Source organism: Larus michahellis, chromosome 4, assembly GCF_964199755.1.
Source record: "Larus michahellis chromosome 4, bLarMic1.1, whole genome shotgun sequence".
In the NCBI taxonomy this organism is placed as follows: Eukaryota; Metazoa; Chordata; class Aves; order Charadriiformes; family Laridae; genus Larus; species Larus michahellis.
The window spans coordinates 27733088-27803806 of NC_133899.1; the positions used below are offsets into that span (position 1 = coordinate 27733088).

The 70719-nt window shown below is 55.1% G+C and overlaps 1 protein-coding gene across 3 annotated transcripts; it reads right to left on the reverse strand.

Annotated features, from left to right (window-relative positions):
- Positions 1 to 3642: 3642 nt before the first annotated feature.
- On the reverse strand, positions 3643 to 57028 carry LRFN5 (leucine rich repeat and fibronectin type III domain containing 5). Of its 3 annotated transcripts, XM_074583627.1 has the most exons (4): positions 56191 to 57028; positions 11671 to 13078; positions 10277 to 10989; positions 3643 to 4066 (listed from the first exon to the last, which is right to left on the reverse strand). In XM_074583627.1, the coding sequence occupies exons 2-4, from the start codon at positions 13056 to 13058 to the stop codon at positions 3957 to 3959; spliced, it is 2211 nt and encodes a 736-aa protein (XP_074439728.1). In that variant the 5' UTR covers positions 13059 to 13078; positions 56191 to 57028; the 3' UTR covers positions 3643 to 3956. The 3 variants fall into 3 exon arrangements, with proteins under 3 accessions (XP_074439728.1, XP_074439726.1, XP_074439727.1); XM_074583625.1 differs by lacking the exon at positions 3643 to 4066 and having other exon boundaries at positions 4094 to 10989; XM_074583626.1 differs by lacking the exons at positions 3643 to 4066; positions 56191 to 57028 and adding an exon at positions 34063 to 34173 and having other exon boundaries at positions 4094 to 10989.
- Between the last annotated feature and the right edge of the window lie 13691 nt (positions 57029 to 70719).

Sequence of the window (70719 nt, forward strand, 5' to 3'; positions counted from 1 at the left end):
CAGCACGCACGGAGCTGGCATTAATCCCCACTCACCGCAGCCACAGCCCAGCAACAGCAACGTGTTGCTCTGCCGTGCCATTAGGCAGCAGTTGTGCCTAATTGGGAACAGGCCGGGGAAGGGCACGGACCGCAGGCCCAGCACCGTTGGGACGGCAGGACGGGCATTCTCACCTCGGCGGGGCGGGAGCACGCCGAGCCGGCGCGCCCGTGTCCCCCGGCGAAGCCAGAGCACCGTTAATAATGCTGCCTCCGTTTCCAAATGAGAAACAGAAGCAGAGCTTCAGCTCTTCTATATTGCAGGGATTTTTTAAGTTCGGTTTATTGCAGCCTGTCAAAAATGTTACTTGCAATTTGCACCCTGCTGTATCACTTTGAAGCATAACCTGCATCTTCACATACCAGCTAAACTAGTTATCTCTTCATTTAATGTTACGGAGTAATAGGGACAGAAAAGATACTTGTGCACTACATTTGTCTACTACATCAGCAAAAATATACAAATATATTTCAGCCCTGTTTAAAAAGCAGCACTGTTATTCCACATAGCTGCAGACAAAAGTTTATCCAGCAGAAGCAATGGGAACTAGAACGCAACATCTTCTAAAATAGCCATCTTCACAGTTGTGCTTTACAGCACAATGGTTCACCAGAGATGACTCTAATTGCGGTGTCAGAGACGCTCACTATTTAACCTCTTCAAAAGCTTGGCAGTGCCGCTGGCGAGGCTCCGCGCAGCGTCCCGGCACCCAGCTGGGAGCACCCAGGTGCTGTGGCCGCCCGGAGCCGCGAGTCCCCCAGGCACCTGCCCTCGCTGCTTCGCTGAGTGTATTCCATGACCTGCTGTGCGACGACCGTCAGGTCAATCTGAATTTTATAAAGAAGCCTTCTCAGAAAGCTACAACTAATCTTTGTTTTCTTTCAAGAATGTTTTTTAAATGTAATTACAAATGAAATGTTCTTCTAAGTGCTTGCCTTCTACCTACCGGTTATAACTGGTTTCAGCCTGACAGAAATGCTAGACGCACGTATTTGATGTTACATTTTCTCTGGTTTCGGTGAACTGCACAACAAAACATCCCTGTAGGGAAGGAAGCCTCTCCTGCAGAGGGGTGGAAAGGCGGCAGGTCTCAGAGGAAGCCCGTCAGCAGACACCCGGCTGGGCCCCGCTGGGCCCCCTCCCACACCCCCAGGGAGCCCAGTGCCCGCAGCCCCCGGCACTGCCACCCTCCACCCTCCCAGACGCAAGAGCAGTAAGAGAGCAGAGAATTTAAAAAATCAACCAAGACACAGGAGAACAAACTCTCACCCCCTCTCTCACCGCCAAGGAAACAAAAACTCTTTGGGCTGAGCTCGCTTGGCCAGGGAGAGCGGCACACACCAGCAGTCCCGCCTTTGGAGAACTGAGTACCACCAGAAACGAAAGCCCGACAGCCTCGGAGCGTTTCACCGAGCGGGAACTGCGCCCACCCAGCGCAGGCAGACGGAGCTGGGCTCTGCCACAGCTCCGGTTGTCTGTGAAATACCTGAAACTGCCACTTAACAGAGGCAGGACCCTCGATCCCGCGCCAGAAACCACGCTGCCAGGGGATCTTCAACTTCCCACAATCCACTAACACCCAAAAATCCCACCCAAAATTGTGAAATTCTGTACAGAAAACCCAAGCTGTTGACAGCAGACTGTCTTTTGAACTTTCACAGCTTCAGCCGATCTCGCCGCAGTGAAAGCTGGATTTCTAACTAACATTGAGCTGACAGGTGGAACTTACCTTGACAATTAATTAAAATAATATAAAAAGGAATCGGCAAGGGAAAAGCAGCTCTGCTATGTGCATGAAAGCTTGAAATTGGAGCCATTGAATGAGGGTAATAACATGATATTAATGTGAAATGAAATCCTGAGAGCCGATACAGCCCGTGCAGCAAGAGTTTGGAGCTTGTAGGTTTAATAAGGGCTTCGGCAGCTGCACGGCCTGTCGCAGGGCGTCAAAGGCAGCAGCAGCCACTGCTCAGCTCTGCCTGTAACTCACTCCCGAGTCACGGCTCCACTCTGCCCTGCTGTTTCGCAGCCCTGAATGTCACCGGCTTCTCTGGGAAAGGTCAGCTCTCCTGTAACCCACAGGGGCTGCAGTAAGAGAGGTGGAGAGATTGTGGATTCAATTTCCACTAAACATTTTACTGAAAAGTAGTTTATTTTGGGCCCATCCTCTTCCAGAATTCGAACCCTGATTAGACTACGCAGTTAAGAAAGGGAAGAGCACTATGTGCTGCTGTTATAATCCACAAAAAATCCAGGCTACGTGCAGCGCCAGAAAGATCCCTGGTCACGCTTTGTGAGAACAGGAGCGATGAGTCCAACTCCTGACCAAAATCAATGTTTTTTTCCCTTTGAAGTCTCCGTTTGGCATGGCATTCTCGTGCTCTGGATGAAACACGGACCGTTTACCCCTGGGTTCTGTGCGGCTGGACGAGCACCGAGTTTTCTGTCCCTGAGGTTGGGGTCCCCATCATCGATGCCTTGGGGTGGACCCTGGTGCTGCTCTCGGCTCTGCAGCCCGGCTGCTGGCCATCAGAGGGGGAGCAGCAAGAGGGAACCCGAAGGGTGAAGCTCCCGGCTCAGCGCAGACTCTCCTCCCAGGGGTTGCCTTCACCTGGGGAGATGTTGGTGTCCCCGCTGGTGTGGGCAAAGCACGGGCAGCCTGCTCAGCCATCTGCCCAGCCCGAGGGCCACCATCTGCACGGCGCGGCAGAAGCCACCGGTGGGACCAGCCCCCCCGGGGGGAGCTGCCGGCCCCGGGGAGCTGCGTCTGGGCAGCTCCACCGCCTGCCCTTCGCACAGCCCACGTGAAGCCAGTCGTGCCGACAGCAAGTACTTACACTAGCTGTGATCTGTTCTTCAGAAGTTATATTAAAGTTGGTTGATTCACTGCAGTTTTCATAGAAGCTGTAACTAATATCTGTAAGCCATATGGGATTCGTGACGGGGAAGAAAAGATAAAAACAGAAAAAACCCTTGGTCTTGTTCGGTAAGCAAGGCGTGACGGGAAGAGCCGCTGTCACGCTGGGCTGGAGCGTGGCCGGAGGGGCTGGTGCAGCCCCAGGCGGGTCCCCAGCTGTCCCCCCGCCCCACGCGAGGGCTGACATGGCACAGGAGCCAGCGGCACGCGGTGCTGTGCCTGTTCCATGGCACTCCCGGCACACAGTGCTGTGCCTGTTCCATGGCACTCCCGGCACACGGTGCTGCAGGAGCCCGCGCTGCCGTAACCCGCAGGAGAGGGCGTCTCTGGAGGCCCCGGGGCTTTCCCCACAGCAGGAAGGGACAGGGACAGGGGCTCCCTCTCCATTTACAGCCTGTGCCCTCGCCCAGCACTCGGCATCGGCGCTGGACCCAGCCCGGGGTCCTGGGCAGGGGCAGCGGTGGCCGCAGCTGGGCTGGGGACGGTCACATCTCTCTGTGCTGGCTCCACAGAGCCCCGCGCTGCAGACACAGCCACCCCTGCCGTCCCCTGTGCTGTGCTGAGCCCGACCCCTCGTTACGCCGCCGGGTGCATGCACCACAGCCGGCACGGGGCCCTTCCCAGCACCGCACCCAGACAGGCACATCTGCTGCCGGGAAAACCCTCCGGATCAACCAACAGCCCACGCCGTCTAGTAAAACATTTATTTGTTCAGGTGAAATAAGCTACCATGTTTACAGTTTGTGAACTCACCACTGGCGACATTTAACATGACTTGGGACTGCAGCTGCTGCCACCAGATTTTTCATCATAATTTTTAGTTTTATAAAAACCTTGGACACCAGAAAAAAAGGTATTTAGACGTAATGTGGCAGATGGGAGATGGGCAATCTGTGATCAGGGGAAGAAAGTTTATCTGACGCAGCCAACTTCGACGGCCTCTCGGCTTCAGCTGCAGCTTCAAGTAAAGGTTTCGGTGGGCTGAGCACGGTGCGACACATTAATCTTCGGTGAGTTGGAACCGTATTGTTTTCTGCCGAGTAAGAACGTCGGTGGCAACGTTTTCGGGGAGCGGAGGAGGGCAGGCGTCCTGTGGATCGGCCCCAGCTTCTGTGCAAAGAGACAAAACAGACGGTGAGGGACAAGGAGTGGGACCCGGCCCTTCCCCGCAGCCGAAGCCGACGTGCTGCGGGGCCGGTGGCACCAGGGGTGCTCGGCAGGGCCAGCCCAGGCACCGCACCGCACTCACAGCCCCGGGAGCTGCACAGCGGTGCTGCTGCTACTGCTGCTAAAGGGAAAGCCAAATAACAAAATGCCTCCCCAAAACCCACAACGGAACCAATAAATCTCATTGCTCCAGAATCAGAGAATTTCCCAGTTTCTAGGTTTGCGTCTGTGCTCATGAGGCCAGGCTTTTCCCCGCGGCAGGGATTCCCACTCTGCACAGGGTCAGAGGGTTGCACAGAACCAAAAGCACCTGAACGGAGCAGGGGATGGGCACCAATCCAGCACCTGCCTTCGAGAGGTCTACATGCAAGAGAAAAAGCCACTGTAGAGACCGTGCAGATGTGTAACTGTCCTGCCCCGAGCTCCCACATCGTTTCCACCAGTCCACAGCATAGCGACAGCTGGTTTTCCGCAGAAGAGCCTGCAGTCCCACCGGCATGGCCACCCCGGCACGGCTTCACTTACCTTGGGGAATGCAACGCTGCAGTTGTGGTATGTAATTACAAACTAGATGCCATGATTTAAATTGATCCTTGGTTTGCTGGGGGTTACAGCTCCAACTGCCTACAGCCTCATGTGTGAAGCCAGGGCCGGGGTCTGGCAGGGTCCCTGCATCCCGCGGGCTGGTGCTGCCCTCCGCCACCCTCCCGGGACACTGGTTGTCCTCCTTTCCCTCTCCTAGGGGAGATTTCCCCTGCAGAGACTGCACGGCTTGCACACAAAACACGGCAGACGCCTCCGGAGCAGCGACCTGGCACTCCCACGGAGAACTGCAGTCTGGGGGAAACCAGCTCGGCACCAGGCTCCGCACACCGACTTGCTCTCAACTCCCGGATTTATGACAGGAATGCTTTCTGAAGTGCAGTGCTTGGAACAACCTGAGGTGACACAGCTTGCTCTAGCACAACAAATCCAGGAGCTTGCTCTGTTCATTTTCAAAGTTTCCGGCGTGGGGTCTCTCTGCAGCTGACACGTACCACGTTTGCTTTTTTTGCCTTTTAGTTTCCTTCCTTCCAAGCTATGCTTCCTTCTTTCTACAGCCGCAGCCTTCACGCCCGGCTCTTGTGAATAAATCAATTACATTAAAAGTCTACGTCAGCAAGACCAGTACGACTTGCCTTTTGTTGGGCTTATATTACTGCTGCCAGGGTGTAGGTGCTTTAGCCCCCACTAACCTGCGCATTTCGGTTTCGTGGACGTTCGTAGAGTTGTGAAAGCCAGACCCCAGCCACACTCAAACAGTGACAGTCAGCGTAGGGCATGTGTATTCTTACGTACAGAGCTGATTTAATCTGACATTCAATGCCTACTGCGATGCACCCGCCTGCACGGAAGGAAAGACGAAACTGCTGCCCGTGTCGGCAGAAGCCCTCGACGCGTGCCCCGAGGGACAATGCAGCTCCAAGGGCAGCAGCGGCGGCGGGGGCTGCAGCGCCGCAGCAGGACCCACAGAGGTACTGGAAGCCCCGGGCAGGCAGGTGCTGGGGCCGTTACTTACCCAGCACAGCCCCATCCGGCAGCCAGGCTCTGGCAGTGGGTCTGGACACCCCGACACACAGCAGGGCACCCAGAAACACATCTGCAAAGGGGAAATACGGGATACGTGTTTTCTGTATGCAGGACCCCAGTGACTGACATTTGCTTATTTTAAACCAGAACTCTGACCAACATTAAAATTACTACGTTCCTAGGGAAAAGGCGCTGAGTGATTTCGTGGCTGTTACTGCTGCTTTAGGAGAGCGAGAGCACACCCCTGGTTGCAGGCGGCACCTGGCCAGGACAGTGAACACTCTTGAGCCACTGCAACACTGACGGATGTTGCTGCTCTGCGAGCGGTGCTGCTGAGATTCCCGTTCCTCTCCAGTCATAGCAAGAGAAGCGACAGTAAGAGATATCAGCTGTGACCATTCCTTCTTCTGGCTGCATCAGTTCCCGCGGGAAGGAGGGCGGTCCCTCTCTGTGCCAGTGCCTGCCGTGGCTCCAGGTGCGGTTTCACAGGACAGGCAGCACGGCGCCTTCTCAGGGGCACACGCGTAGCCAGCGCTGGCTGCGGCAGCACCGTTGGCCTTCATGTCTCAGTGTGGCTCCGCTGGCCCAGGATGCTCAATGCCAGGTGTCCACCTGGCACAGTGACCGTGCTCAGGTGCCCAAGGAGGTACTGGGAGATGCTGGTGCAGTCCCGAAGCGGTGGCCAGCAGGGCTTTCATGGTCCTTGGGAGGCAGGAGCGTCCCTGTGCTGCTGGCAGCAAGCCTCGAGCCTCCAGGAGCTTTGCAGCCAGCAGGGACGGCACAATCTCATGGTGGCACCCCGGTGGGACCCCTGGCGCCAGCAGTGTGCCGTGGTAGCAGCCACCCCAGGCACTGCAGGCTCCAGGCCCGTCCCAGCCAGAGCGGTGTGTGCTCAGGAGCCGTGTCCCCTCTCCCGGGCACGGGACACATGGCTGTCACTTGCCAGTTCATTCTTCATTACAGCAGGGCTGCCCGGGTGCATGGGGAGGGCTGTCAAACACACGGGAACACGCTGGCAGAAATAAAGCCACATTGGCAGCCAGAGCGGAGCAGTACCATGTATTGACTGTAAGGAACATGCCCAGAACACAAGCAGAAAGGCAGCACAGAAAACAACTGACACAACGAACCTGTCACCCAGCAAAGCCCCGCTTCTCCAGCCATGCACTGTTCCTCCCAACCCTCCTCACCACAACGCCTGTGCTCTGGGAGAAGGATCAGGAAAAGGTGTGAGAGGAAGCATGTGCCAGCAATTTTCATAAGAGTAAACACATTTCTAAAGTAGTTTCTCCTCCGCCGGGGCTTGTGAAAGGAGACACCACCTCAGGCTAAAGCCTGGGTGAATCTGTTCCCAGGAAGCGCACATGGAGCAGCCCCGCAGGTGGGCGATGCCCCGTGGGGCAGGTCAGCATCGCCTGGGACCCAGCCACAGCCACCCCGCATCCCCAGCACCCCCCGGACAGCACCCATCACCCCCGGCCGGGAACGCTCTGCCGGGGTTTATTAAATCCTATTCTCACTTCTGAAGCATTAGAAAGCATCGGAGGGCTGCACCCCGAAGAAAGCCCTACCGATGTCATTCTGGTCAAGGGACATCTCCGCACTTTTTCTGCCTCCAACTGTTGGCAACCTCTGGTTTTGCAGAACAGAAAGGCCAGAGAATTTCCTCCTTCATAAGGCTTTCCACGCTTTGAACCATTCCTGCACTATTAGCAGAGAATTAAACCAAACGCAGGGACATATGGTCCTTCTAAGCTGCTTATACAGATGCACCGTGGACAGAACACTCAGCTTCGGTGTTTAGAAAATGATTCCTTCGAGTAAAAAATTAAAAGTAGAAAAAATAAACCTCCCTAAACCACAAGAAGCTATTAATATTTTAGCACTTTCACAAAACTCTAGACACATCTATGTCCAATTTTAGACAACATATAAAGCATTTTCGTTTGACGTTTTCAAAATGCAGGACTGAAGCCCGTAGCCCAGCAGCAAGCCCCTAACGCTCTCCCCACAGCCCAGCGCACAGGGCAGGTGCTGGCTGCGGGCACAGCTCCTCGCTTCTCCCACGCGTGACGTGGCCAGACCACCAGAACCTGGGCTAACACCTCCTGCCTCTGACGGCGCACCACCCGAACAGCCAGCTTCTGGGCGTACAGCCCCTCCAGAAGAACCTTGCCTTCTACAGTAATCTAAGGAGAGAATTTTTTATTATTAATTCTTTTAACTTCTCCAGCAAGAAGCGGGTATTCTAATTTTGAGGCTTCGTTTCTTTTTCGGTCCCTGCGTTTCCCAAGGGAAGTGAATGACTTTGTAAAAAAGAAACAGCTGCTTCTTTTTATGTCCCTTACACCACCCCACGCAGACTCTGTTTTCCCACGACAGGCAGCAAAGCTGCAGAGACCAACCCACGATGGCTGGGAGCAAGAGGGGTCACCGCGGAGGCCGGGACCAGGGCTGCCGGGAAATGGTCCCCACTGGCAGACGTTCCCTGCCACCACAGCTCTCAGGCCGGCCCATGCCCTGGTCACAGCCAGGGTCTCCTCAGGCATCTGCCTGGGTTACACTGCCCTCAGGAACAGCACACAGGACATAAAATTTAACTATTCCATCACTGTAATGGCCACAAAGCCCGCACCAAACCTATATTATTTGGCATCTGAGAATGCAGTAATGTTGCAGAGTTAAGCTGTCCCTAATTTAAAAATGATGACCATACAAGTTTATTTAATGTTAATCGTAGACTTTTCTTTAGAACGAGCAGAGCAGCAGCAGCATGCCTGCCACCCTCACAACATGGGGTTCTCAATTGCTATCACCTATTGCCATATGTTCATGCCCTTCCATAGCGTCCTGAAATTATTCTACCCCTCAGGCCCCGCAATCAAACAGCAGGCTGAAGATGAGACCATTGTCACGTCCCTTCACTGTGCACCGGGATTAACAAGAACTGGAACAAGCTGTAGAGCTTACAGGAAATATGCCCCAAAACGTCTAGGAAAGGAGATGACCGTCATCATCCCCACCATCACTATGAGCCGCTCAATGGCCACGTGAAAGGAGATGACCGTCATCATCCCCACCATCACTATGAGCTGCTCAATGGCCACGTACGGGTCTGCTGCAGCCCTGCCCCACAGGCCGGGGGTTGACCTGCCGCCCCTGCCCAGCCCTCTGCCTGCACCCCGAGGCCCCACGCTCTGCCGGCAGCGCGACCCAGCCCCATTTCCCTGCCCCGAAGGCGTCCTGCAGGACGGCAGCAATGCCCCACATTCCCCGCAGGCGCCCACGTTTCACCAGGTGCCAGGAAGGGGACAGCTGTCCCCACGCCAACTGCCGGGATGGGGGCCAGCTCTGCCAGCCCAGCAGCAAACCAGCCCTGCCTGGGTTGGCAGACAGGGCAGACGCCTGCCCTCAGCGCTGGTGCCAGGCAGCAGCGTGTTTTACTGGAAAAACCATTGCTGTGGCAACCCCGGGCTCTCAGATGGGGCCAAGGAGGGTGCACAGAGAGCAGGTGGCCACCACCACCACCGGACCCAGAGCCAGGGGACGAGGGTGCTCGGGCACCGTGGGTCGGGCACCCTTCCGGGGAGACCCGGCGGCAGAGCCCTGATGCTCCAGCGGCACCCAGCCCAGCGAGCCAGGCCCCGGCACGAGGAGAGGAACCCCTGGCCTCAGCATCCTCTTCCTCCTCCTCCTCCTGGCCCCGCGGCGCCCGCAGCCCCGGGCACGGCTCCTGGGTGGGCAGTTACCGCGAGGCTGGCTGGTGTACGGAGTGAATATTTTATTTTACACAACATAACAACACAGCGTTGTTGTTTCTGTACAGCATCTGCCTAAAAACAAAGGCAACACCATTGTCACGGAAAAGAAATATACAGTCTGACCGTTTTAAAAAATATCATTTTACTGATTGATCCAGAAGTGGTTATTTGTTAGCTCAGAGGAAATTTCATTTCCTTTATAAAAGGCTTTTTCTGTGAAAACTCTCTCTTTTGTTTTCTGCTACCGCAGAACCAGGAAGCCAGTCCTAGAGTAGGGAAGGCACTGGTGCTGTTTCACGCTTTTTTTCACCCCTTAATCTTTTTTTTTCCTTTTTTTTTTTTTTTTTTTAATCTCTGAATGTTGCCTTCGGTTTTGATATTAAATAAAATCAAATGAAAACTAAATAAAACCCTGTGTGCACTAGGTGGCTTATACAGAACCCCGCATGAACAAGCCATTAATCAGCAAGACAACAGTGGACTTCCAAATCCAATTCCCCAGGAGAGGGAGTTTCACACAACGTTTGGTGTTTTGTTTGTCATTAAAATAAAAATGAAAATTAAAAAAAAAAAAAAAAGAAAAAAAAAGCAGGTCACACAGTGCTTTCCAATATCCACTCAGAACTGGAGAAAGTTGCTTTTCCACTATCCACATCAGAGCTGTCTGACTGGACTAGCATCCCGTTCATGGACAGGCTCCGTTTGGACCGCAGTCCAGCTGCGCCGCGGGCGCTGCCGGGGCCGCGGGGCTCCATCAGCTCGCCGCCCAGGGACAGCCTGCGCTTGGCTCGGGATGCGTCAGCTGGCAAAGTGAGGAACTTACTTGGCTTTGATTGTGCTCTTTTGTACGTGGGAGCCCCTTTGAGAGAGTCGGGGGGACGGCTAGCTAACTGCAGGGCAGTGGAGTTATTTCTGTTAGTGTTCTGGGACTCGATGCTGCCGACAGCTTCGCTCTGCGGCTCGCTGCTTGGCTTTGGCCCCGGCTTTCGCTTCTGCTTCTGCGAGACAGAAGTGCTGGAAGTCCAGGCAGGAGGCAAAGCGGAGGTAGTGGTGGCCGAGTCCTGGCTGGAGACGGTCTCCGGCGACTGCGTCACGCCGTCACTGGCAGCCTTGCAGCACTGGATGCCCTCCTCGTGCCCCACAGCCTGCTTGGACATCGACTGCGACAGCACCCCGCTGCAGCCCTGGATCTGAGCCCCGTTCGTCTGCGAGTACACGTTGCTGACCTTGGTGGCCTTCTGCTGCCCGTTGTTGTTACACACCTTGTAGCGGATCATGAGGATGATGATGAACACGAGCACGGAGGCCACAATAATCCCACCAATGATGATAATCATGGTCCCACCCAGGAACTGGGACTGCATGAAGTGGCAGCGCACATAATCCTGCTCGGTGGTGAACTGCGTGCAGCCCACCACCCTGGTGGCGGTGAGCGAGGTGATCCCGTCGTCGTAGATGGCCAGGACGCACAGGTCATACACAGTCCCAGCGGCCAGGTTGTTGACCAGGAAGGTCTTGCTTGTGGGAGGTATCATTCTGGGGGAGAAGGAAATCAGTGTGAATGAACCCAGCAGACCCGCAGGCACCCCCCGCCGTGTGCTGCAGCCCCTGGCCGCGGTGACCACCACCAAAGCTCATCTCCTCCGTTCCCGCTGCTGCCCTGTGTGTGGTGCCGCAGCAGTCCCCGCCAAGCCCCCCGGCATGGCTTGGCATGGCAGAGCCCCCCATGACAGTGACTACGTCAAAAACATAACAGAAATCACCAAGCGAAGAGGGTTTTGAATGGTGTGACTGTTAGAGCTGGCGGCACAGAGCCTCTCTGCGCTCCGCTCGCACACCAGCATGGGCACCGCCGGAAAGCGCCACGAGGAACGCGTTTACCTTTCACCCTGCATTTTCATAAAGCTGAGAGCGTTAAGATCCATTTAACCCATCCACCTTTACAACCCTTCTGCCAATCAGATTAGTTCAGAGGATTAGAGGTCCGCTTGGATTATCTAAAAATAACACCATTCAAGGTAATTTCCCTATTTGCGAGTAGAAAATTGCCTGAGTGTTTCCCACAGCTCCCACCATCTGCTTCCCAGGCAGGGCTCTGCTCGGACGGCGTGGTGTGGGGTCCTGCGGCTCCGGCATGGGGTCTGCTGGGAGCCGGGGCCGCACGCCAGTGCCAGGCAGCCTGGCAGGGCCCCGCTGCGGCGGCTGGGGCTGCCTTACCTGTAAACAAGGGAGTCATCGTAAGTACCGTTGTACTGGATTTGGAACATACGTATCCCGGGTATATTCCTCTGAAAATTGAACTTCAGCAGGGCTGTAGAGGATGTTGCTTCCGCAACGACCACCTTCTTGTCTTGGCTGACTTTAGTGTCCCCGTTGCTGCTGCTCGTGTTGGAGCCTGACTTGGTGGAAGTGGAGATATCCGAGGAGCCGGGGTCGGGCTCGTGGATGTGGTTTGTGCTGTTCAGCAAGTGGGGGAGTTTGATTATGTGCAGGTCCACCGTCTGCGTGGCCTCCCCAGCCGGATTGGAAGCAATGCAGGTGAAGGAGCCCGTATCCTTCACCGTCGTTATAAGGATGTCGAGCGTCCCATTGTCGTACACCACGGACCTCGTTGCGTTTGAAATCAGTTTGCCCTCAGGTGAGATCCAATGAATTGCTGGTTCGGGGTCCCCCCGGGCCTTGCACCGCAGCGCTGCCCGCTGGCCCTCCAGCACCCGCAGCTCGTGGGTGTGCCGGGTGATGAGAGGGGGCTCGCACAGGAACTCCTCCTCAGGGATCGACCAGAAGTACCGTCCAGACAAGAGCGTGGGAGAAGCACAGGTCTCCAGGTCGTCTTCCCTCGAAAGACGCCTCAGCCACAAAAGCTCGCAGTTGCAATGCAAAGGGTTCCCACCAAAGCTCAACGCAAAAGTCGAGGGGCTGATAATTCCTGAGGTTGCCAGTACCTGAGCTCGCTGGAAGAGAGGATCAGGCGGTAGCTTCTGCAGTTTGTTAGACGTGACGTCCAACCTGGTCATCTTGTGGAGATGGGAGAAGGTCCCCTTAGGAATATGGTCAATCATGTTGTGGTCTAGACTGAGGGTGTGCAAACTAACCATCTTCTCCACCGCATCCCAGGGGATGGTTTCCAGATTGTTGTAAGACAAATCCAATTCCTCAAGAGCTAAAACATCATCGAAAGCTGTGGAAGAAATTAAAGTCAGCTGGTTGTTGTTAAGTATCAAGTGGTGAAGATTGGAGAGTCCACTGAACATGTCATTGGTGATCTTAGTCAATCGGTTGCTGTTCAAATGCAAAGCCCGCAAATTGCGCAAGTCTGCAAATGCGTGAGGTGTAATAAAACTGATTGTATTCCTGGAGAGCGTCAGGTCCACCAGGCTGGTCATATTGGCAAAGTCTTTCCTTTTAATGTTTGTAACAAAGTTGTCTGCCAGCCGTAACTCCACGGTCCTCCTGTCAATGTTGGGAGGAACAAATAAGAGCCCTTTCTTGGCACAAAGGGTGGCAAGGTTCGGAGACAAAATCTGACAGACACAGCGCTTTGGGCAGATCTGAGCTCTCACCGCTATGCCAATGAACAGCAGAAACAAAAGCAGTTTTTCCATTGTAGATCAGGTTCAAGAGCCTGTAAGGAAGAGCAAACATCTGTTAGTCTCTGCAAGAGAAGAAAATGACAAAATAAAAAAGCAAAGACGAACCGTCTGTGGTTAAATCATCAAACCGAGGTTCGTGTCACAGTGTGTCATCCCCATCTTGTTACCTGATGTCTTTATCCTTCTCCGTGTCCTGACATAAGAGCTTCTATACTACCTTCCAGAAGAACCATTGAGAGATACACACGTTTGTGTACACACACGGATATATACAGACACCCAGACACTTACACACAACCGACAACATGATCTGGAAGCAGCTGGTGGCACCACACGTGGCGTCAGCGGTGCCTTTCGGGCCCCTCCTGCTAGAGCTCACCACACAACGCACCTCCACTCCAGGCACTCGGCTTTCCAACGGGTGCTCCTGACCTCACGCTCTGGAGTTACTTTGCCATAATGCAGTTTGGGTATTGAAAATGAGGGATGGTTCATGTGTGCTTTACTCGCTAAGCTAAAACTCACAGTGGCCTCTAAATCATGGCAGTTCAATGGGTTTATAGCCAACACTTAAGCTCTTAATGCTATTTTCAGAATAGACTCAGACGGAGCTAATTTTATGTCATTCAAACCCCAAAAATGCAAATAAAACACAAAAAAAAAACAACCACAAGAAAAGCCCCCACAACAACATGGATCTAAATAAAAGTGGAACGTGGGCTAATTTTAGATCATCACTGTTTTCCCGGCTGCCAGAGCCAGCAGTGCTGCACTCCTCTCCCAGAAAGCCTGACAGTTCAATTAGCCTTATCTCTTACAGCGCCAGATCCAGGATCCTCGCGGAGTATGGAAACAAGGAAGATAACAACAGTGCCCACACCCACTAAATGAAATCATCCATCAGTGCCTACGCCAAAAGCTCGGCGAGGGCCGCGGTGCAGGTCCCTGCGCAGCCCCCAACGTCCCTCCCAGTGCGGGCGGGTGGGAGGACGCTCCTCCGGGAGCGGGGGCACAGTCCTGTGGAGACGCACCTACGTGTCCCAGAGGGAACTCGTGCCATCGTGAGCAACGGAGCTCTGCGGGACGCCACGTCGGAAATGAAGCACTCGTCTCCCTTCGGGACTGATAAAGTCATACGCGTACAGAACGGATTACTCAGACATATTATCATCCCAGAAATGTACTAATGAAGCTCATCCAAAATAAAATAGTCTCACAGCTAGCCATAAGCAGGAGTCTTGAATCGTCATGGATATTTACAGACTTTTAATGTCAGAACAACAACTACTGCTCCTATTGTCCAGTCCATCCATAGTCCATGCACAGTGCCACGCAAACTAAGAGGAGCCAACAAGGTGCAAAAAGGACGAGTGAAAATATCAACCTCTAAACCCTGCTCTTCAGCACTACCCATTTATTTTTTTCCTGATCCTGGTGGCTGTACGAATCATGACTACTGATTCCAACTCTTTAGTCCCCATTGGAAAATAAAAAAAAAAGAAGTCTTCAACTGAGTATGCTGCTGCGGGCATGGCCCCTCACTGCCGTAGCGCTGGGAACTGTTACCGGATCCGTTACTGTCACTGCTACCACTAACTGCAGCAGAAACCAATCTTCCCGGGCAGCGTCCAAACACCTTTTGCGGATTCAGTTTCGTCCGGCCCACGCCAGCACTGCGGGTTGGGGGTCCTGCAGGTGAGACGGACATGGAGGGGAATGGTGATGCCGAGCAGCGGAGGAGGAAGGACGGCAGAGCAAACCGCCTGCTACAGCTCCCAAACCCCACCGGTGATGCCCGGCTGGCCACTTCCCGATGCGGTGGCCGCAGTCATGGCCATGGGCCATCACACACCCTTTCCAGGTGGGACCTTCTTCTTTTAACCAAGGTCTGGCAGGTACCAGATTCAAAGGGACTCGGCAACTCAGGGCATCTGCAGCACGACTGCCGGGTCCCCAGGCAGCCTTGGCTGGGGACATCACGCTCATTTAGATTTTCTAACTTAATACTGCTAATTTAGATTTGTAGTTGTGATTAAAGTAATGTGCTTGGATTCAGCCAAGTTCATTTGAAGAGCTATACAAGATTAAAACTAAATCAGCACGGCGCATTCACAAGTTTGGAAATACTGTTAGAAGATGAAACGGTGGCATAAGGAGACGTAGACTTAAACCACAGCTGGAGCGACAAGGTTATGACAAGGTTACCCACCAGTGGACATGGCGTTCTTCAGATTTTAGCAGAGTTTTTGAGGTTTTGCCGGTGAGGTCCGGCGCAGGGGCACGGCCGGAGTGACCAGGCACCGCAGCACCAATGCCTCCCGCCTGCGGGGAGAACGGCAGCGCCCGAGCACGCCTCAACCGGACCCATTGGCAGTGAGTATGAAAATAAATGACTGCCCACCAGATCTAGCAACAAACCGAGGTCATGTAAAGAGCTAATGAATTTGAAATTTCTGCCTGGGATTGATCCAAGGGACACGGGAACGAAATGTCGTGTACGCCAGGCTGAGATAGCTTCTCTTTCCCGATGCATGGCTTGCTGGGGAGGGTTTTCCCCCATCTTCTTTGGGAGCAAAAGGTTTTATCATACTTAGTGCAGCATCTGCCCATGTGTCCCGTGCTACAAAGGGTCATTTGCACATAGTGAATTGCATAACCCACGGAAGCAGCAGGATCCAGGAGACAGTAATTAATTAACAAACGATTTCCACTGCATCCGATTGCGTTCAGATGGTAGGTGCTGCACAAAGCCAGCTTGCCAGGGAAACCCAACGCAGCACACACCGGTAGCTGCTCAGAGCCAGCTGCTAATACAGTGCCTGGCTCAGACATAATCTGTTATCACTAAGGTCATGACAGAAGCGATTGAGTGCCTTTCCTGCCCCTCCAGGCCTCAGCAGAAGACGTGATTTTCAAGGTCTTGGCAAATGCAATTTTGTGGTGAGAAAAAAAAAAGCCTAGAAGTTGATGATATTCACCTGCTGGGGATGAAGGATGGGGAAATAGCTGGCACCAGTCACCAAAGGCATCCCGCAGCCATGCTAAAATGGGTGCATATAAATGAAGATGCTGTGATATATGGCACAGGAGCTGCTAAAACTACTTAAGCAGAGAACAAGGACCTTCAATTTCACAAAGGTCAACGATTTGTAAACATGCCTGAGTGTTTTGCTGAATCGGAAACAAAGCACCTAAGAAAACAGAAACACTCATATCATAGAACCTCACCAAGGCATCCCTGGGGCTCTGCTGGCCCTGGAGCCGTTGCATGGGCCAGGACCACGGGCCAGGAACATGATCTCTTGCCCCAGCACAGTGCACGGAGTTCCCCATGAGCCAGAAAACCCTCTCACGCCGGTGAGGAGCAACACCTCCCAATACAGGCAGCGAGGAGCCCTCAGCTGCAAGGCAGCTCCTTCTGATACCCAGCTGGCATATTTGCCTTGTGGGGAGGACATGCTGGTTTGGTTCTCTGATGCTGGTCATACTTGCTGTAGGACAGAGCAGGATAATCAGCACGGGGAGGTACGCTACAGAGGAAATACTGTAGCCCCGTCTTTGCTAAAGGGCTTCAAACACTGTGATAAATACAGCTGCACCCCCTCTAACCTCTGGGGATTTGAAAAGCTCCAGGACATCAGGTTGTGCTGGCTCCAGGGCCGCCTTCGGTGCACCTGGCGCTGCCGCAGCAGTGGTCAGGTGCGCTCCAGGTTACATCCCCTGTAGATAAGGAAGCCCAGCCCAGCGGCGGAGGCAGGCTGGCTAATGAGCTGTTTCACGAAGCTGCGCTCGTTTTCCTCCAGCCTTCAGCCGCAAAGGATACGCATGCAAAGCAATGCATTCTGGGAAGCAATTCTTCTCCTTGTAATGAGGTCTAAACTGGCAAGATTAAAGTGAACAATAACAATTATTTTAATTAAAGAGATTTCTAGAGAAGGCAGAACCGGTATGGATAAGCCCTAGACCGTGCCACGTGCTGCCTGACGCCTGACAGCGAAGCTTCTGCTGTTTTCCCAGGGCAGGTGCTGGGAGCTACCCCCCTGCCCGAGAGCTCGCAGGGGTCCGTGTCCCTTCCTCGGAGCTGGGGGACATCGGCAGTGGGACCCAGCAGCGGGGCTGTGGCTGAGGGACAGAAGCTCTGGGGAGAAACCGCTGCCCTGTGGGTCAGCGTGGCTGCTGGATACAGTGCTGGGCATCCTTCCCCTGCTGCCTGAGGAAGGACCGCACCGGCACATCCCACCCACTGCGGCTTTCTGTGAGCAGCCACAGAGCTGGCGCTGGAAAACACGGGTTAGACTGACCTGTCATCTGAGCCACAAAGTCCCTCTACAGTTCTGTCTGAGACAGAAAATCAACTGGTTTTCTCCAGAAAGAAATAAGATGACCACAATGCTGCGGTGCAGGCAGCAAAACTGCAAATGAGAGCTTCCCGGAGGCAGAGGATGCTTAACTCAGCAAGTAACGGCAGCAGGGAGGGCAAGGCGGGACAGACGTCAAGGTGTGAGGGGAGGTGAAGGTGAGCCTCCCCGCGCTGCCTGCCCAGAGAGGGCCAGGGCACGGGACACAGGACACTTCTGCCCTTCAGTGCTGGGCCCTGGTGCCCTGCCCAGGGCTGCCGAGGGGAGGACGGGCAGATCTCACCGCAGCCATGGCAGGATCCCGGCCCGCCACGGCCCATGGAGCACCGCAGCACCGCACAGGAACGGGAGGGACACACCGAGCCACAGCCACGCTTGCAGCGGAGCCAGCAGCAGGTCTCACAAACATGAGCCCACTTCGGTCAGTGTTCTGCTGCCTGAGCTCCGCTCAGTGAGGCCACGGCAGCACCCGCCACACACTGGCAGCCACAGCCCGGCTCCGGTTCCCCAGCTCTGGCCACCCTCGGCCTCAGTCCGGGACCACCTCAGCCAAACGCCTGTGACAACAGAACAGTCATTACTTTATAGAAGGACAAAATGCCCACCCTGTCAGTATATTAACTTCTTAATTGCTTTATTAATCAATTAACCATTTACTAAACTAGCACCGCTAAATTTCCAAGGAAGAGTGCAAATATTAACCTGCTAGAAAAAACACTGGCTGCTGCATAATAAGAACGATGGTGTGTGCTGGCACGTCTGCTCCTGCTGAGTCCCGGCGATGCAGTGCTGCCCCGGCGCGGGGCAGGCAGCGCTCCCTCCCCATCTCCCTGCTCCCAGCTGCCTGGACAAAGGCGTTTGCACGAGGAATGGGGTTTGTTCAGGCCTGAGAAAAGGAGGCTCAGGGGAGACCTTATCACCACGTTCCAGGATTTAAAGGGTGGGTACAAAGCAGATGGAGACTGTCTTTTCACAAGGAGTCCCATGGCAAAGATGAGAGGTGACGGGTACAAGTTACTCCCAGGGAAATTCCGATTGGACACCAGAGGAAAAATTTTCACACTGAGATCAGCCATTGAAATAATCTCCCCAGGGAAGTGGTGGATTCCCCAAAATTGGACACTTTAAGATTCAGCCGGAAAGGATGCTGGGCCATCTTGTCTAGACTGTGCTTTTGCCAAGAAAGCTTGGACCAGATGATCCTTGAGGTCCCTTCCAACCCGGGATTCTGTGATTCTACGGTTCTGTGGTTCTATGAAGTGTTAACGCACAACAGTAAAAAATAACTACATCACCCAGGGTACTAAGTATAGAGAGTAGCACGAAACCACTACACACAGCATACACGGAACCAAACCCATGAAACACCAACTATCTCCAAGTGATTAATGCTTTGATTCACAAACACAGCGCTTTTATTTTGTATTCTCATGTGCACAAGAAGCCTTTCCCTGAAGGAAGGAGCAATTACGCGAACTACCAGGGAATCCTTCACTCAAGCACGTACCAATGTCCTAAAGACACATTGTCAGAAAACCGCCTGTGTGGAGCACGTTGCCCATGTGTGACTGCAGAGGGGCAGCGCTGGCTGTGCTGGCAGCTGCGGCAGGACAAGGCGCGGAGCAGCTGGGGACACTGATGCTGAGGACACCGAGACGGTTTGTCCGGCAGAGAGGGAACCATAAACAGATCGAGCTGTACTCCAGGAAAACAGTATTCCCAGGGGAAGGGCTGGAACTGGAAGGTAAGTGACATGGAGCAAACAGGCAAACACAAGCAAACCAGAACAAGGAGTTTGGGGAGGGATGCGAGCACATTCAGGGAGGAGCCAGGTAACACTGGGCACGACGGACGCGTCCCCTAAAGCCAGGGCTGCCACCTGCGAGCGGGGACCGACCCCACAGCTCATGTGGGACTAATGGAAACCACAGGTACCAATGCAACTGTCACTATCGCCAGCCCCATGCAGCCAGTATGGCCCCAGCGTGGCCAGCAGAGCCCCATGCTGAGCCACAGGAGCCCCTTACACCTTATCTTCAGCAGGGCCTGATGTTGTGAGGCACCCGATTTTTCCCCCGCTGTGCTGTGACCACCCCCTCACTGCACCCCTCGACACATCCCACTGCTGTTCTGGCACTGGGTGAGAGGGGGCAGCTGAGGGTATCCTGATTCCTAACGCCCCGCTCTGCCGTATGGCACAATATGTTGTGCCACAGTTTATTTTTGAAGTTTCCAACTACATGTAGTTCAGAAAGTTGCTAGCGGATTTCAAGCACCCATGCAACAAAACTTTCACATGGAGCTGGTCAACTGTTTCAGATGTTTTCATTTATAAAAGCGCACACAGGACCATCATTACTTACTCGTCCTCATGACCTGAGTCTCCCTGTTTATTCTCTTGTGGCTTTTAACAGCCAGTAGCGTTTGTCCTGGCTGAAGTGGCTGATCTGGTTTAGACCTTTGAGGGAGGGGTTAGAAGTCTCTGCTGAAGGGGCAGAGAGCCATTAGCGCCCGTGAGAGCAGGGGGGGGACACGGGCACGGGGGGGAAGCACTGGCTGTTTCGGGAGCACAGGGTCTCACCCACCCGGACAAACACCCGACAGCCCAACGCAGCCCCGGGGGTTCGCTGCGGTAGAAGGGGAGCTGTGTCTCGCACTGAATCAAAAGGATACTACACTCATTATGACAGTAAATTTTACACATCGCTCAGCTGTCTGCCTGCCCTGCAGACAGCCACGCACTAAGGGGCTGTCACGTGCCAGAAGAGAACCGAGGTGTTGCAGCAGTTTGGCTTTTTACTGCCCACAGTTCATCTGTTTCAGGAGCAGCTCTATTGCCTTCAATTGTTTGTAATCTTCAACAGAATTTGCAAGTTGTTACTTGCACTTATTTTGTCTGCCGATTTTATTATAATGCATAAAATTAAGAGCGTTTTGCTGTAATGCTTTGTTCCAAAGTCTCATCAGCATAGGGCAGAGCGATGATGCATTGAGGGCACTACCTTCACTGGGAACTCCTGCTGCCGTGAGGTGGGTCTGCAACCCAGTGTGCCTGCAGCTCCCCGAGCTCCACGTCTCCCCGGGACCATCCCAGCTCCCAGGCAGCCCTTCAGCGCAGAGAGACAGGTAAGCAGATATTTTCAGCTTCCATCCAGGGTGTTAGCTCCTGACACTGGTCTCGGTACGGGGGGCACAGCCTGCAGGACCCCAGGCACAGCTCCCGGAGGAGCACAGCCTGTCCGTCCCGTGGGGCCGGGGCAGCCTGGCCGGCTGCTCAGCAGCAGGGGGAGAGCTCCAGCACCCTGCCTGCACCCCCATCCACTCCCACAGCAGGGACAGAGTCGCCTCCCCGAAGCCCCACAGCTGGGACGGGCACCCTGTGCCCGAGCGCACCGGCTCACCTGGCCGTGGAGGAGCACCAGGGGCTGGGGGGGACAGGGACGCTGGTGGTTTGCAGTATCAGAGGTCAGTTGCTGCAAAGTCACCTGGCGAGCACTGGTATCACCAACGGGGAACGTGGGATTTGCTGCACAAAATCAGATCACTGGGACATCTCATCCTGTACCTCGCAGCAGCCCAGAGCAAACAACGCGACCCTCTCCAGGACAGACCCACACCTCCCGCATGCTTTAGCCTCCCTGTGCATGCCTCGCTACCTGGGATGCGATCGTCTCAGCCTGCAGTGACACTGATGATTTTGAAATTGCTCATCCCTCCTTGATTCCCATCCCCTGTTTGGTCACTGACCTCAAAGGACCCTCACATATGTTGTATCACAGTCCCGCATCTGGGCAAAAAACCTCCCTTGCCTCATCACAGCTGTCCAGCTTATTCAGAAAATAACGGTAAATGATGTAAAAAAAACTCAGTCAGCTAAAAGGCAGACCCCTCCGCAGAAGACAGAACCACTGGGGTTGGCAGGACCCCCAGAGACCCCCTCGTCCATCCCATCCCACCCCTGCTCAGGCAGGACTGTGGCCCTCTGACCCCAGGTATGCCCAGCACCAGGGGCATTGCTAAGGCGGGCACAAGGCAAGACCAGGCTCAGAACACGGGCCCCGGGGCGGCACTGCCAGCTCACACAGGGGTGCTACATCTCCTGGCACAAAGTATGTTTCTTCCTCAAAAGCCCTGCTGCTGGATTTGTGCCGTTACTCACCTGTCTTCTACACAACAAAAAGCTTCAGCTCTTACCCTCGCAGAGTACAGCTTATAAACATGCCCCTAAAGCTCAGAAACTGAGGAGAAAAATAGGGTCATTATCCTTTATTTACTTTTAAAGCACTTTATTTTGCATGTGGTTCATATTGTCTGGAGCAGACAACACTCAAAAATACCAAGTCCTTAAAAAGACAAAAATAATACTGGGTTCCCCGCACCAGCACAAACGGAGCGTGGCTCCCGAGTCACAGCTGAAGAGTTTCCAGCCAGGGAACAAGGACATTTTCCAGGCATTTGGTTCCCTCCCTTCTGCTGACACAGCTCTCTGTGCCCTGCATCTCCACAGGAGCGCCGGAGCCCTCCCAGGAGGCGTGGGCAGGCTCAGGATCCCCAGCCTGACGCCAGCCCCACGCTCAAGAGGGTGCCAACGCTCGTCACCCTGACCAGCGAGCCCCCAGCCTCAGCACCGGCTCGCAGCAGGCTCACCCGGGGTGCGTGCCACGCTGGCCTGCACCCTGGTAACACCGGGCTGAGCGCAGCTAACGCAGCAGGGTCACAGGGACTTCCAGGGATTTGATTTGTTTTTCCTTTTTGTTCTGCTCCCTGCCACTCCCCCCACTGACAGGACACACGTGTCTCAGCGAGCTGCTCTGAACACACGGGCACTGGCACCCTGGCCACTGGCTGCCTGCTCTGCGCACCCACAGCAGCCTGGCGGGGCCGTCACCGTGAGTCCCCTGCGCTGGGCAGACAAGGTGGCAGCACGCTTCCAGCACACTTCCAGCATGCCTCCTGCACACTTACTGCTGGCACAGCCCTGAGCCCATGGCCACGCGCGAGAGCTATGCGTAACGCTGCTCAGCTACCACCATTGCCGGCAAAAATGAATGCATTTGAAATGCGATGAATTAAATGCTGAACAAGTCATAGAGGAAGGAGAGCTCCGACATGCGGGGCTGCGGCGGAGGCAGCTCATTAGGCATTTGTACCGCAGACGAGGAGCTGAGAGTGATACATGGGATGACTCAACACGGCAGCGCAGGAACACGACTGAAGCTCTGTAATTTATTAATAGCTGTGCCGTGAGAAAAACCAGCCGGGCGATCCCCCATGGCCCCCCGACACGCAGGGCTCGGGGGGGCACCTCTCGCTGCCTCCCATATGGCTTGGGGAGACGGATACTTAAACAAGCACAAACCAGAGCGGCTTCTGAGAAAAACCCTGTTTAAAATGTTGTGATAAAATACACGCTGAGGAGAATGGTAAGAAACATACTGTGGTCACGGGCTGTCAGCGGGAGCCCCAGATAGGGAGCCTGGCCCTCAAGCCCCAGTGCTGCACCCACACAGGCTCTCCCCAGCACCCGCCACGGCTGCTGCTCCATCCTGGGGCGGGGGGGGAATTAACAGCAGCACACAGTTTGGTACCACAGCTGAGAGCCTATTTTGGCTTTTTCCTTTGTATTTCCTCCTTGTCCTTGAAACAGAAAGTCTCAGCAATACATCCTCTCGGTCCAGCAGCACTGTTCCCTCCCAGGGAAACACCAGCTTCCCATGGCAACTCTAAACCAGTGTACATTAGTAATTACCAGCAAGCACCAGACTTACCACCGGGATTGTCCATCACCACTACACACGACTTTGCACCCATAGGAAGCTGTGTGCACCAACACAACGCCAGCAGCCAGGGCTGCCCACTTGGTGTCCCAGCTGGGAGGGCTCCGCAAACACAACTGGGCTCAGACAGACGGAGCGCTCGCCTTCCTGGGCCCCCCCGTCTATAAAATGTGCATTATGGACTCCTTCCTTTTCCTTTCCTCGAGCCCCCAGTAATTATCCATGTGGCTGTACGCAGTGTGGGAAAGGCAGCACAACCGCCTTTGCGGCCTCTCATTGTCTCGCTCCATCGGCTCTCAGAGTCCCTCAGCGCAGAGGGGACGGGGCCCAGGGCAGCTCTCTCCCTGCACCCCAGCGCCGGGCTGGCCGAGCCTCTCGAGCCGGGCCCTGGCCCCAGCACCCACCGTGCCCCCACCCTGCACCCCATCCCCATGCTGCGCTGGGCTGGGGCCAGGGGCTCCCGCAGCAGGGACGGCACAGCCCCCCGGCTCCACAGAGCAGGGGGCCTCACCAAAAACCATCTCAAGTACATCATCAAATGAATGATGGGTTTTAGTGAGAAACACCAAGCTATTGCATTTTCCAGCTCCTGAGGTATAGTATACTAAATATTATACAAACATGCTAAATGTTGACAGTAAAGTCGGCATTAATCGCACAGCTTAAAATTGCGAGCAAGCCTAAGTGAATAAAGTGAATAATTGTTTAAAAACCCAGCTTTTAACTTATCAAAACATTTTTATTGAATTGCAATATTGTGGCATTTTCAAAACTAAGTGTTTTTGCAACATCAAAACACAACCGGGATTTGCTTTGACACTTCTCTGTCACCAAGTTTGGCAAAGCAGCGCGTTCCCAGCCGGCACGGGGAGGCCAGGCTGCCCGCTCGTCCCTGCAAAATCCGCCCTGCACCCTCCCGGCCAGCGCAGTTTCAGGAGCGAGCCGCTGGCAGCAGACAGGTCTGCGTGTGGAGAGGCGAGTGGCAAGCCCTGATGTAGGGGAAGAAGCTCCTCGGGGCCACCACCAACCTGGAGCCCTCCCCAGCACGGAGCCTGCCCGGGCAGAGGCACCCGACGCAGCTGGGGTGACTGGGTGCCAGCCACAGTCACGTACTCGCAGGAGCATCCTGTGTCCCCGTTCACGGGGAGCATACCCGAACCACTGGCTAACTGCTGCGAAAGGATGCAGAGAGCCAGGAGACTCACCTGAAACACAGAGCACTTCTCAATGGCAGGAAGCCAGAGAGAAGGGAGAGTGCCACAGCCCAGGGTATCTGGCCAAGCGGCTGCCACTCTCCCACTAAATCCTGCGACTCGCACAGATCCGTCTCCTCTGGCAGCGCTGAGCAGCAGCTGGGCTGGCAATGATACACCTGGGTTAGGGCACGGGCTCCCTGGACATTGCCTCACAGCACAAATCCAAGGACAATCCCTGAAGATGCACTTCCACCTTTCCCTTTCTCTTTTGACTTTGGTTTTAAAGGAAATGCAGGTTTGAAAACTCAGCACCAAGTGGTTGCTTCAGAAATGTCTGCCCAAACACGGAAGCCCAGAAAGCACAGACAGGTTGGAGTAAGGAGCAAAGGTGCAGGGCACAGGCACACATATGCCGGGAATGCCAAGCTGGAGCCGGTGCCGCTCAGCTCCTCCCCTGACAACACACTGCCACACATGTGCTCCGTACCTGCCCAAGGACCCTGTCCTGTGAGGAATCAGGGTGGATGGCACCCACCTGATAATTACCCGTTAAATATTTTGTTTTCTCTGCACTTTTGTTTTATGTTCACTTATGGCATCAGGATTTGTTTACTGCTCACTGCTCAAGCTTTGCTCTGAAGAGAGTTATATTATCTTCTCCTTTGGCTTTTCTCAATGATGCCCTACAACGCTCGCCTATGTTCTAGGCTCCCCTGAGAGGGCAGATAATGCCATCCCTGTTTCACAGGTAGGAATCACAGAGCCACAGCACTGCCCCAGCTTCTGCTCCTGGCCCCCCACAGATGCCTGCCCCTGCCCCCTGCGTCCCAGCTGCTGGGGGGAGGCACGGGCACCTTCTGGTGGGGCAGGAGAAGGTAGGGCTGGTCCCCCAAAGGGCACCCACCCCTCACCCACGGCCCAGCCACAGCCTGGCGGGAACGTGAGGTTCACAGCGTGTGTGACACCAGTGATGCTCTTCCTCCTGGCACAATCCCGCTGCAGACTTTTCATGGGCATCAAGCGATGAAGATGGCAAAGTCCTCCCCAGATTAAGTCACCAGTTTGTTTTCTACTTAAAAATAATCTCAGAAACTGCTGAAACATTATTAGATGATCTTCAAAGGTCCCTTCCAACCCAACCCATTCTGTGATTCTACGCATCAAATGAGACCGATCTCAGCCGGAGGTAGGCAATCGATACCCAGCGCTTCAGCCCAAACGCAGCCTGAACACTTGATGTAAAACATTGTTACAAACTACTGAAAACAAGGGTAAGATGTGGAAAAGTCCAACAGCCCTACTAACAAGCACAGTCACGAGGTTCTTAACATGAGGAGTCTCTGAAATCAAACTGTTAGAACTATTCTTGAGAGAGCACACTTTTGACAAAGCTGCAGATCTGCTTTGCTGGAGTTCTAATCCCAGATTACAAAATTCCACAGAAAATTTAACCAAAGAAACCTCAAAATAAATTTCTCTGGTTTTCTTTTTTTTTTTTTTTTCACAAGCAGCCTTTTACAAAGCCCTGGAGGGAGCCCCATGGGGACCCCTGGGGTGCCACCCCCCCCAGCATGTCAGTACCTCTCCCGTGCTCGGCTACCGCCATGGCTGCGGGTGGCACGGTGGCTTTCCCGAGTGCTGCGGCTGGCCGGGCAGCTTCCACCTCAACAGCTTTTGACAGCAAACCACGGTTCCCAAATCCAATTTTCCCACAAGGAAAATCTCATTATTTCTATCAAAAAAACTCATTTGCCGTTCAGAGAACCAAAACAAGACGCTTTGCTCCAGCTTGTTTGGACACCAGTTGGGATACTTCCCACGGCCGTTTCACCTGTCTGGAAAACACCTGGCAGGGTCCCGGTCTCCCCGCCTGCTCTGCATGGACCCCGCTCCACAGGACGAGGGGCTGCCGAGCACAGACTCGGGCACCGCTGCTGCCCCTCACACGCAGGGACAGTGCTCCTCTCCCGGCACGGCTCACTCTCGCCTGTGCACGCTCCCTGCGGCTCTGCCTGCCACTTCCAACAGCCGCGACCAAGCACTCTGATAGCAACACTCCTCGTGCTGGCGAGTCACAGCGTGGGGAAATCTGCGACTTTATTATTCTTGTCAAACGCCCACCAGCACCCAGCAAGTGTCAGCTGCTGGATCTGCCTGCGCCATCAACCCCTTTGGGGGAGCGTGGCTCCGGGGAGAGGGGACCAGTGCTGGGGGCACAATGGGTGGCAGCTGCCTCAGTGGTACAGCAAGGCCAAACAATCCCACAGCCACATCTCGGGTCTGACCTTATGCCCATTCCCACTTCTGGGCTCCTGTCCAGGCAGCCTCCCCATCCCAGCGACTGCTCCCGGTGCCGAGCTCCCCACTTGTGGTTTGGAGGCCAAAGCCCAGACCCCATGTCTGACTCGGAGGCTCTTGCTCCCATCCCTGGTGTGCCGCTCAGTGCCACAGCCAGCGAGCGAGGTGGGGAAACCCCAGACGGCACACAAACACACATGGGGTTCTGGTCATTTATTTTCCAAACAGCCAAGAGAGCAATTTCATCCTGCAGTAGCAAAAGGGAGCATGAAACTATACATCCCAAAACCAGGACACCAAAGAGTCCTTTCTTTCCTCTATGCAGGGAACGGCAGGAGGCTCAGTATGAAAATCACCCAGAAGGATTATTTCATCCAGGATCAGATCCTGACAAAAGACTGGCACCACTGCATGGCAAAACCTGAAATGCAGTGTGACAAACCCTGGCACGCATCGCTGTGAGCAGGTACATGGAAGAGACAGTGGAAGTGGCAAAGCCGGAATGATGTCTACCAGGACCAGAGGCTCTTGGCCATGGGGTCCCACAAACAAAGTGGGATACAAGGCAGAAATGCCCGTACGCCCGGGTGCAGCCACCCACACCCTCTGCCCCACCAGCCCGGACACTGCTGTTCGAAATAAAGCCACAGCAAGAGAGAGGGTCAGTGTGTGCCAAAGGTGCTGCCGCAGCTTCTGCTTGCCCAGCTAAGGATCCGCTCCTGAAAACAGGAAAGCAAACATCTCCACCACGCCTTGGATTCACCTCAGAGTCACTGGTTCGCTCCTGGAAACTGACAAAAACATATGGGATGGAGAAAGCTTTACCTTACTCGGAGCTGTGTCACGGGAGCGCTTTTGGGGCACAAAAAGCTCAGATTTGTCCACAGCCAAAGACATCCGTGTGCAAAGGCCCAGGGGCCTCTTGTCTTTAAAGAGGGGATCGACAGGAACCGCTGTGGCTGCCTTGGCACACGTATAAACTCAATGCTGCAAAGCTCCCAGTCCCGAGAAGACTCTGTGCCCTTCCCTCAAATCCAGCGGATTGCTCTTTAATAAAAATACTGTCCTTTCAAAAATGTCTGCAAACTCCTAAGTTTAAATGTAGCACTTCATCCACAACAAGTCGGGGCCTCGTCTTTTCCCCTTAATGCAGTCTTTTATCCTTCCTCTGAGGCTTATCCCAGCGCACATGCTTGGGAAGGGGCCCGCTTCTGGCACCGGCTGCAAGCCCTGGCACAGCCGCCTTCCCCAAGGACGGCACCTGCCGGAGCCTCGAGCTTGAAGGTGCCTGCTGGGGCCATCGGGAAGCCGGGGGCCCATACTCCTCAGGTGCATAAAGGAGCGAACCGCTCTCTGCCACACGGCTGACGCTGGGTCGCCAGCCCCACGCCCAGCCTCCTGCTCCGGGACGGCGCCGCAGGGATCAGGTCTCGCTCAGGGGCAGTGGGGATCCCTCGGGGGGGCTGGGACCCTGGCACCTCTGCGTATGTTGCTGCTCAGAGGCTTTTATCAACTGCTTGGCAAGGAAGATCTGGAAGGACAGAACCACGGGCAGCTGGGCTGTGCTGCATAAACCCGGCCAGCAGGAGAGGAGAGCGGTTTGGGGCGGGGAGGAGCGCTCGCCCCCCACGCAGGGCTCCCCACAGCCCAGGGCTCAGCACGACCCCCTACCAGCCCAGCTCAGGGCCCAGCGCTGCTCGGGGCGGCCACCGCCACTCACCGCACAGGCTGGGGGACTTCACCCGCCCAGCCAAACCCCCCATCGAGCCTGGGATGTCCCTGGCCTGGTGACACATGGGGCTGCATGGCTGACGGGCCGAGGCTGATAAATAAACACCTCGCCCCACAACAGGGCATCCTCCTGCACGGCTGTGCCCTCCGCTTGGGAGCCGAGCCCCGGGCAGGGGCAGGGGCAGAGGGCAGGGGACAGAGGGCAGGGGACAGGGCTCCAGGGTTGAGTTCCATGGAGCCACAGGGCACAGTGCTCAGTTGTGCTCAGGCTGGTGGCCCCGAGGGCTCTCCCATCTGCTCCCCTACAGCTAAGTTTCTGAAAAATTTGGTCCATAATCAATTGTGATTAATCAAAGTGCATTCTGCAGGGATGAAAGTGCTCGCAAAGTGGAACAACCCCCACTAACTTCAGTTCTATTCACCCTACACCAGGAGGGCTGAGAAACACCATTTGTGAAGCATTAAAGTGCCACATTCTGGGTCTCTCGGAAGGAGAGCGAGTGCGCACGCCTCTGGAGGAAGCTGGGGCTGGCACACAGCGGGGGCTACGGCCTCGCAGCGAACAGTGAACAGAAACCAAAATGTTCCACCCACCCCACTGGGACAGCTGTCACAGGATCACAGAATCATAGAATCATTACAGTTGGAAGGAACCTTTAAGATCCAGTCCAACCATTAACCCAGCAGTGCCAAGTTACCTCTACCCCATGTCCCTCAGCACCACATCTGCCCGGCTTTTAAATCCCTCCAGGGATGGCAACTCCACCACTGCTCTGGGCAGCCTGTTCCAGTGCTCGACAACCCTTTTGGTGAAGAAATATTTCCTGCTATCCAATCTAAACCTCCCCTGGCGCAACTTGAGGACGTTTCCTCTTGTCCCATCGCCTGTTCCTTGAGAGAAGAGCCTGACCCCCCCTGGCTACCCCCTCCTTTCAGGGAGCTGTAGAGAGCGAGAAGGTCTCCCCTCAGCCTCCTCTTCTCCAGGATGAACACCCCCAGCTCCCTCAGCCGCTCCTCACAAGACTTGTGCTCCAGACCCCTCACCAGCTCCGTTGCCCTTCTCTGGACACGCTCCAGCACCTCAATGTCTTTTTTGTGGTGAGGGGCCCAAAACTGGACACAGCACTCATGGTGAGGCCTCACCAGTGCTGAGTACAGGGGGACAATCACTGCCCCAGTCCTGCTGGCAACACTGTTCCTGATACAGGCCAGGATGCTGTTGGCCTTCTTGGCCACCTGGGCACACTGCTGGCTCATATTCAGCCAGCTGTGACCAACACCCCCAGGTCCTTTTCTGCCAGGCAGCTCTCCAGCCACTCTGCCCCAAGCCCACAGCATCCATGGGGTTGTTGTGACCCAAGTGCAGGACCCGGCACTTGGCCTTGTTGAACCTCACACCATTGGCCCATTGATCCAGCCTGTCCAGATCCCCATTGGCCCATTGATCCAGCCTGTCCAGATCCCTCTGCAGAGCCTTCCTACCCTCCAGCAGGTCAACACTCTTGCCTGTGAAGGGGGGTGACCGGGACATGGTGCCCTGGCAGTAGGGAAGGAGGGGGCAGCCGGATGCCAATGTCCCCATCCAAGTACCGGCCGAGCACCTGACTGCAGCACAGCGCGCCCTGTAGGGAAGGCAGGGGCACGCACGAAGGCATCGAGCCGCAGAGTCCAACCCCAGGTCTGGCACAACTCTCCATCTGCTGCGCAAGTGTGAGTGGTTACGGCAGGAGAGAGGAAGACACCCAAGGAGACCTTCAGACCAGCTAATTGCCTCTGATTGAACCCCTCTGCCTGGTTACGCCGCTCGCCAGCACAGCCTCGCTGCAGTGCCTCTGCCATGCGGGAGCCATGAGGGCACGCACAAGGAAGAGAGGCACCGAGTTACTCCAGACACGTTGAGCAAATGGATCCAGGGCAGAGAGGCGGGTGTGCAACCTGCTGGCAGAGCTGGCCACACAACTCCTGAACGCCCCTGAAGCCACCCCTGCCTGACTGCTGTGGTACAGCAGGACAGGATGCCCAACTTCAGCAATGTCTAACTTATCGCTGTGACAAAAATGTAATAAAATCATTCCCGAGGTTGCCTTTACCAAAGAAACACCAAGGATTTTAATGCACCAACATTTCCCAACGGGCATGAGCCCAGAGACTGCACGGGGATGTGGACACGGGGACACGGGCCCAGGGTGCTGCGGCCGAGGCAAGCGCACACGCAGTGTGATCAGGAGAGATCGGCAACGGAGGAAACAGCACTGTCGGAGAGGGAAGTCATCAGCACGACGCTTCAAAGTAAAATTTGGGGGTTAATCATAGGTAGATTTCCAAGCCTGAACAGTTTGTAGGCTTTATCAAGCGCTGCAAAAATAACTTGTTTCTTCCACTGCCCCACTTCTGCAGTCTACAAAATTAAATTAAAAGTAAACTAACAATGATTTACTCCAGATGGACATTTATTATCCTAGTAATAATATCTTGCAATTGTTGCAGGATTAACTGAGGCCAATTCTTTTCTTAGTCACCGTACTCTTACATAAACATATAGTAAATTAAATGATCTAAAACCAGACGGGCATTTATTAGGGTTGCCTCTACACTTTCCTGAATGTCACTTCTGGATGTGAGTCATAAAACATAAGCTGGATTTTAAGTTCTGAAGTTTAATTTAATGTCAAGTAATACCAGGTACAAGCCATAGATCTCTCTCCTGAAAGAATACCTATTTAGTATTTAGGTTTGGCCTGTTAACTGGTAAATCAAAAAGGATGTGGTCAAATTAGCTACTGAAATGATATAAGATGTGCCATGTCTACAGCAGCCTCAACACTTCAAAGGCAAAGCCAGGGAATCTCAAGGAGATAAAACATTTTCATCACAATAACGAATGATGTGCTCCGGCAGAATACATGTAATAAAGGAAGGACAACAAGAGCTGAAATGGAAATTTGTTTTGCAGAAGCCAAGAATAGTAAATGATTTATATGCACTTATTTTAATTTATTTTCAGGCTGAGTGCAATTTATCTAAAGTCATCAAAAATTAATAGGCCATACAGAAAGGAGTTTTAATAAATTCAAACTTCGGGGCATACAGCAAGTACGTCTCTTCTCAATTGCTATTAGCACTTAACCATCTAATTAATCCACCATGTTATCTACCCTGGAAGCCCAAGCAATCCCCCTTTGCAAGAAGGGGTCTGACAGCCGCGGCCCTGGCTCGGCTCCTGGCACAACCCTCAGCACGGGGAGGTCGCAGGGCGAGGGTGGGGGTCCTGGCGGGGCTGTGCTCTGCCCACGCCAGTCCACAGCCTGGCCCCAAAGCCATCAGCTTCTTCAGTCACTAATTGCCGGAGCCAGGATGCTGCAGTCTGAGCATGGCACGCCCCAGGGAAGGAGACTACCCACAGGGATGGTTTGAGGCGACACTGCTCCAGCAGGTGAGCCCCTGGCAGAGGCTCTGACCGACCCTGGAGTAAATTCCAAACACTTCCAGGAGATGGGAAATTCCTGAGATGCAGGAGCAGCCCACGGCTCAGCAAACACCCAGTATCTAAAAACCCTGTGCCAACCGCAAATGGCACCATCACCGCACACGGCTTGTGTTTTGCACGCACGGGGCAGTGCTGGGGCAGGGGGGAGTGCGGGGCAGCCCCCAGGAGAGGTTCCCACACACTGGCCATCAGCCAGGACGGGGGAGGCAGTGCACGTTCCATCCCAGCACCCCGGCTTGACGGGGACCCTGGGGACACGGGGTGAGGCAGGGAGCGGTGGCTGCCTCCCCGCAGCTGAAGGGCAGGGAAGAAATGGAGGTGATGTAGTCCCCAACAGAAATCCAGCACCAAGCGGAAAGCCCTGCCTTTCCCCATGTTCATTCAGAGTGCGTGCACCAAAGAGGCTCATGACTGCAACGCAGGCGGCCGATGCTCAGATCTCCGTAGGGGCTCACGCAGCCAGCAAGGGGACACAGCTCCCAGTGACCCTTCTGCTCCAAAGGAAATCAATGGGCACACTAAAAGGAGTATTTTCCTTTACCTACCAACGATGACTGTTTCAGTGAAATACTGGGACCCATATTTTTTTAAAACTTCAGATACATCTGTCAGGGTTGGGCAATTTCGCCTATAAGAGAAACTTTGAATGTGCCATAAGGGAGAAACTATTTTTGCAATCTTCCCTTTGGCTTAAAATCTGCTGCTGGGATTTTTTCAGGAGGTAGAGCCCTGCACACTTGAAAAAACTGACGGCGCTAAAATACATATTTATGGTTTCCTCATATAGGGAAAAACAACAGAAGAAAGTAATGATAAGCTGAACAAAATGTTAGCAGAGGTCTGGAAACAGGACAGACAGCACATTGGGGATGGGGATCAGTGGCAGAGTCAGAGGCAAAACAGAAATAAAAGGGCTACTCAGGCAGAGGCGCTGAACCCCAGCCACTGCCCCATGCCATCTGCCAGGGGCAGGCCAGGTGAGCACAGGGGTGCTCGGCCGCAGGGGTGCTCAGAGAATCATAGAGTAGTTTGTGTTGCAAGCGACCTTAAAGACCACCCAGTGCTACCCCCTGCCCTGGGCAGGGACACCTCCCACCAGACCAGGTTGCTCCAAGCCCCGTCCAACCTGGCCTTGAACACCTCCAGGGATGGGGCAGCCACAGCTTCTCTGGGCAGCCTGGGCCAGGGGCTCACCACCCGCACAGCAAAGAATTTCTTCCTCAGATCTAACCTAAATCTCCCCTCTTTCAGTTTAAAAACGTTCCCCCTCATCTGATGGCTCCCCTCCCTGATCCAGAGTCCCTCCCCAGCTTTCCTGGAGCCCCTTCAGGGACTGGAAGGGGCTCTAAGGTCTCCACGGAGCCTTCTCTTCTCCAGGCTGAACCCCCCCAGCTCTCTCAGCCTGTCCTCACAGCAGAGGGGCTCCAGCCCTCCCAGCATCTTCGGGGACCTGCTCTGGACTTGCTCCACCTTGGATCCTGCTCGGCTGAAGGGATGCTCAGACACAGGGGTGCTCGGCCGGGTCTGGCCAGAGCTCGGGCTCAGCAGCACACACCAGCTCTGGCTGCACAGGCTGCAACGACCGACAACCGCTGCCAGTGGCCCCATCCCCGTGGCACCCAGCAAGTCGCTCCCTTGGGTGACACACAACATAACTCATTGCGCCTCAGCTGGATTCAAAAATCAGGGAGTTGACCCTCCCAAAAAGAGTGAAAAGTAAATTTGCAGAGGACACAGCAGAAGATAACACACTGCAGAAAGTCATTAAGCTTATCTGTAGTGCAATCAGGAAATTATACGCCAAACTCGCACTATCAGTTCATATCGGTTCTTTCCATAATTGCCAGCTTAGTACTTAGAGACAACAGAATAATGATGCCACACGGCTTAAAAACCTGGTATGCTTTGGAGACTATATGAGGTCCCTGGGTGTAGGGAAGTGTGTAAGGAAAGCTGCCTTGGGCAGGATGGAGACAGGAGAACCTGCGGAAGCCTGTGAAATGTAAAGCCTTGCTCTCAAAGGAAGGTCCATGAGCAGAGATCAGCGAGAACCATTGAACCAGCCTCGGACGGACTTATGCTGAGGAACAAGGACTCATTACGCCGGGTGAGCACCGGTGCTTGCACCGTCACATGGTCACATCAAACAGATGACTGGTTGGCACTTACCAGGTACAGGACACCAGAAGTTCAGTGTGGCAGGACTCTGCGGAGCTGCAGCAGGACCAGTGGACAGGGACTGTGGACCCAGCATCCGTCATACAGCCTCCAACATCAGTTAAACAGCTGCCAATCAATCGAACGTAAAACTCTGCAGACGACAGCCATGGCAGCGAGGAGCTCGCTGTGCAGGTCACCAGGTCTGGAGCAGCTCAGATCAGCTGGGCTCAGATCAAGCCAGATCAGATCAGGTCAGATCAGAGCAGGTCAGGTCACGTCAGATCAGGTCAGGTCAGCAGCTCTGGTCTCCGCCACTGACCTGCAGTGGAGCTCGGAGGGGGCCCTGACGCTGGGTGGGATGTTGTGTAACCAACAGCTGGAAATCATCCTTCCTACCCTGGTCAAGTTACAGTAAAATGTAACTGCACCTAACGAAGACAAGCAAGGGGAGATGCATGCCGGTTACAGCCTCCGAGCCCGAGAGCACGGCTCAGGACACCAAGGGTACCAGAGGGGTGATCACCACCCCTGGGAAATGCAGACTGCTGAGAGGCTGTGGAAAGCGATGGGAGAGGAGACAATTAAACTCCTATTTCTGATGTGGAAAGGGAAGCCATGAGACTGAGGTCTCAGGGATAACCCTGGAGAGAAATCAGGAGCTGGGCTTGACAGTGAGAGACCCCAAGCCCCTGTAAAACTGGGAATGCTCCCAAAACAGCATGGCAGAACTTGGAGCACCTTGAGAGTGTCTCTAGCTGCTGGGGTGTCCATGCGAGGAGCAGGCGCTGGCCCTGGAAGAGCAGAGCTCCAGCCGAATACACCAGTTTGAGGTGTCAAGGCTGGAGAGGGTGTCCTGGGATGAGGGGCTGGTGGCGCCTGTGACTCCATGCTCAGAGCATTGGGCACTTCACGCACTTCACACACTGCCCACCACCGCTCCTGGGCACCCCACACCCCATCCAGATGCTTCAGATGCTCCAAGGGTGGCCTGGCAAAAGGAAGCACTGGAGAAGCCCAGAAATCACACACGCACACACCCCCGAAGTCCCCAGCAGAGGAAGGGATGGGGAGGCGGAGGAGCCAGGGAAGGCAGAGCATCCAGGAATGGCTGCTGGGACAGGGTGTGGGAGCGGGGCTGAGCACGCCAGCACTGTCCTGCAGCACATCCCAATGGCCAGCTTTCCAGGAGCAGGGAGGACAGGAGATCTAGACACTTCCTATCACCAGATCTGCGGGAAAAGCCTGTGGTGGGAATGGTGCGGGATGTGAGCAGGAGGGCAAAGCCAGCGGGAGGCTGGCAGGGACAGGAGAGGGATCTGGCCCGGCAGGAGCTGACAGCACAATTCCCCCCGGACCCAATCATATTTAATTTTTCTATCAATTTTCATTAGCCTTTTCCAATTCCTCTGGTTCGTCCACAGTGTTCCAGGATTTGTTAAAAATAAACCATTACTGTCTCGGGGAGCTCCTTGGCCAATTATTTTAATACTCCTGGGTACCAGTTATCCAGCTCTGTCACTTTTAAAATGCCTTACTTAAACTGTCACTTTTTAACCTTTTTCTTAGTTCCTGTAGAAGTAGAAAATATCTCACTGTCTCCGTGAGTTTGCATTTCTCTGCTTCTTTGCAAATGGCAAACAGAAATAATCACCGAGAACTTTTCTCTTCTGCATCACCCTTGTCGGTAATTCCTCTCTCAGCCTACAGTTGGGCCCAGTGCTATGACAGGCTTTTATTTGTAGCGAAAATGTAATTCTCCTTCTGCACCTGGTACCTGACCCAAGGATATTTAACATTTTAATTAGAAAACCTCCCCTGACCTCAGAAGACAGATATGCAGGTACAAACCAAAGACCCTCGGCATGCAGACGTTTTTCTGGGGAGCAGGGCCAAGAACTAAAATCGTAGTCTGGCAGAAATGTGGGTGGCAAGAAGGGCAGCTCCAGCAGCGCCCGCTGCCCTTCACCCAAGGGACAGCCCCTCCCAGGGATGGGGACAGGGTCCTGCCGGCACCCCAAAAGCACCCCGGCTCCCAGCCAGCTGCTCTGGACCCGCGGTTTTAAACAAGTCATCACCTAAGCCTGATGATAACATCATTATTCCGTGTGTTAATTGGCCGTTTCTCCATCCTCTGTTGCTTCGCATTAATAAACCACGCTGTTTGGGCTACTCGGGGTAGTGTCGACACAAGTGTTTACTGGTCATTAAGCCCTGAGCTGTGGCTAATAAATACAGCCTACAACTTAACGGGAGGCTGTTTCTTTTAATAAACTGCCACTCAGAACTTCCACAGACACCGGATTACTGAGGAACAGCATTGCTGAAACACGGAAAGGCTGTACCATGATTATTTTAATGACCTTACCTCATCTCCGAGATACAGTTTTGAGCGGTTTCTGAATCTAATTATCCCAGATCATTTTAATTAATCGGGGAAGGGATGACAGAACACTGCTGTATCTTTTTGTCGTTTTCCAAAAGACACATCAAACATCTCGTAGGACAGAAAAAGTAAAAATATGCAAATAAAGCGGGTTTCCCTTCAGCTGGACAAGATCAAAAATAGCATACACAGATTTTTGGAAACAGAAAAAGAAATCCTTAGCTGCTTTCAAAACTTCTAGCCCAGAGGAATGACTCTGAAAGGTCTTCTCCCTCCTTTTCTACATCTTAGTGTATAAAGAAGATACCATCAAATCTGCAGCGTGAGATCCAGTCAGTTTGCAGGTTTTATAGCTATCTCTTCTATGCCAGATAATTTAATGGGTCTCTTGGTCCTAATGTTCTTAACTCAGCAATGTGTCTGAGCATTTTAGATAAGACATACTTAAGGCTTTGGCAAAGAAGTTTAGATTTTAATTGCTGCTCCAAAAATTGACCAGCCGTGCTGCTGTTGCAAGATTTCTGTTGAACTCGTGAAACAGAGGCTGATAGATGGACACCTACACCCCCAAATCCATCCGTACAGCAAGCGGAGACTAATCCCGGCTTGAGTCCCCAGCAATGCCTCGCGAGGGCTTTTATGCCACAATTCATTGCCCCAGCTGTGGTCCAGCTGTGCAGGAGCTGGCGCGGCAGCTGCTGAGGACCATGCTGGGCTCTGACCGCCGCAACGTGCACCCCACCGCCGGGCAGCGGGATCTCCAGCTGGCATCCATCGCCGCTCCGATGGCGACTTGGACCAGATGGAGATCTCAGGAGATCCTGATGACCCTTTTCCCACATCTTCCCGCCCAAACAGTATTCCCACTGCTTGCCAGCATGGCATGGCGCACTCCAGACAACTCTTGTGCGACGTCAGGTGTAAACAGAACCAGACGGAACTGCAGGGCAGCCCGCAGTTTGCCAGCTCATAAGAGCGGCATGGGAGACCACATGTCTGCCTGCGCGGTGCCACGCTCAGAGGGGACAAGCCAGCCGTGGCGATGGGCATCCACATCAGGACAGCCGGTGGCCCACACAGGGACCAGCACAGCGGGAAGTCGGTGGCTTCAGCACAGAAACCGTTCAAGCCCCGGTGGCCACAGCATGGCTGCTCTGTTCCATCTCTTCCCTGCATGAGCCCTCCCCGCTCTCCAGTTTTCCAAGAAAAATTAAATCCATGCAGATCCCAAGCGGCTCCATCACCTGCACCCCCAGCTACGTCACCGTACCGGTAACCACAGAGACCCCCACTGTTCGGGATGCCGGGGCTCAATCAGTGACCAGCCCAGCAATTTTGATCTGGAGTTCGGTCAGGTTTAAAACTTATTTATTTTCCGCTGAATACATTTAGGTATAATTCTCTCTTATCTTAATTAATATCAGGAAAATTACGCAGTTCCCTTTTCACAAAAGGAGAAAAGAGCAGCATTATGCAGGAAAATGCTTGTAGAAACAAGAAACCTCAAACTTTTACCTCAGGTAAATTAGCATGACTTTACTGGAGCTAATTGAGTTATCCTTAAATTATGCACAGAAATCAAAGGAGGTACTTCGCTCTCCCCAGAATGTCCTCTTTAAAAATGCATCACTTTTCCTCTTTTCTAGGCTTCCAGGCACAGGGACACGTTTTTCTGTGATGTGCGTGTCACATCCCGCTCCCCGACCCTGGCAGGTTTGTCAGGAGGAGGGAGGAAGGGGAGGACGCAGGGAGAGCCCACCGCCCATCGCCTGGCTGCCACCAGCGCAGGGACCAGCACCCGGCCAGCCCCAGCCACCGCCGTCCCGCACGCCCAGCTCCTGCTGGGGAGCGAGAGGAGGGGAGAGACGGACCCAGACGGGGCTGCCCCCCCTGCGAGCACCCCCAGCACCCTGCGAGCACCCCCAGCACCCTGCGAGCACACCCCAGCACCAGAAAGGCTGAGCCTTTCTGATCCTTCGCTGGTGCAGGGAACAGAGCCGGGTGGGGGGACAGCCCATGCTTGACGATCTGGCAGATTTGTCATAGTTTTTCATCTGTTTGTGTCTGCTACAGCAAACCAAGAGACCAGCGTGCGCCTGCCTGCAGACCAGCACAGTGACAGAGGTGACAACAGGGGGTTTTGCTAGCAGATTTTTACCTTTTGTTTCACTCTGAACTGAACAAGAATCAATCTGTTTTCTTCAAAATTATTACTGGGGAGCCTGGACATCTCAGCCTGCCAGGAGTCCAGTATCCCTGGCAGTGTCCCCAGCACCAGTGGCAGCAGTGGAACAGTACGGGGGTCTCCAGCATCCCCAGAGGGCAGGCCATTCTGAAACTGCTCCGAAATGTAAGACACAGTCATCAAACTTGAAACATTTTGAGTGGAGCACTTTGTATTCCAAAAAGTGGCATTTTTTAGCAGAAAAGTTGAATGAGAGAACTTCCGAGGTATTTCTGACACGGGGGCTGCCCCTTAGCTACAACATTCAGGGAACACCCAGAGGCTGAAGCCCAGCTGAAACTGGACCCTCTGTCCCCCGGGGATGGGGACAGTGGGACAGGTACCGGCGGAACGCCATCCAAGGCCAGGCAAAGACTGGTCAGGGAAAAGACCCTGGAAAGCCAAGGATTTGAAACCACCTTGTATATTCCATGCGGAGAGGCTCCCGCAGCCCCCCGGCACAAGGGTGAGAGCAACCTGCCCTCCATGGGGGGACACAGAGCTCTGCTGCCCTCTGAAACACGGCGAGGGCAGCGCTGCCACCGCTACCGCCACAACTGGCACCGTTTGCCAACAGCACCAGTTCCGTTCCTGGCTGTTGGTTTTTCTTTAGGTTCTATTGTACTAAGAAAAGCAAAAGCAGCTTACCCTCCCCGTTACACTGAAGGCTCTGACATATGCAAATACTTTTTCATGCGCTTAATTTCTGCTGCAAAGAACTCATGCTAATTGAATTTCTTTTAATAAGAAAGCTTTTTACTGAAAATAAAATTTTACTTTAAGGAATCCAAAACTTTTTTTTTTTTTTTAATTTTCAGCTTTGATATCGAAGTTTTCCCTTTTCTATCTCTTTTTCTTTCCGGTCCTCTTGTTTAATTTTTTAATTAAAAATGGGGTGGGGGAGATGGAGAAAATAGAAGTACTTCAGTGTTCCAGCATGGGGACAGATAAGAGCAGAGCTACGCTGTGGGCTGCACTCTCAGCGCCACAGGACTGACAATAGTTTCCAAGTTAGTTTGCCACTCAGCAGCTCAAGCACCGCTGACTTTGTGAGCAGGGTAACGTTACGTGTCTCCTGTACGCCCGTCGCCTGCAAGCAGGACAAAGCCCATCACTGTGCTTGCCCAGGCGCCAGGAGCACTGCGTGTCACGCTTGCTTGGGTGCCAGGACCACGCTGTGCTCACCTGGGCACCCAGTGGGTGTGCAGCATCCGCCGGGCGGCTGCCCCCGCCAGCTGCAGCTCTCTGCCCGGTCCGGACACCTCCGTGCCACACCACCTCCGGCGCAGTCACCCTGCCGTGCTGCTTGCCAGCAGCAGCCCCCTGAGATGCCTCTGCCCCTCCCGGAGCCCAGCCGCCTGCTCCTCTCCCATCCCGTCCCATCCCGAGGTGGGATGCTGAATCTGCACCTCTCCTCCACGCCAGCGCCCCACTGCCGCGAGCCACCACCCAGCACCTCTCCCTCACCTCCAGCACCACCTGCTAATTGTAAGCTTTCCAGAAAAACCTTCCTTGAAGTGTCTGAGAAAAAAACGTATTAATAAAAACAATAACAATGATAACAATAACTATTGTTTTAAAAGAAAGCCACGCTGCTGTTGCGCCGGCAGATAGAGGTAGTAATCTCCATCCTCTTTTTCCTGACTTTTCACAATCAGGGAGAAGCAGTGTGGACAGACAAAGATGAAAAGAAGGAGTAGTTGTGTACAGGGAAAAGGAAGCAATAAATAAATGGTGTCCGTAGACAAGAAGAGCTGTAGGGCAGCCAGAGCCCGTGGGCAGGATACAAGCCTGCAGGCAGAGCCCCAGTCCCTTGGTGCTGACGACCTGCCACCCTGCGGAGATGACTCCTCGTCCTGCGTGGGGACGGGTGCTGAGCTCCCCCCAGCTGAGGTCTGCCCTACGGACGGAACCGCCCAGGCCGAGCAACACGGACTCAGAAACACGACAGGGCAAGAGCTGACCCTTGGCTTTGCTTTTATCTAGTCACTGAAAAACATCATGAAACTTTATGAGGACACGTAAATACCCAGTAGCAGCAGAGCAGCATCTCTCAAGCATCACTGAGAGAAGCCCTGCTTCTCCCGGGACCCCACTGGAGGCAGCAGTGACACCCGGCCACCTCCCGGCCACCTCCTGGGGTGATGCCTGGACACCTCCCTGGCACCAGGACCCGCTCGGCTTTAACAGTGATGGGCCAGGGACCGACACCGCAAAGCAGCAGCAGCCCAGCGTCACCCTGCCACTCGCAGGACAACCGTGACCGCGGGAAGCGCCTGGAGGCACCAGCCACAGTGCCGTCGCTGCCCAAACACCACCTGTACCACCCAGGAGCCGCTGGGAGAAGAGCAGCCACAGCCAGGCTGTGTGAGAAACAGCAGGCAGGAGAGCTGCCAGGAACATTGCCCAGGAAAATATCATCCCTTTTGTTCTCTGGAGCGATGGATGCCCTCAAGGCATGAAATTACTCTCTTTGAACTGAAGGAGAGGAAGGAAGCGAATGCCTGCGATCCTCTGCTCCAGCAATCTGCCTCCATCCTCTGCTCCAGCCATCTGCCTCGGGTGCCCGAGCCACTCCTGGGGACCCCACCATCACCAGCCAAGCCCCCCCAGCCGGACGGCCACGAGGTGCCACCCCGCTACTGGAGCAGTGTTGTCTGGCTGCAACACAGCCGCAGAGGACGTGGGCTGGTACCCAGCAGCACCAGCGCAGTCTCTGCCAGGCTCCGGCATTTAGACATGACAGAGGGGAAATGGGCTTCTTAGCCAGCAGTGCAGCAGAGCCGCAGCGTGAGACAGCTCACACCGATGGAAAGGAATATTGCAATGCTTTGCTCTGCTTTACCCATTTAAATGAGGGGAACGTGCTACTTCGCTATTTGCAATCAGTTAAACTCTCATTTACATATGCATACAGAAAAACAAACAAACAAATCCCCAAAGCACTGAGCAGTATCTCCTAGTGATACCACGGCAGCCTTTCTTTCACACAATCTCTGAATGAGATCCGACTGTCCTTACTGCATCTTCTGGGTGTAAAGAGCTGTCTTTATGTGCCATTTCCTTCCGACATATTGACACTGAGCACATGCACCCACCATGGCACAGCTGGAAATATATTGGAAGAGACTTTTTGCAAAGCAAAGTGATTCCATTTTGAAGCCTGGTGCCCCTCAGTAGCCGAGTCTAATGAAACAGCAGAGTGGCCTACGCTCACAGTGGCAGGATTCCGCCATCAGCTCTGTCCTCTGTGATAGCACATGGGAATATATTGATATAATGTGAAAAACGGGCACTGCGTGGGACACAAGCATCATCATCTCCACAGAAGTGATGAGATGACACGGTCTGACAAACAGGAGGTTTCCTGCAGAAGGATGCACCGTGCCGGCAGGACAGGGACATGGGACATGGGACAGGGGACACGGGACAGGGGACACGGGAGCACATTGTCCCGACAGGCCCTGCCACACAGTGGGGCACGGCTGCTACACTCATCCTCCTCCTCCTCACAGCATCAGCCTCACCAAGTTTAGGGGGAAGCCCAGCAATACTGCACACAAGGAGGACCGTGCAACACCCCAGGAGCCTGCACCATCCCTCAGCACGTGTTCAGGCTTCCCCCAAAACCTGCTGATCAGCCCTGCCCCAACATGGCTCCGGGAGCACTGGGATCCTCCCCACTCCCAGCCCAGCAGACACCACCAGGCTCACGGCTCACTGCAAACCTCCGTCCCCACTGGGGGGACTGCACTGGCGAGGCGCGGGCGGCCCCAGCCCGCTGCACCCAGCCAAACACCCCAGAGCAGGTTCCGGGAGCCCTGGGCTCTGCCCCCGTTTGCTGCTCCAAGTGCAGGCAGCTGCTGCTGGAGAGGCCACATCACCATCACCCCCTGGCTCCCCAGCCCAGACCCACAGCCGTCCCCTGCCCAGCGCACGCTGCAGGCGCCCGAGCCCTCCTCCCCGGCCCAGAGCAGGGGGAAGCCCCACTGTGCTCAGGGGCACCCCTGGAATCCCACCAGCGTGGCTCCTGCACAGGAGACAGCCCGAGCCTGGGCCACCCACTCCCACCCCAGCTGGGATCCCGCTCGCCCCTGGGGATCCCGAAACCCCATCTGAAGCCGCGGCCATGCAAACCCTTTGGGAGGAGCACGCAGGTGCTGTCGGCCAAAGCCTGGGCACAGGGCCTTGTGGGGGCCATGTCCCCCTGCCATAGCAGACACAGGGCTGCTGTCCGGGCGCCCGGAGGGACTGTCCTGACCCAGGAATCAGCCCCAACTTTCGTGTCCCCAAGGGTGACAGGTGCAGCATGGCAGGCACACAGCTCTTGCCCCGGAGGGCAGATGCTCCCGGCAGCGCCTGGGCACAGGAGCTCGCTGGTGGCAGCGGGGAGCCGGAGCCAGGGCCAGCTCACCAACCCAGAACAGGTGGCCAGGCAGAGGCCCCCCAGCGCCGAAGGTCGGGCTCAGCGCGCTGGGCACGGGGAGCAGGGGCCCAGGCACAGGGACCGAGCACACCCGACAGCTGCGCACAGGGGGCTGACACCGACCAGCACAGCTGGGACCACTGCCGACAACCCAGGGACGAAGCTAACATTTGCAAGGATAACATCAACCTTAAACCGAGTCAGGGATGCAGGCCGGTTGCTATTTCCATTCCTGCCCTCATTTGCTGAGGAACTGACTTCCCTCCATTGTCTTTTTCCCCTTCATTAACTGGTAACTGGTATCCTTCCCCCGCAGCCCCTCCAACTACCATTAACTTGTTCATACACCATTATCTTGGCTGCGCGAGTGTCGGTCAGTAACTGGGAGCACTGCGCAGACTGGCGTTCCCGGATGCCCAGAGGTGGTGGAGTTGCAATTAATTTCATGATGAAACAGCATTCATGCATGAACACGAACTGACATTTAGAAGTCTTTAGATACCGTCCTGCTGCAACATGCTTGCACCGTATTAGTGCACAAACTTTACGGGAATGAGTGCCATGTCAAAGTTACAGCCTTCTATGATTCCATGATTCTATGAACTGCGCATTTGAGAGGATGCAGCAGGGCGCAGGTGAATAGAAAATAACACAGTGCATCACACAAGGACGAGAAAAGAAAAATGTCAGGAGGGGATCACTGCCAGCACATGGAAACTCACACCACACACCCCGGGAGAGCTGCTAGGCTGTGGCTGAGCACAGAGATCCCAAGCTTTCACTTTGCCCTCCAAGGAAATGAGCCCAAACCTTGTAATTCTGGGAAGGTTTTGAAGATGCTTCTTTGAGCTACATGGAGAGAAGCAGCACCTGGGAGGTTTAAAACATTCCAAATATTGTAGCGGAAGGCATCAGTCCCAGCAAAGCAAGGCTGCTGTGAAGCGTGCCTGCCAGCCGGGCGTTCTGGGCAGAGATGCTGCCGGTGCCACCGCCCGGCCAGCGGTGCCATCCCTGGGAGAGCCAGGCATCCCTCTGCACCCCGAGCCCCCACCTTCCTGGGAAACGGCACTGAAAGGACCCCTCCTCTGCTGAGACCCAAGTTGGGAAACCTGTATTTTAACCCCTTGCCTTTGAAGTTCGGTTGCCATAGTTACCACAGAACAGCCTCACAGCAACTGGGAAACCAGCATTAATTTCCCCTGCACCCAAAAAAGTACATGCTTTTCTCCCATGACGGGTTTTTCTATAAGGAGAGCCAGGATTTTACGATCTAGTATCTCACAAACTGTCAGGGTGAAAATAAAGGCTTTATTCCCCTGAGAAGGCAGGAATTGGGCTGCAGAGGGCTTGGGCTGTCCCCTGCCCTGCGGGGGGCCAGGGCAGCTGTGCAGCATCCCCAGCGTCGCCGCTCCGCTTCCGTCCCCTCCTGCCACCCAGGGCTACCCTCCTCTGCCTCTTACTGCTTTTGGCTGGGCAACAGTCACTGCCGGGGCCCTATTTGTTTTACCTTCTGTGCCCAGCTTATTGCAAAGACAGCTGCCAGACTACTGGCAGTTTGGGGTTTTCCTTCTGACGAACGGTAACTGGCAGACAAAAAAACTCCCTGCAAACTGCAACCGAGAAAGTAAGTAAGTGCTACAAAATAAGAGCAATTTATCCCAGGGTTTACAAGTCAGTCTTTGGTCCTCGGAGATAATTCTCTTGTGCTGCCAGGTGCTTACATTACTGCAGCCTTGCCAGGCTACATGAGCTGCGTTCATGCCTGTATTTGCACACGCGTCTGTAGGTACTCCCTTTTTTTGCATTATATTTGCATCCAACGTGTAAGGAGGGTGGTGGCATCGCCTGGTCTGTGCTGCAAACTAAGCATAATTTTGTCATGGGATCGCATGGAAAACCAGAGCATGCTTCTAACCAGTATTCGTTATTTTGGACAGTGAAACCTACTGGTCTTTCTGGAAAGTTCTGGTAGTCTGGAAACAACTTTTGTACGTGCCCAGTCCCAGCTACGCACTGGAATTGGGCTGGACGAGTTTCATTGTATGCCTCTCGCCTGGGCGCAAATAACCTCACACTGAGATTTAAACTTGAATTTAATCTCCAAATCCCCGGAAATAGCCATATTCTACTCTTGAGTCACTCCTGTACAGTCCTACTGATGTAAAGAGGGCTTGGACATTTCTATTTCTTCCCCACTCGTTGCTGGCAGAGGTGTGCCCAGCCCAGCACTGCTCTGATGCCGAGGCACCACGAGTCACAAACACCTCCAAGCTTCCCTTGTCACAGCAGGGCCACGCAATCCCCGCAGAAAACACCCGCCGCCCCTGCCTTCCCTGCACTTCTGCCATGGCATGACACAGCCCAGACCCGAGGGACTTCCCTGTGTGCAGGACCCTCGGCGCTCAGCACCCCACCAGAGAAAGAGGTGTTTCAGCCCCATCCTCACCCACACCACAGCACTCAGCAGTGGCTCCCAAGCCGCGGGCAGCCGGAGACGCGGTGCAGCACCACGGCAGAGACAGAGCTGGGGACGGAGAGGGGAGCGCGGTCCCCCACAGCCACTCTCAGGGCGGGGACAGAAGGCACACACCATGCCCTCGGACACACCATGTTCTGGACACCATTTGGTGAAATGGTGCTTCCTGAGCCGCGCTGGACATTAAATACCCAGCCCAGCTTGAAATACCCAGCCCAGCTTGAAACCATTTCATAAAGGAATGTGGTAGTAAAAGCCTGAGCAAATTCCCCTGTTTTAACTCGTGCCGAGCGGTAACCCCGGGGCAGCTGCTCCAGCAAAGCCGTGCAGGTGCAGGGGCTGGACACATGGTGGCTGCCCACGGCTGCTGGGCAGGACCTGGGTTCCGCCTCCCCAGGGGCTGCAGCAGGTTGAGGTGGTGGGATAAGACGTGGTCACAGTGGGTACCACTGCTGCCTCTGCGCCCAGCAGAGCGGGCATCATGCAGGGTGCCACCTCCTCTGGCTTCCCCCATCTCCGGTGCCAGCGGCGGGCAGGGCAGGGCAGGGGGAGATGCCGGAGGGGTGGCTGCGTCCTGTACTCTGTCTGTGCTGGCTCGGAGGGCAGACACCAGCGAGCCACCGCGCCCGAGAGCACGGCTCAAGACTCTGACCTGGCTGGCATCCACATCTTGACATCAGCAGGTCAGTCTGTCACTAATTGAATTATACCTGCATTACTTAATAAACAAAGAATACTCTCCACATTATAACGATGTAATCCTTTAATTGGTTTATGAGCGCAGAGTCCCATGGGGAGTGTCACAAATCCATCAGGATGCCCTCAGCGCTGCATTTCTGAGCTGGAGAGATAAGGAGTGTCATACGCCGGTGTTTGGCTCTGGGCTGAGCCGGCAAGGGAGCCGAGCCAGCGCTCTGCTCTGCTCCGCACCGCACTGCCCGGCACCGGCACCAGCACTGCTCCCGTGGAGCCGCTGCTGCAGGCAGGAGCAGGCGAGTCAGACCCCGTCCCTCAGCGCAGTGGCCCTGCCCGCAGAGGCGCCCTTCACCACAGGCTGTCTGCCCCCCCACCGCTGCGGTGCACCCCATGGAGCCGTCCCAGGGCAGGCACACGGGGCCCCTCCAGGCAGAACGTGCAGGGACAGCGAGGCTGCACCTGCCTGGGTGCAGGACAGCCCCGGATCCGCACTCACTCCATCAGGCCTTACCAACGCAAGTCCCACCTAACTCCCCCAAACACACACGGTGGGGGCACTGCGTCCTCATCACCCATCGTCTCACCCTAGAAGTGCTCTTCTGTTGCACCACGCAACTTGCTAACACGGATGTAAACCAAGACTATGTCCATGAAACTTGGCATGCCTGGGAAAGGCAGCTGAGCCTTGGCAGAGGGAGCCCTCACTTACCAGAACTCAGGTATCCTGCTCCATGATGCCCCGGGTGTGCAAATGTCATCTCAGGGTCAAGTCTCTAGTGTAAAAAACCACTTTTGCATCTTAATACTCAGCATTACTCCCAAAATCTGCACTGCTAGCCAAAGCAGAGGTTGAGGAGGGGACAGGACACAGAGCAATGCAGCTGCAGCAGGAACCCCGTGATCCCACACACCAGCTGCCCTCCCCACTGCGCTGTGTGCGCTGTCCTGCTCTGTGCATGCTCCCCTGCGCCGTGTGCGCTGTGCCAGGCTGCCCTGCGCTGTGCGCGCTGCGTGCCCTGCCCTGCGCCGTGTGCCCTGTGCCAGGCTGCCCTGCGCTGTGTGCGCTGCGTGCCCTGCCCTGCGCCCTGTGCCCTGTGCCAGGCTGCCCTGCACTGTGTGCGCTGCGTGCGCTGCCCTGCGCCGTGTGCCCTGTGCCAGGCTGCCCTGCGCTGTGTGCGCTGCGTGCACTGCCCTGCGCCGTGTGCCCTGTGCCAGGCTGCCCTGCGCTGTGCGCGCTGCATGCACTGCCCTGCACCCTGTACCCTGTGCCAGGCTGCCCTGCGCTGTGTGCGCTGCGTGCACTGCCCTGCGCCGTGTGCCTTGTGCCAGGCTGCCCTGCGCTGTGCGCGCTGCATGCACTGCCCTGCACCCTGTGCCCTGTGCCAGGCTGCCCTGCGCTGTGTGCGCTGTGTGCACTGCCCTGCACCGTGTGCCCTGTGCCAGGCTGCCCTGCGCTGCCCTATGCTGTGTGCATTGCACAGGACGCTGCCCGCTCGCGGGAGGACAACTGCGTTGCTGCACAGAGAGAGATATTTGGTTTAGATTTTCTGTGTCCGATATCACAAGAGAAAGCGTCCTCGGAGTATGTGCGAGTCCTCTGATTCATGTGGTAATTGTAATGCTGTTGCCCTTCACTCTCCTCTTTTATCCTTCACCTCTCTCCGCATTCTCAGGATAAATCAAGAAAGCATTACTGACCATCGGGGAACCATTTGGGTATCTGATGTCATGTATGGCCTGAATTTCAGCTGGCAATGAGCAAGTCTTGCCTCTCCACAGAATTCTGAGTCTCACATCCTGCTGGTCACAATTTTGCTCCTTGTTATTGTTATTTATTTATTATTTTTATTTTCCAGATGCAATTTAAATACAGTCACACGTTCTGTACATAGGCTTCTTTAAGGCTTCTTAGAAGAAATTAAGCTTATTCAGCTCAGCTCTTTGTACCCTCCAGTGAAACCGCGGAAGACAATAATAGAGCCGGTACGTGAGCAGCAAGGGGCTGCGATGCTCGAACAGAGCTCCTGCACATCACGTGGCTGAGCAATGCAAGCAATCAAAGGGCATTTACCTAAGCAGTTTATCTTTTACTCATTTTTATATACTGCACAATGCTATGCTAGTAAAGCTCATTTAAAAACTATGCTCCTAATTTGTTCTCTTAGAAATTAATACAATCTTCATTTGGAACTAGCAGGCAGCTGTAACTATCCATCCTGACCTACTGTGTCTTTTTCCATGGCATTTATCATGTTTACCATCCATGAACAGGGAAGGACATGGGGATTACTTCAGTCCACAGAAGGTGTTTGTTTGCAGAACGCTTCTTAAACAAAACAAGTTAGAAACAGCGTCTGACCCAGGGCAGTAATGGGCAATAATGAATACAACAGAAATGTGAGCCCTGGGGGACGCAGCCTCCCATTGCAACCACCGCGTGAAGACGTCCCAGGTCAGGCTGCGGGGACACCCCGCCAGGCTGGGGACCACGCCAGGCCTCCACAGACGCACCACTAATGGCCAGTACGCACGGAAGACTGTGATGCGTCACCCAAAGAACACAAACCTCTCCCCTAAGCCTCTGCAGAGATGTATTTTCCTGCAAACCTCCCACCTCACACACAAAACCGTGATTTTTTTATAGCTTTCTATTAAATTTTTAAAAGCCAGTGTTCCACAGTGTGCACAGCTCCTCTACTATTCCCAGGAGCTTGCTCCATGCCCAGGGGTTTCCAGGAATGCCCCGTGCCCCCAGCTGGGCAGCACCACGCCTCGGCAGGGACAGGGCGATGCAGGCCACCATGCGCCCAGCACCTGTGACAACGTTAGCGCGGTCCCACACGCCTGCAGCAACAGGGGCAACGGTGCAGCCGAGAGGGGCCAGAGCCAGGGACGGCCAGAGGCGCGGGGCCAGCAGCTGCAGGGGGGCTGAGCACCGCAGAACTCAGCCCACAGAAGCCCGTCCATAGGAAGGACTGCACCGCCCGTGTACCGCCCTCTCCAAGGATGTGACCAGGCAGGAAGCGCCATCAGCTCCAGCACCAGCGCAGCTTGGAATCGGCTCCTGCAGCAGCACTCCAAGGCAGTGCTCCATTCTTATGGCACTGGAGGCAGAAGAATTACAGCCTGGGTGCCGAAGTTTTCTGAAGAAACTATTAAAAAAAACCCAGAGACTGCTTTATACCACCAGGATAAGCCAAAAGCATCGCTCTGTGACACTTACTCGCAAAACCAGTTGTGAGGGCAATGGCGGGGCTGAACAGCCATTTACACCAGCTGCTCACCACGGGAGCAGTGCTCACCCATACACGGCTACGCACGCACCTCTGTTTCCCAAACCATCAGCAGTTTGGTATCTTCTGTGTGGAACAGAAGCAAACCTCCTCATCTCGGACAACCAATGAGATGCCACAGGGCACTAACCGCCCCGTGGATGTCCCCATCAGGCACTAGACCCCAACGGGGCTCCTCGCTGCTTGCTGACATGGGGACGCAGAGAGGGGAGGTGTAACCGGGGCACCCACGGCACCCACCAGCAGGGGCTCCATGCAAGGGAACAAGGAGCAACTGGAAAGGAGACTGCACCCTCAGAACCGGTCACAAAGTGCAATCGTCAACAGGTACCTGGGGACAAGGACACGTGTTCAGAGCAACCGATCCATCGCTGAGAAGGCCAGGGCACCGAGTGATGAGCAGCCCAAGGAGGGGTCCCTGGGTGGGCGCTCTGCTTGCAAATGCCGGGCAGAGCCTCTGCAGCAACATGTTACCCAGCAGGATGGTCCTCTCCGCTTGCTCCCCATAGTCCCAGCCCAGCCCAGCCCTTCCCAGCCGGTGCTGGCCCCTTCCCGCTGCTTCCCCCAGCAGCAGGGCAGGCACACACCGCTCAGACGCAGAGAGCTCACGGAGGTGCAGGATGGAGCTGGGGCGTACAGGAAAACCTCTCTAGGATCCAAAGCCATAACCTATAGGGCCCGAGTGCTGCCAGACCCACAAGCCACACGATCTACCCGCAGCAGGTCCCCAGCCCAGGCTGTGCCCAGGGACCCCCACATGGCACCTGCCAGGACACCCTGCTGCTGGGCAAACACCACTGGAGCCTGGGGCCGGTACTGTTCCTGTCTCCTCTCCTCACACCACAGTGGTGGAAGACACTCAGTTCTCTGTGTCAGCTCGCCCAGGTTCAGCCGTGGCACCCAGGGCCCCGCTGCCGTTCTGGCCCGGTGCCAGCAGAGCCCTGTCCCACGCAGGGCTCGGTGTCTGCCGCTCTGAAGCTGCATTTGGAGCCCGGTCCCCAGCCAGGAGAGCAGCATCGCCGCAGCCGGGCTCCGGCAGAGATGAGATGCGACGCCGACTTGTCAGGAGGAGCCCCAAGCACAGCAAATCTGCCCACAGCGCAGCAAAAACAGCTCCGTACAGCGCGGCAGAGCTGAATCACGGTCCCGAATAGAAGGCGCTCTTGTGAAACACCACGTACCCGGCAGAACCACTGAGTCACAGCTGACAAAGCGACAAATCCTGCTCGCCTTACTCAGACCTGCTCCCACGGAGCTGTATCAGGGGGTCTTTGCATAAAGTATTTTAAAGGTGCATTGGTGAAAACAAAAACCGCAGCTACCAGCGCACCGGCAGCGCTGCCAACTGCACATGCCTTTCTTTGCTGGGGCAGAGACTTCACACAACCAGTAAACTCTTAACTTGGGTAAAGCCCAGCGAAGTTTAGCCCACACCTCACCCACGTGCAGCAGAACATCTCTGCATTACTTCTCAGTGTTGTTAAGGAAATCCCATCCCAAATCCTGGCACCAGCAGCTCTGCCACCAGGGTACGGGAAACAGATTTTGGGGCTTCCTCTCGGTGTGACTTTCTCTACCGTGCTTTTTCTTCCTTGGATGTGCTTTCCTTGTACATCTGCTGTATTACAGACGGTGGTCAGCCTTTCTGCGACGGGAGCACAGCTCTTGTATCAGGCTCAGGCCTCCTGCTCTTCTGTCCCCCTTGGCCAAGCACAGAGACAAGGCAGGTACAAAGAATGAGAAATCAATACCCAGCGAATATCAGGTATCTGGCAACGTAACAACGCTGAGGCAATGGAAACTGAAGAGTTTTATCTGTCACCAATCCAAAAGAAGTCCAATGTGATCTTGACAGAGAAGCCTGAACAAAAACTTCAAGGGAAAAAGAAGATATTCCACTTTAAAGTAAAGCTTGCTAATAATGTGTTTTCATGAAAATGTTTTGATAACAGTTAGTTCCTGGTGAGAAACTTCATCCAGAAGAGCAACTTCAAAAGCAAGGCATTGGACGTGGGTTTTCCAGCCTCGGGAACCAGCCCCAAACACTCAAAGAGTTACCGCTGGCCACATGCTACGCAATTAGAGAGGCATTCACTGAGGTTCCCATTACCGCTTGAATTAGCCATTTGACAAATCACCTTTTGCATTATTCAGCCTGCTTGGGGCAAATATTATTTGTAGAGCGACGTATTCCACGAGAGCACGAGAGCTGTCACCTGGCTGAGGCACAGTGCGCCCAGCCTGCCCAAGGCAGGGGACGGCGGGACAGCCAGGACAGGGACACGCCGGCAAGGGAGCCCTTCGGGCACCACAGACTCCCTTGCACCCATACAAATAATGGGATGATTCGGCAGTTAAAGCAGCTGCCATGTAAATCCGTGCCCGCCTGCCCTGGGCTCCTGGCACCACAGCGTTTCACCATGCCACAAACCTCTGGCTAGTGGAGCCCAGACTGAGAGCCAGAGCCATCCTGGGGGGCACAGCGCCTGTCCCCGGGCCACCCCGGGCATGCAGTGACCGGCTCGAGGGGCTGCGAGCCAGGAGCTCCTCTGAGAGCCCTGCCTTCACCCTCCCCTCACCCCATCTCTGCCCCGGGAATACCAACCCCTCTCCCTCCCTCTGCAGCCTCTCTTGCTTCTCCAAGAACCATCAGTGAGAGCTGCCACAGAAAATAAAATGAATGTCATTACTATTTCATGACAGGTGGCAGGCCAGTCAGCCAGCTATTACTATCAGCACCACAACCCAGGAGCGATCCCGTTTGCTTTTGGGAGTCTATCAGGGTCTCCATCCCTCCTCAGGAGCCCCACAAGACCTTCACTAGCTCCAGAGAAACGCATGCATGGACACAGACTCATCCTGTGGGGACACTTATGGCAGCCAGGAATCAGGGCAGTGTCTTTCACCCCTGGGTCTGTAACACCATGTCCAAGGCACAACCTGGACAGCCATCACTGCCCCTCTCCATCCTCCCCGACCTGCTACCCGCCCCGAGCAAACCAGAAGTCACTCCTTCTTTGAGATTTCTCCCGTTGTTTTCAAAACGATGTCTCAAACTTAATGGGTTCCAGAAGGTATATCTGACTAATTAAAAGCAAATGTTTTTATTTTGTTGCAAAGTCCACGATTATTTGATGCATATTTCTAGAAAGAATGGTTCACTCTTAAGCAACAAAACCTTATACTGGTTGGGGTTTGGCTTTCCAGGCTTGAGCATCTCTCCAGTATTGCTCGTCTTCAACCGCATTTCTTTCTCCCACCCATTGACTCGGACAGCATGCTTTTACTTTCAAAGCATTTTAGGTAATTACCTCAAGAACAGTTTTTTATTTAAAACATACACACACGCGCACATGCACACACCCCTCTCTTAGCACAAAACTCATCAAATAGTGTCAGCGAGCACATTTCATAGCATGATACAAAAGTAATTTTACTACTAGCTAGAAAAGTCTGAAGACTGCAGAGGATATATTTAGATGTGTATAAATAGGCAACACTCAGTGATGTCTGGTCAGAGGAGTACAAATCTTCCCTAATGCATGGAATACGCCTGGCCCAAAATGCTTCAATAGCACTTAGACAAGCCTTTTCTATTTGGCTCAAGTTCTGCAGGCCCGTTAATAGCAAAGCTATTAGAATGATTTTCTGGACCGGCTGCTTGCTCAGAGAATATTCAAAAGATTGCTCTATAAAACTGAACCTGTTACCACATCTGAAAGCACAGGCAATATTGATCAGCAATGGAAAGCCATTAGCTCTCCAGCGTCTGAAGCATCTCCACGTGCCCCGGGGGACGGACAGCCCTGCTGGCACCTCGGGGTGCTCCATCTCTCCAAGGCGCCTCCATCCCGCAGGCACCCTCGCTCGCCAAGCCCGGCTCCTGGGACAGCCCCTCCGCACCTCCTCAGCTCAGGGGAGAAACCACACACTCAGCCTTGGCGGCGGCAGCAGCCCAAGGATCTGTTTGCGGAAGATCTGGCTCCTTCTTGCCACGCTGCTCTGCCACGTTTCTCCTCCGGTTCCCCCTGTTTTGTCCTATGCACCCAGCCAGCCCGGTCCCTGGGCTGGACAGCCTCCCCGTACCCTTCCTCCTCTGTCATCGCTCACACCTCTGCTGGCAAATGGGAGCCTCTCCAGACAACAAGAGTCATACGAAAAATCCAAGGCAGGCGCCCAGCAGCCACCCCGAGCGGTGCTGCAGGACGGGCAGCCCCTTCCCAGTCACAGCAAGGCAGGAGCTGGCCCCGCCGCTCTCGCCGGGATGGGGCGCAGGGAGCCCACAGGAGAACTGCTGAAGCTTCGAACGGTACCAGGTGCCTGGAACACCCAGGGTTCGTTTCCACTGACTGCGCTGCCGTGATAAAACCAGTTATTGCTCTTTCTGAAAGCAAAAACACAAGCTAATACGCCAGGAGAAGCTTCTCAGTGAGGCTTGTGACTCCAGGCCTAACTGGCAAGCTCTGCCATGCATTTTGATACAGTCTTACGCATCTAAATGCATTTATTATGCATTTAAACAAACGCATAATCCTTTGAGTACAGTATATATTTAGAAATGTAGATGGGGAAGGTGTCTGGGCACTGAGAAAGCTCAGGCTCTGGTACAGCTCCGGTGCAGAATCCAACCCGCCTCCTCGATCGGCAGAGAAATTGCCAGGCCTTGCCCTGGCACCCACCAGCACAGCTCCACCGGCACGGCTCCACCGGTCAGGACAGACGGTGGTGGCACCACACAGCCAGGGGTGACAGCGCACTGACAGCGCGGCCCAGCCCGAACCTCAGGCAGCCCATGGCACGCGCAGCCCCGAGGAGGGCCCGGGTGTGGGGCAGCCCAGTCCCCGTACCACAGCAGAACCGGTACCCGCATGCGCAGTCAGTGTGGGCATCACCACACCGCACTCCTGGACACATCTGCGGCAGGACTGGTGATGCTGGAGCTAGCCAGGGCCCTGCCAGGGACGGGCAGCCACCCGCAGACATGCAGCCAGAACCAAAAAGGCTCCAAGGACCCACATGGATCCTCTCATCTCACTGGTTTGTGTCTGTCTGCGCTGACTTGAAGAGGCCTGGGCACCCCAGCACCCACCCAAGGATGCTCAGAAGGCACGAACCAACGCCGTGTTGCTTTGGGAACATGTGAAATGCAAGGATGGGTGGGGAAGATCACTGTCATGACAGCGCGATGACCAAGGCGCAAGGACTCCTGGCCCATCCAGCTCCATGGTGGTCGGCTGGAGGCCGTAAAGGGCTGGGCTTGGCAGGAGGCACCCAGGCTTCCCACCCCAGTCTGGGGCACTGGTGAGGTCATGTTCATACTCACAGATGAAGCTAGTACATCCTTTTGCTGCAGACACTCAACACGAGATACAGACCCTGCCCCAGAGACCAACAGAGCAGGCAAGAGGGAGAAGGCAAAGGTGCAGGAGAGGAAACACTGCCATCCAGTACCACGGATGGAGTGGGAGCGGGCAGTGCTCACGCTGACTCCCGTGGCAGCCCTCGGCGTGCTGCAGACCCTGTGCTCCCAGCCTGTGCTGGCCAGCAGCAGCGCTGGAAGGAGCGTTCATAAGCACTTCTAGCCCACCCTTGCCTGTGCCTCCCCAGGGGTGACGGCCCCCAAACCAGGCCTGTGCCTCAGCACACTCCCCTCCCGGGCATCTCCTGGACTCCGGCTGCTCCTGGGAACCAGAGCGTTTGTGTGCTCCTGACATCAACATGGCTGCGAGGTTTCCTTCCGCTGGCTCCTCCACAACTGCTCTGCCATCGCCCCTAATGGGAACCTTCCAGCAGCAGAAAAAGCTTTCTCTTGTCCTACATTTGCTTTCCTGCGGACCAGAAGTGTTCGCTACACGGCGGACGGAGGGGAGAGAGCAGAGGGGAGGGAGAACATCGCTCCCGCACCCCGGGACGTCGGGGTCAGCGCCAGCCGGCAGCGGGGCGTGTGCCCGGGTGCGGCTGCAGGACGGGGCGGCCGCCAGCGGGGCCAGGGCTGGGCCGAGGATGGAGACGGGACCCGCGGAGCCCCCTCTTCCTCCGGGAAATCTCCGCGCTCCCCCGCGCCGGCGGAGCCCAGCCGCCTCGGGCCCCCGCGGCCGCGCCCCGCGCTGGCTCCGCGCACGCCGCCGGCCCCGCCGCGCCCGGCCCCTCCGCACCGCGCGGGCGGAGGCTCCGCGGCCGCGGTCCCGGCCCGGCCCGGCGGTGCCGTTGCTGCCCGGGCGGCGGCAGCAGCGCGGCGCGGCGCCGGGGGGCGGCGGCCGCCGCGGCACACGCGGCCCTGCAGCACCCCCAGCCGCGGGCGGCCGCCGGCGCCGTCCCGCGGGCAGCGGAGGCAGCGCGGCCCGGCCCGGCCCGGCCCGGCCCGGCCCGGCCCGGCCCGTCCGCGGGGCACCCGCCCCGCCGCGCAGCCTCCGCGCCGCGCTGCTCCGCGCCCCGCGGCCGCCGCCCTCCCGGGAGAGGCGTCCCACCGCCTCCACCGCCCCCGGCCCCGTCCCGCCGCCTCCCGCCTCGCCCTGCCCGGGCGGGCTCGGGACCCCGCCGCCGCCTCCCCCCCACCAACCGCGCCCCGTTCCCCCCCGTGCAGGAGCACCGCGGGCTGCAATGCAGATGGAGCCGGGCACGGCAGCCCCCCGCGATTACCTGGCGCCTCCCGGGGAAGGACGGCGTCCGGAGCGCTTCCCCTGCAGGTGCGGCCGGGCTCCGGCGGGCTGCGGGCTGTGGCGGCGGGCAGGCTGGCCGCCTCTCCGCCCTGTGCCGGCGCTCACCAGCCGCATCCTAGAGCGGCGCGGCGGCGGCGGCGGCGGCCCGCGGCCGGGGCGGGCAGGGCAGCCGGCGCGGACGGCCCCATGCGGCGCGGCGGCGCGGCTCCGGCGGCGGGCAGCGGCAGGCAGCGCACATGCACACACGCACGGGCGGCGGCGGCGGCGGCGGGCGGGAGGCGGAGGGACGGCGCGGGGCACGCAGCGGCGCAGCCCGCCGAGCCCGCGGGCATCGCCCCGCCGCGGGTAGCCCGCGCCGCGCCCGCCGGCCGGTGACCTTGCCGTGTACCTGCGCCAGGTTAATCCTCGCACAGCGCTGCCGCTCCGCGCCCCGCTGCGTAATCCTGCCGCTGGACGGGCGGGGGGCACGGGCGGGCGGGCGGACGGCACGGGGACGGAGCGAGGAGCGCGGCCGCCGTCACCCCCGCCGCCGGGCCGGCGCCTCCCGGGAGGTGGGGGGGGGGCGGTGGGGTGAGGGCGGGGGGGAGCAGCTACAGCGGAGCCTCCGCGCAGCGCGCAGGGGCGGCCGGCAGCAGGGCCATGCGGCTCCGCGCCGGGCGCGCTCAGGCGGAGCAGCCGCGGCGGCGGGGCAGGGCGGGGAGCTCGGCGCCCGCGGCTCGCCTCTGCGCGGCGGCTGCTGCGCCCATCCTCCGCGCCGCCGGCCCCAGCCCGGCCCCGGCCCCGGCCAGCCGCGCCGCTCGCTGCAGCATGGAGGCAGCCGCCGCCTCCCCCGCGCCGCGCCGCGCCGGGGCGGGATGGAGCAGCCGCCGCCTCCCCGCCCCGCCGCACGCACGGCGGAGCCGCAGCCGCCCGGCCGCCGCGCAGACGTGCCGCCGGGCCGCCCCCCGCCGCGCCGGGTATCGGGCTGCGCTCCGCCGGGCGGGACGGGCGCGGGCACCGGCAACGACCCGCCTCCGCTTGCCCCGCCGGGGACGGGCTGCCGTGGCGGGGACCGGGCGCGGCGCGGATCGGGGGGCGCCGCTGCCCCCCGCCGGCGCTCCCTCGGGAGCCCTGCGGGGCGGGGGCGCGGGGGAACAGGTGCCGTTCCCCGTGGGACGCTGGGGTGTGACCCGGTGACCGATCCGGCACATGCACCTGCGGAACTGGCCGGCGGCGCCCGGAGCGGACACGCCAGGGTAAGAGAGCGGCGGAGCCCGGGCTCGGCTCCCACCGGCGGGGGCTCGGCTCCTGCCCGCCCTCCGGGGACAGGCACCCAGCCCGGCCCTGCCTGCACCCTGCCCGGCGGACCGATCTGCGGACCCGGGCCATAACACCTGACTTGCCGGAGGGGATGATCCCGGCAGGAAGAGGAAAGGATGCGTTATCTTTGGGGTCAATATATTTGGGAGCTTTTAGGGATTTAGTGGTCGATATCTGTCTCCAGGGATCTCTAACGGGGGGGGGAGATGCGTTTCGTGCTATGAAATACTGACACCTTTGTCTAATGCTCTTTTGAGAGAAAACGTGGGTGATGTTGCAGGACCCGAAGTGGAGCAGCAAGAGGAGCTCTGCCTGTAGAGCCTTGAAGAGGAGCTAACAGACCTCGTCAGCTGCCAGTGACCCTGCATCTAGAGGGAGGCATGGGCACACGCCAGCGGCTTGTCTCCTCGGACACCCTCCTCTTGGGACCACAGGCAGCTGCCGGCTCTTCTGGAGCTGCCCGGCTCTGCTTGGCTTCCCCGGCTCCAGCGCACAGGATGGTGCCTGCGGCCGGACCAGCGCGCAGGGCAGGCGCTGCCACAGGGTGCAGGGGAGAACTCATCGGCTGCGCTGTGCGCTCAGAGGCAATGGAGGCAATGCTGCGGGGACATGTTGGCATTTTGCTGGGGATGCATGTCGGGGAACCCCAGTCCCAGAAAAGGAATGGCACAATGACAGTTCTCGTGCCTCTGCTCACGCTGTGCAAGAGATGTTTGTGCCTTGGGATGCAACATCTGGCATCAGTGCGGGTGAGAAAAGAGAATGCAGCGATGTTCCCCAGCTCTGGTCTATCCATGCAACCTGAGAAAATTGCTCTCCTTGCAAACTCAGAAGTGGAAAGGGAGTTTGGTTTTGTGGTCTCCACAGCAGCATGTGGCCCTGGTCAGGGGAAGCGCACCTCCCCAAGCAGCACTGTCCCCTCCCCTTCCAGCAGCCTCAGAAGCTGCCCAGGGCCTGGCAGCCGGGCTGGGTCTCATCACTTAGTGTTCATCTCCACATCCCAGCTGCCGTTTCATGGAGCTGGTTCCAGTTGTTACGGGGACAGGGAGGCTAAAGTGCTGGTGGGAAGGAATGACTCTCAATCTTCTACTGCCGTGAGGGAAAGCTCACGTCAGTAAGTTGGTTTTGCTAGGGTTGGCTTTGCGGTTACTCTCCCTAAAATTCACTTCGAGCATGGTTGTCCCTTGGAGCTGGAGACAGTCTCATGCTCAGCCCCGATCCAGGTTTCGCAGTGTGCTCTCCTCCAGAGAGAGCAGAGAGACAAGACGACGCTCCATGGTGAAACATCTGTTATCTTGGCTGATGTCTACCAGATCAGACAGTCTTCCTGGGCTTTGCGTTCAAGCACTTGCTGCTGTCAGGTCTCTGCCGCCCCGGAGCAGGATGGCCGGCGTGACGGTGGTACCAGCTGTGCAGCTGGCAGCAGGAAGGGAAGCACACGTTTGGGTACGGCTCTCCTGGAGAAAGAGAAATGGAGAAGCCCTCTGGGAACTCAGTGCTCAGGGCCTCGTGTATTCTGGAGGGTACATTGGTTTGCTGCCAGCCAGCACAAACACACCACGAGGACTGGTTTGGGACCACTCTGAATTGGTACCACTACAGCACAGTCCAGAAACTCGGCATCCCTGCAGACATCTAGAGTCGTTACAGTCCTGTACCCTCTCGCCTCAGCTGTCTGAGCAAGGGCTGCTGCAGCTTCTTTGCCAGCCTGAAATCTGTGTTGGATGTGGGACTGAAATGGCACCGCTGCTTTGTTAACAGACCCAGAGGAAAAACTGCTCCTCCCAGGAGTGTCTGGGGGTGTGGGGAGCTGTGGGTTTCCTGGGAGGTTCACGCCCTGATGGGTGAGATGGGCAGCCAGTCTGTCAGGTCACAGGATGTGTCTACAGTGGTGGCTCTGACTTCATGTACTCACAGCGCGTCCCTTCCAGCCACCTCCTGCTCCCTCGGTGTTGCCACAGGCTGCCTTGTGAAAGCAGGGCAGCCCCGAAGGCGTGGGGATGCTTTTGGCTGTCACCTGCTTGCAGAAAGAAAGGCACTGCAGCTGCAGGAGGTCATGTGTGTCCCTTCCTGGGAGCACAGCCTCAGTGACAAGCAGGGACTCTGGATCTGGGGGACCAGTGGTGATACGGTGACGTGCCTTCAGCTCAGCTGCTCGGTGGGTGATGCTGCGGGGCGGTCCAGCTCTGCTCAGCTGGCCCTGTCCCGGAGGCTCTTTGTGCTGGTGTAACTGGGCACTTACCCACCACCACCCAGTACAGCCCCACCGCTGGTCAGCAGAGTGAAACCCCAGCAGCTTTCAGAGTCAACACCACGTTTGATTCCATGCCCGAGCATGGAAATCAAAGCCAATCCTGGACCCAGACCCAGTGACAGTGTGTGACAGTTGTGCGGCTGCAGGTCGCAGCCTGAGATCCTTCCTTTCCCTCTTGTTGCCCCCCCTGCTGTGGTCTCTCCCTGGGGTGCTCCCGGCTGCCCCGGGGTGACACCGTGGGGGGTGTTTGTGCCTGAACGCTCCCGTCAATGCCAGGGCGGGAAGCTGTTTTGGGAAAGACCTCATTGCCCTTAGAAGGGGTAGGTCTGAGTTCTGAGGGAGCCACCAGCATACCCCATAGGTGGTGGGGGCCTGCATGGCTGTGGGGCTGGGGATGCTCTGTGTTACTCAGCTGAGCTCCCCTGTAGCTCCGGTCAGGACTCGCCCTGCCTTGGGGACCCCTCACTCCCACCGAGGCTCAGCCACCTCCCCGGGACCCTTCCCGACTAGCGCTTACGTGAGGTTTGTCTCACTCCAGCCCCCACGCACAGTGTTAATGCCTCGTTCCTGGTACAGCCTTAACCTCAGATCTTTGCCCACTCATAGGTATCATTTTAAAATTATTTCATCGTTTCTTTTTTTGGCTGAAATAAGGAGAGCTTCTTGAGGAAAGTGCTTTGTGCAAATCATAGACGGAGCTGCCTGTATGCACTCTTTCTAACCCTTAATTGCCTCACGCAGGAGGGACCTCAGCCTGGGCACGGTGACACCTCACTGCAGCCGGCTGGTTATGGGGTGCTGTGCTCAGCGAGCCGCCTCCCCACGCCTTCCAACCCCATGCCTCTGCCCTCCGCGGGGGCCACGGGGGGCTGCTTGTCCCTCGGTACTTCACACCTCCTCCCCGGCACCACCTCAAACCAGAGCTGTCCTTCTGGCTGCAGCTGGAGTGGGTAGCATCCTCGGGAGTCACTGCCAAACTAAACACTGTCGGTGAGGCAAGAAGGGAGAAATACCGTTTTTCTGAGGTGGCTGTGTCTGTGCAGGGGTCTGAAGGAGCGACTATTTAGGTGTACATCACCCTGCAGTGAGCAAAGTGCTTTACATTGGCACACGCGGCCCTTTCTCACTGGGCACCCCGGAACGCTGATACAGCGTGCGATGTGTACACCCTAAAGGAGAGCGGCAGCAGTGCAGCGCGACGGCCAGAGCGATGGGCGGGTGGCTGCAAGTTGCAGCATCCCTGCTCAAACTTGTGAGGTGAGAGGCGGTAAATGTTACTCTTTGAGATAGGCTGTTGTACCTCATCAAAAATTATTCGGAAACTGCAGTGTTTACTCATCCTTACAAGAAGAAAATTCAATGCCTTAATCACTGAAATGTCAAGTGCCGTGCTGTGGAGAGGATCCTCGGGAGCACCTGGGGAGGGGAAACGCTGCGGGCACCCGGCGCGGCACCAGCCTCTCCCTCCAGAAGCGGCGGTGGAGCGTGCTGCCCTGCCCTGGCGCTCCTTTCCCGGGGAATATTTTCCATTTTTAGTTCTTTAGTCTATAAGATGGGGGAGCTGTTGCATTGTACAAAGAATGACAGAGACCGTTCCTGCGGTTTCTGGGCGTTCCATCTGGGTGTAGAGGTCCCTTCCTCATCTTTACTTCTAATTTTATTTAAGGTGCACCGGCATTGTGTTTCTCTCCAGGGTACGTATGCAGGGGTTAAAGCACGGGCTCAGATTGATTCATCGCTCCTCGGGTGCCGCTGGCAGCCTTGTGCTGCCGACCTCGTACACGAAACCACTGCGGGCAGTGGGGGCCAGTGCCATGTTCAGTTCATCTGTTGAAACCAAACCAAGTACAGATATAGTAGCTGAAGTGCATCCTTTTTTACATTTTTTAACCTATTAAAAAAACACATTTCAACTTAGATTTAAATTAATGATTACAGTGATTGCACTGTCTGTTTGCTTGATCTTTTAACAGACTTGCTTTTTGAGGCATAAAATAATGCAGTGATATACTTTGGATTTTTTTGAAACCTGCATGGTTACATAAAGATTTCTACCAATTAGTATCTGGCTTTCAAAAAAGTTTGTGTCTTTCAGTACTTTCTAATCGGCAGATACAAGCTGGAGGACTAACACATGTTAGTGCTGGGTGTCCAGCGGTGGTCTAGCACGTGCAATGATTTCGCATTGCACGAGCACCTCTTTGCCTGGGAAAGACCTTCAGGCCCAACTGAGAGAAGTTTGCTGTGCCATTTAAGAGCCTTTCTCTCCTCAGCCCAAAGCTCCTGGCAGGGCTCTGCCCCCCTGAGCCAGCAGACATGCTCCGGGCATGGGGCTGGCTCTGGCCGAACGCTGCGTCTGTCTCCAGAGACTGGGCTCGATGCGGAGCTTTGCTGTCCCAGGGCTGCTCTGTGGCTGGCACCGCTCTCGTCCCCAGCCAGGCTTGTATGATCCGCTGTGCACGGACACAGGAGTGGGAGGCAACATGGCAGGTGGAGACCCTGCACAAGAAATGGGAAGAAAGAGATTTATTGCAGGGCTGTAAATCAACAATAGTGAATAAGCCCAGTCATAATTTAAAAAAATGGCCTACCCCAAAAAGACCTGTTGCCTGAAAAAGGCTGTTTCCTTCTGCCAGGTTTTGTTGTCACCTCCAGGCCATGGGACAAGTGTTCCCAGGGCAGGGAGGGACAGAAGCAGTAGGGAACTGCCATGGGTGCTCTGCGGCCAGAGAGCAACGCCAGCGCATTGGGGGCTGGGGCTGAGGTGAAATGGAAAGGGGGGGGCTGCCGACACCACCATGGACAACCCCATTTTTCCACCTGTAAACAGACATACAGGTACTTCTGGTGTTGGGGGGACTGACCTGGCCTTCAGTCCACAAAGCCCATCTAGTGGTGGAGTGGTGCTTCTTATTTTCGCGTCTTGGGTAACCACGGGAGGCGGGAATCAAAGTGAACCAGTGGCCCCGGGAAAGGGCTCAGTGCAGTGCTGCTGTCTGAGGAGCTGGTCTGGCTCTACATTTCTTCCTCAGGGGGAGAATAACCCCACTGGATCCAAGAGCAGGGGTGGCCCATCGCTGAATGAGGGCTTCCATCACCCGTCGCTGAGTGAGGGTTTCCTATCGGTGCGTAGCAGGATGCCCACCGCCCCCCCATGGTGCCAGACCTCACCCCCCATGTCTGCGGCGGTGGGATCGCCTCACCTGGCCATAAGGGATTCTCTTAAGACAGGCGTAGGAGGATGGGGGGGCAGGAATGGTGGGACACCACTCGAGGTGCCTGTTTTCCAAGTTGGCAGTCCTTCAAGCCCACGTACCAAGAGTTGAGCAGGCTTCTGCTGCATGTAAGCAGAGAGGAGCGTGGGGCTGTGCAGGTGGGGTGGGATTCACTGGGCAGATGGCCCAGGGGCCTTGTCCTGCTTCACCAGGGCTCAGCATCCCCCACCTTGACTGTTTGACGCACGGAGCAGCTGAGCTAAGGGGGCACACATTGCCTGTCTCCTCCTCCCTTCTTCTGGTGGTATTTACGTGTGCTCTTGATATTTTAATAACGTGCTCCCTTAACACTTGGACTCTCTTCATGTTGGGTTTTTGGGTTTTGGTCTTCTAAAATTCTTTCTTATTCACATCTCTTTCTTATGCAATTTATTCCTTCTTTGTTGAGGTTACTTCTCAGTAAAAAACAGAAAAATCAACATCACCAGCCTGCTGGAATTCCCTTAGCATGCTTGCTGCTCTGTAAGAGCCATGTGGAGAGCTCGTTTCCATAATAGGCTGAAAAATTGTTTGCTATTCTACCAGTTGCTGATTTAACTGTTTTCCTTAAGCCAAATCTTGCATGGAAAAGAGTATCCAATAATTCAAGCCATTTGCACTGTCTTCCTTCCTCTGCGTGTCCCATCTCCTCTCTTCCATCCAAGCAACAAGCTGAGGGCTCCAGTTCAACTGACTGGGCTGGGAGAACGAAGAACTACCAGAGACCTCGTTTATGCACACAAGGTAAAAAAAGATCTTTCATTTATAGTCTTTACAGTCTTTAATTCACAGTCTTTACGGTCACAGTGTAAAGCCTATGGAAGCTCACCACTGCCGTAACCGCATTGAAGCAAAAAAGCTACATGAAAAATGAGTTGATTGTCACTGCAAAATTTTTCTCCCAAATGCAGGCGAGGTCTAATTTTGTCTGATGTTTTACTTCCCAGACAAGGAATGCGATATTCCATTGGAACAGGAAGAGAAAGCAGATTTGATGATTATTAGGCATAAGTATCCCAAACAAGCAGAGCTGAAAAAATAATAAGGTAACTAATATTTTTGGGAAGTTGCTAATTGGAAAAAAAATACAGAGGCGCACAGGCAAAAGAAGTCTAGTAATAACTCTTCAAAAGACAGTGAGCTGGAGCCTGGCATGGATCCCCACAGCTTCTGAGCTTGTTCAATTAAAATCAACACTGAATGGGTTTTCTTTCACTTCCATTACTCAAGCTGCATTCTTCAAAGGGATAGCAAATGAGTGATATGCATATGAAAGAACCATGGAGTATGAAATTACAAAATGATACAGGGTTTGAATATTTGCACTTTGAGATATTAAACCTTCTGAAGGAAAATATTTGAGCAAATTCTGAATAAAGAACCCTACAGAGGAGGAAGGAAGAGATGCGAGATAAATCTAATAAGGAAGGGACTAAGCAATTTCCAAGCGCTGTTGAATTACTTGGTTTAACCATGACACGCTATTTCCAGTCTGGGATTTTCTCCTCTGTCTGGTCGGGGCAGCGAGCACGTTGTGACGGCCTTTCAGACCCATCTTTCTGTACACGGCTGCTGTGGGGCAGTCGATGGGGAGCACTGTGTCCTTGCCATGCAGTTTCTCTGGCCACCACAGTGCCACCAAGGTACACATGGGGCTGCCTCCGGCCACTCGGGGCACTGGGGCGCTGGGCTGGTACCGGCCTTTCTGCGGGTGGGTTGCATTGTTTACATTGGCTAGCTGGGTCTCCTTTATTTTTGTAACACAAATAGGTTCAAGGTCCTGAGTCAGAGTTGGATTTAACCCTTCCAGAGATTTAGAGGTGCTCAAAATCACCTCCTTGCCCCCTGGCACCCACCCTCCTCTCCTGGTTGTGGTTGTTGCAAACATTGCAGCACCTCTGCAGGCAGATCGCATCCACCACTGTCCAGCACAGCCCCACAGCGTGGGACACAAGGTGTCCATCCCCTGCTGCAGCCTCCGCTGACCTGTGGAGGACAGCTCAGCTTTGGCCTTCCCAGCTTTTGCCCTGCATGCCCAAAGACACGCTTTATTACAGCCGGCAGCTGGTAAGGAGACCTAACAGAGGTGTGTCATGGTCTGTTTGGGTGTCTCAAATTTACAGGGCAACGTACTCTGTAAACTATTTTATGAGCTCATCAAGAAATATAACAAACAATCATGGTCTCAATTCCCTTTCCCCAGACTAGTCTTTCATGTGAATTCACTTATTCACCACTCAAGTCATGAGGCTTCATAACTGATAACCTGTACCTCTTAGCTCATGCACCGATGAGCAGAACTAGCCAAGGGAGAGGATGCTCATCCCTCCTCCTCCGTCACGGCACAGGCATCCCCCGCATCACACTGGCAGGCACGAAAGCCTCAGCATCCTGCTGCGGTTGGGTCCATTTCAAAAGCTCTTTGGGTAAGCTGGCATTTTACACCTTCCAGCTGGGACGTTTGCTCTATACCATTTCCAAGAATTACCAGGTTCAGATGAAACTGCCCAACACTCAATACACAAAGATGCTGGCTGCAGGGGGCAGCCAGCTGCAGGGGACAGCAGCTGCATCATGGCCCTTGCCCTCTTTCTGGCCACCCATCCTGCCTGCCTGGTGCTCTCACTTTGACCCTGTCCCAGCCCTGTCACCCTGTCAGGCCTTGCTTGGCACAAGCTGTGTTAGCCAAAACCCGAGGAGGAGTCATGCGAACAGGCACAAGCTGCCAGGTGTTCATGGAACCACAGAATGGTTTGGATTGGAAGGGACCTTAAAGGCCATCTAGTCCAACCCCCTGCCACCTCCCAGTAGACCAGGTTGCTCAGGGCCTGTCCAGCCTGGCCTGGAATGTTTCCAGGGATGAGGCATCCACCGCCACTCTGAGACCGCTGGTCCAGTGTTTCACCACCCTCATAAACATTTCTTCCTTCTCTGTGGTCTAAATCTCCCCTCTTTCAGTTTAAAGCCATTACCACTCTTCCTATCATGACAGTATTCCCATCATTTCTTTTTTTTGACGGGGCGCAAGGGGAGGGCTAGGGCTACCTGCTGCATAACTGTGCTCATTCTTGGTCTCAGTCTGCGGGCCTGCTTTGTTTTTAATGTTATGTACAGATTTAAAGGCATTAAAAGTCACCTGATTGGCACCAAATCATCTTGTATTTTCAGGAATATGCTGCATGGAAAACACTTAGAGAGTTGCCTTAGAAAGCTCCTAGCCCTGACGGTCTCTCTAATCACACAGGACTTCCATGCTGTGTTTAAAAATCGCAGAATGCCATGACTTGATGGTAATTAGTGATAATTGTTTCATGCACAGGCACTGTATTTGACTAATAACTCCCTTTACAAGAGTCAGGGAGATCAGGGACGCCTGGGTCAAGAACTGTCACTGCTAATTACCCTTTTACTGCTCCTGTTGCTAATGCAAGCTTCTCTGCAGCTTCTGCTGGTGGTGACCTTTCAAGGGCCACATTTGTGGGAAGCAGGGGCCTGACGGCAGCTGTGGGGCAGGAGAGGTGCACTCATCCCTGTCTTTGGGACACCTCCAGTGGAAATCCAAGGACAGGATGTGGGAGAAGATTTGCAAGATCTTTGATCACTGTCACGTCCAAAGAACTAACTGCCTATGTCTGAGTGCTAAAGAAGCCCAACAGGCGCCCATCAACCCAAGGATGTGGCTTTTCCGGGCTCTCTGAGGGCCGTGAGCCAGCGCCTGGCTCTCCATCATGCAGTGCCAGTCAGACTTACTGTAACGTATTAACTCTTCTTCACCATCAAAGCCCCCAAATCTTCTCATATTATGGAAGTTGTAGGGGAAGGTGAACTTCAGAAACCCATGTCAAAACCCTTGAGGGATTTGCAAGGCTTCAGGGATCGGCTGTCTTGGGGTTTAAGGCCTGGGTCCAGCAAAGTCTCAAGCACAAGCGCACCATGCTCAGACAGCAGAAGCAGGTTCAAGTGCTTCATCCCAGGCCTCTTTCAATGGTGGCAAATGGGGATTATTATTTTTTTTTTAAGGAAAACACGCAGGCGTATGATCCCCAGTCAATAGACAAAATTTGAACAGCCTCTTGGGTAAGTTGCTCCAATGACTTACCATCCTTGTTAAAAATGTGCATCTTCTACTTTTAAGTTTCCTACTGTAGCTTCCGGACATGTTTGGGTTTTTTTTCTTTTTTTTAATGTCTAGCACCTAAAGAGAAATGTTTTTAAAGCACTGGGTAGCGTTTGCTGGTGTGCTGTGAATGGCCATGGGATAACAGGAAGGGGTCAGGAGATATTAAGGACTGTACTGCTATCTCCAGACAAAAACCCCTCTCTTCCCACTAATGAGCCGCACTGCCCTGCAAGGTCATGCGTCTGCCAGTTCTGGAAATTCACCCAAGGGAAGCTGGAGAATGAAGGCACTGCTGATACTGCCCCACAGGCTGGAGAAAATGTGGCTGCAAAGAAGGGGTTGGTCATCTGAAAAGGTTGAGAACCTCTGCAAATCAGAGGAAATTAGTTATCAGACAGTTTTCCCCTTGTGTCAGAGCTGCCAGACTGCACCGGGGTCACACCATCGTACCCTTTGGGAAATGGGTTTGCTTTGGTACTGCAGCCCTGTACGGCGAGACCTCGCTCTGGGGCACTTCGGTCCCTCCGAAAGATGCGGTGCCCACTGCCGGGGGACACCCCCACTGCCGGAGATCATCCCAGCCGTCCTGGGGCAGGACGAGCGCTCAGTCACTGCAGCCTCTTTGAGGAGGCTTCTTGGGAACCGCTGCCTGAGCTCAGGGAGAAGCCAGCGAGGACCGGAGCCACCACCATCTTCCCTGAGCATCACTCTCCTCCCCACACGCCTTCTTCCCTGCCCGCGCAGCAAAGCTGCCTGTCTCGCCTGGCTCCGCTCTCCAGAAGGAGGTGTGTGAATGCTGAACAGCTAATCAGGTGCTCTGGCTTCTTAAAAACATCCTCCACCACTGTTATTTTACAGACTCGGAAGGCAAGATTGCAAAGATGCAGTGCCCTTATGAAGTCAGTGAGCAACGTGAATATGCAGTGTGAATACGCATTCAGTGTGTATAGGAACATGAAATTATACAGGAAATGCGAACTATATCTCCAGAAAATGTCCTTTACATGGCAATGACCAAGCAGCAGTTGTCCCTATGCACCGAGTAAAAGGCAGTTGTGGAAACACTCCCCTCTGCGTAAGAGAGAATACCCTTCAGAAATGCCTTTCCCATTACCGAGAGACCGCCCTGCCGTAGCAGAGTCTCCCCATCGCAGCCTCTCCGCTCACAGAGATCTGTATGAGTTTCTGCAGCTCAGTGTGAATTCTGCATTGCCAACGGCAGACATCTTAATGAAGAGCATCTTCCCGTGGGCAGCAGCTCCAGCCCGCTCTCAGCTCTCCTCTGATTAGGAGCTGTCGCTTGGCGCTGACCTGAAAATCTGCTCACCTGATTTCTGGGTAGGAGGGAGCTCAGGGCTGCTGGCAGCTGGAACGTGAACACTCAGCACAAAAATCCCTGCTCAGCTTATTGCCGTGCCACCCTCCCGCAGCCCGGGCAGCCCAGCCATCGAGATGCCGGGGGCAAGTGGGGGTTTGCCCGCGTTTCACACGGCTCGTGGGGGGGACATGCGGGGGGGCATTCTGGTTTCCTCTGCTTTGAGAAGGCACACCCTTGGATTTCCCCTAGATTTGTCTTCTAAATAAAGCCCCACAGGTGCTCCCTGTGCTCCCCGTGTTCCCTGTTTGCAGGTATGGCAGAGAGATGGCACAGGAGCACCCGAGGCAGGCTCTCTTCTGCCTGCTCTAGCACTTTTCTTTATATACCCACCAAGAGACTCTGGTGCTCACCCGCTTGATCGCTCAGCAATAAAATCTCAGGTGCTTTTTTCCGTGTCAGTGTCACAAGTCCCTGTTGGTCCTGCAGCGGGTGCGGAGGTGCCACGGAGAGCCCGCGTCCCCACGGCCCGGCGCTGGGCGGGCGGAAGAGTGTGTCACCACGTTTACCTCCCTGTCTGTCAGACACGGCTGGCGGGGAGCAGAAAAGTGCCAAGACTGGGAGCTGCGTTTACTGTAAGGCGCATGTCTGCTCACGCTATTGTTCCCTAATGGATAAGGAGACCATTTTTCCGTGTGAGGACCTCTGTCTCTGTTGAGTTACTCCCTGCTGCTGTCCTCTCCAAGCTCTGCTCGTGCCCTTCAGTTCCTTGTGACAGCTTCTCTCGCAGACAGAGTGTGGTGGCTCTGCGGTCCCCTCCGAGGGGCTCCCCATAGCCCTTCCCGCAAGCCACCCGTCCCCTCCCACGCAGCCAGCCCCTCCTGGCCCAGCGGTTACCAGACATGTCTCCATCCTGCCATGTTTAAATCAATATTTTCCCTCCCGAAGCCCGTGCATTAGGTCCGTATGTTACTGGGTAGCCTCCTTCTGCCCGAGGAGTCAGTCATTAAGAAAATGTTACTGGCTGGGGAGCTCTGCTGCAGTTTGCCTCTCTGAAACCTGGCTTGGTTGAATCCTAAATTACCCACATCCATTTGTCTTCAGCTGCTGTTTCTTCTCAACTTGGCACACTGCTGAGGACTAACCTAAAGATTCCTGTTTTCCTATCTCACTTCAGCTCCCTCTTTCTTAAAATACAGGAACATGTGCAGGTCTTTTCCCCACCTGATGATACGATTCCCAATTTGACAGTTATTCAAATCCTCTCTTCTGGTCTCTCACAACTGTACCTGGGACGAAGACCTGGTTTCTGTGCATAGGAAACTCAGTGGTCTGAGCTGCTTCTCATCCTCATCCATTTCCATAGCTTCCATCTCCATAAACTCCTTTCCTTTTCCCCTCTCCTGTCTGCAGTGGTGTCCAACACCCCAACCTTACCAAAACTGTAACCATAAAGTGAATTAGCCCCCTGGTCTGTGCCTTGCGCCGATTTCCTTTAGTCTTGGCCCCAACCCTAACACATAACCTTCCTCTTCTCTCTGCGGCTGATGGACCCCGTGTGTGGTATTCTACGTGCTTTGCAAAGACCTCTTTTTACTTTTCTTCTGGAAATCTTTGCTTTCTCCAAGATTTTCGCTGTCTCCAAAATGTAGTTCCCTTTGGTGGATAATTTTTTTTCCCCCACTCTTTGCAAGTTTTCTCACTCCTTATGTTCCCTTTAAAAGCGTTCATCCATTTGGGACAACTTCACTCAAATTCTCCCTTTTGTGGAGGAACCTAAATAAAGCAGTGCTCAGATAGATTTCAGAAAGGCATTTTTTGATATTCAAGTGGGATTTTTATCTTTATTCATTCCAATGGAAAGATCTCATATACAATAAAGAAATAGGTACTATTGTCTCCGTTTAACTTTCTCTCTCATCACTCCCCTCTCCAATTTCAAACTACGTAGCAAAAGAAGCCGCTGCCAGAAAAGCTTTTTGCCTTCTGGAAAACAAGAGATCCTCATGGCTAAGATGCTCTCAATCAGTAGAACTGAAAATCTGCTCCATGCGTAAAGAATATCTTCATTTCTGAGACAAGCTTGTTGAACCCCTGTCTCAGTCCAGGACAGGATTGTATTGCTGGTCACATCCAAGACAGCCACATTTCAAGGAGAGCTCCAACTCTGAAACAGCAGCAATGAATTAATTTTCTTTCTCAAAAAAAAACCCAAAACCCAAAACCCAACCAAACAAAAAAAAAACCCAAACAAAAAAAAAAAAAAG

What these genes read in the sequence shown, in the direction of transcription:
- LRFN5 (XM_074583625.1), bottom strand. Translation starts at nt 13,058, where the DNA reads ATGGAAAAACTGCTTTTGTTTCTGCTGTTCATTGGCATAGCGGTGAGA. An exon ending in GATGACTCCCTTGTTTACAG is followed by an intron (nt 10,990 to 11,670) that starts GTAAGGCAGCCC and finishes CTTCTCCCCCAG; the next exon opens with AATGATACCTCCCACAAGCA.